This window comes from Microtus pennsylvanicus, chromosome 12, assembly GCF_037038515.1.
Source record: "Microtus pennsylvanicus isolate mMicPen1 chromosome 12, mMicPen1.hap1, whole genome shotgun sequence".
NCBI lineage: Eukaryota > Metazoa > Chordata > Mammalia > Rodentia > Cricetidae > Microtus > Microtus pennsylvanicus.
In genome coordinates, this window is record NC_134590.1 from 918,192 (window position 1) to 990,280 (window position 72,089).

The 72,089-nt window shown below is 40.3% G+C and overlaps 2 protein-coding genes across 4 annotated transcripts in view; one reads left to right on the plus strand and one right to left on the minus strand.

Annotated features, from left to right (window-relative positions):
- Tmed5 (transmembrane p24 trafficking protein 5) overlaps positions 1-174 on the plus strand; it is a 9,710-nt gene extending 9,536 nt beyond the window's left edge. Inside the window, exon 4 of the mRNA XM_075942738.1 lies at positions 1-174. This exon is cut by the window's left edge and continues 2,807 nt beyond it. The gene's annotated coding sequence lies outside the window, so the exon portion shown is untranslated.
- Positions 175-16,278: 16,104 nt separating this feature from the next.
- On the minus strand, positions 16,279-55,356 carry Mtf2 (metal response element binding transcription factor 2). Of its 3 annotated transcripts, XM_075942779.1 has the most exons (16): positions 55,055-55,327; positions 42,300-42,316; positions 42,118-42,219; positions 41,923-42,004; positions 37,319-37,414; positions 36,984-37,084; positions 36,444-36,592; positions 33,873-33,968; positions 32,385-32,453; positions 31,368-31,491; positions 27,160-27,227; positions 25,500-25,670; positions 21,766-21,871; positions 21,576-21,628; positions 21,365-21,469; positions 16,279-18,568 (listed from the first exon to the last, which is right to left on the minus strand). In XM_075942779.1, exons 5-16 carry the CDS (start codon positions 37,392-37,394, stop codon positions 18,211-18,213), a joined length of 1,476 nt encoding a protein of 491 aa, XP_075798894.1. In that variant the 5' UTR covers positions 37,395-37,414; positions 41,923-42,004; positions 42,118-42,219; positions 42,300-42,316; positions 55,055-55,327; the 3' UTR covers positions 16,279-18,210. The 3 variants fall into 3 exon arrangements, with proteins under 3 accessions (XP_075798894.1, XP_075798893.1, XP_075798895.1); XM_075942778.1 differs by having other exon boundaries at positions 42,118-42,316; positions 55,055-55,356; XM_075942780.1 differs by lacking the exons at positions 41,923-42,004; positions 42,118-42,219; positions 42,300-42,316 and having other exon boundaries at positions 55,055-55,170.
- Positions 55,357-72,089: the final 16,733 nt, after the last annotated feature.

A 72,089-nucleotide genomic window follows, 5' to 3' on the forward strand; every position in this document is an offset into this window, starting at 1 on the left:
TAACAGAAGTGTACAGATGACTTGCATTCTGAGATTCAGTTGGATTATGTGCTCTTTTACCAGGTCAATAAACAGAAGGTAAATAAGCATCTGAAAATGTTGTTGAAATAAATTATAAATCAAAATATATTTAGGTATATTTACCATTAAACATTATCTTAAAATTAACAAAAACCAAGTCCCTGTAATTTTGTACCTCCAGTGAAAATTATTTATCAGAAATTTTAAGACATATTAATTTAGCATGTAATGTTTTTCTTTTCTTTCTTTCTCTCTTTTTCCTTTACTTAGTTTTTTGAGACAGGGTTTCTCTGTGAAACTGTCCTGGAACTAGCTCTGTTGACGAGGCTGGCCTTGAACTCACAGAGAATCCTCCTGTCTCTGCCTCCCAAATGCTGGGATTAAAGCCAAGCCGTTGGCAACCACCGCCCGGCTTCTCTGAGTTTTTCTGTCATACGACTTTGTTTTGGAACTGCCAGTGTACTCAGTTATCTCTACGCCCAAACATACATTTTACCTAAAAGGTCCTTCGGATCACGAGCCGCAAAAACCAGGACAGGCGGTGATAGCGCAGGCCTTTACTCCCAGCACTCCAGAGGCAGAGTGCAAGGCCAGTCGGGTCTAGAGAGCAAGTTCCAGGACAGCCAGGGATACACAGAGAAACCCTGCTGGGGGGCAAAGACCACGCACTGCCCAGAGTCTGGCCTCCACAGTACATCATCACACACCCACTCACATAAATACACACAGAGGACAATGGTAGGCCATGCAGGGGTGGTGCACTCGGGCAGAGACAGGTCAGTCTGATCTACAGGCATCAAATCTACAGAGACACCCTGTCTTGAAAGGGGAAAAAAAGATAATGATAAAATACATATTTTTTTAAGTGTTACCATTCGCGACTGGGGAGATGGCTCATAGGTTAAGAGCACTGACTGCTCTTCCAAAGGTTCCAAGTTCAATTCCCAGTAACCACAGTGTGGCTCATAACCACCTGTAATGAGATTTGGTGCCCTCCTCTGGCATGCAAACATGCAGGCAAAACACTGTATACATAAATAATAAATATTTGAAAAAATAAAATGTTACCATTCTTTAAGCCTAGAATATGGCTCAGGAAACAATATCTATTCAAAACAATATGGAAGTTAACCTTAAATACGTACCAGCCAACCAATCTTAGGAAGTCAAAACTCCTTTGAGCCCACCCCTTCATTTGTACAAATAATTTTAAGTACATATTAAAACTTGAGTGCAGATGTGGTAGTACATGCCTTTAACCCCAGCACTCCAGAGACTGAGAAGTACTGTAATTGTGAGCCACCCTGGGCTACATGACACCCTCATTTTAAAAAAAAGCCAGAAATTTATATGAAAGAATATAATGATTAGTTCCTTCATACAATCCAGACACACTCCGCACACTGACAGAAACCCTTGGGCTCCTTTCTACTTCTGAATTCCTTTGTTTCTATATGCCTACATTTTGAAATCTCATGTCATTATCTGAAGGAAGCAGTATCAATGCCTTTCCAAGAAAGGACACAGATTCAAAGCCATTTTGTTACTTATAAGAGGCTGTAGGGTTAAGGCCAGCCTTAGGGGGGTGTCCGCCTCGAGCGAATGTTTACCTATAAATCTGCCGGGTGTGCGCGCAGCCGCCCCCTCTGCTTCCTGTTCTCCCATTAAAGCTGCCTATATATTTTACAATCTGTTTGCATTCCAAAGTCAGGCAATCTTGCCCCGCCCGGGCACGGGGGGGGGGGGGGGGGGGGGGGGGGGGGGGATAAGCTCGCCTTTGCTAGCAAGATTCAAGCGCATAGCCCTCTAGTTAACACAGCACGCTCCCAGGTGCCACTCGGGCCCCAGTGCTGAGTCTGAGATACACTCGACCACACACGCCCATTCCACCCCGCCTGCTAGCCGGAGCAATTAACCCCTCCCTGGCTGCCTTGGTGTTTGGAGCGGAACCCCGGAAGCTCAAGTACCTGCAGTTTTGCAACAAAAGCCGCCACAGCAGCAGATTTGGTCTGATTCCAAGTGACCCCTTCGGCGACCACTCTAACTCCTCAGGCAGAACAATAAATTAAGGTTTTGAGTTGTTTCAGACCGGCTCTCCACGTGGACTCAAAGTGGACTCTTTCGCCACCACTGGCAGGAACCGGTCATTGCAGGTAAAAAAAAATTCTTTTATAAATAAAATGTCTGAAAACGTTACAATTCAGGACTTTAACAGCCTTTTTGAATGTACCATGTGGGAGATTTTACAAGAGGTGTCTAGCACCCCACATCTATGGATCTTTCTGGGATTCATAGTTTTCCTTGGTACTATGTGGTTTGATAATAGAAATATGATAAAGTCTTTAAGAGACAAATTCAGGATTCTTAAGGCAGAAGCTGAACGTTTAAAAACTATTGAGAATGACAACAATCTTCTCAAGAAACAGTTTGAAGTTCTCCAGGAAGAGAACAGATCTTTGTTTAACATGACTCGGTTAACTGAGCAAAATTTAGAAAAGGTACAGGCTGATGTTAAGGAGAAATTCATTACTATGGAAGAAGGAACAGCTGATTTGAATCGTAAGCTTCAGCAGTCCCTTTCTGTAGGAACTGAAACATTAACTGAGAGAATCAAAACTGCTGAACGTGACAACTGAATTTTGTCTAAAGCTTATGACAGATTGGTGGAAAAATTGTCAATACAAGAAGGCACGGTTTTTGCCATAAAAATTATGTCCAAAGATGACAAGTTATCTCTAATGGACAAACTTCATACTTTAGAATCCTCAATGAAGTCTTTGGAACATAATTCTGGATAGGAGATACAGACATTGCAGAAGGCAATGGTGAATAGAATTGAAAAGATTGAGGAATTTCTAAATTCTGATGAAGAAGAGCAAAGGGTAGAAAGGCAAATTTTAACTACATCTGTGGGTAAATCTCTCCGGGACAATTTCCACAAAGCTCTACCCACAGCTCTACCTGTCTTTCCAGTAATAACAACAGAGAAGGTGGTTGGTTCCAGAAACCCTAGGTTCATCAAGGAAGATACATGAGAGCCTGTCCGTAAGAATGATCTCAAAGAAATTAAATAGGGTGTCATGACTTTTGGGATGCACACCTCTTTTGTTAAAGAGATGCTAAAATCTTGGGCCACAACAAGCAGAGCAACCCCCTTGGACTGGCTTCAGCTGAGCTCTGCGGTACTTGAGAGTGGACCGCAATTGAAATGGAAATGCTTATTCAGGCAGGAGGCTAGACTTTTAGAACAGCAGGAAAAAGCAAAGGGAATTGACATTTCCCTAGGTGAAGGGCTCTTTTCTGACCCTCAGGAACAAGCTAATTTAGATGAAAACACACTCTCCATGTGTACTACAGCAGCCTTAAGGGCTTGGGACAGGGTACAAGACTCAGGACAGAGAATGGAATCATTTGTCAGAGTTAAACAGTGTCAGAGAGAACCCTTTAGTGACTTTTTACAAAGACTAAGGCTGTACAAATAGGGATATCTGACCCAGAAGCAAGACGTATAATGATTGAGTCTTTGGCTTATGAAAATGCAAACGTGGAATGCAAAAAGATTTTGGGGCTTTTAAAGCTCAGATCAGCGCCCTTGAAAGAATGGGTCTTGCATACACTGAATGTTGATACATTTGACTATGGCACTGAAGCATGGGTAGAAGAAGCAATTTCCAATGGTAAAAGGAGACACCAGAATACCAAATGTTTTAATTGTGGCAAAATGGGTCATATGAAAAGGAATTGTAGACAACGGATTTTCAGAAATAATAATAATGCATCTTCTAGAAATAACAGAAATAGGAGGACTCAGCCTTCAGGTTTATGTAGAAGATGTGGAAAACGCAGACATTGGATGAATGAATGCAGATCTACAAGAGATAGACAAGGCAACCTGATACAGACGGGAAACGTGAGGGGGGGGCCTCACAGGCCCCATGGCAAACATGTTTCAGTCATTTCCAGTTACTGCAGAGAACGTACCTTGTCAGGACAATTAGGAAGCCCCATGCCCACTGTTACAAGCAATAGTAATCAGAAAGATGAGTTACGTGTGTTTTGGCAAACTTCTATAAATGATCAAAGACCTGAACTGAGAGTGTGTGTAAATGGCATTTTTATTACTGGTCTGCTGGACACAGGTGCTGATGTAGGTATCATTACCCCAGAATCTTGGCATCCGTATTGGCCTCTTCAGAATGTAAATGTTCAGCTCCTGGGAATTGGAACCCTATCTCGAGTAAGGCAGAGCACGAGATGGGTTGAATGTATAGGGCCAGAGGGACAAATAGGAAAATTAAGGCCATATGTAGCCAATATTACAATGAATTTATGGGGTCGTGACCTATTACAACAACGGAATACCCAAATTAACATTCCTCCTACTTCTAGAGCCTATATTTCTGAGAATAATATTAAAAGATATTACAAACAGAGAAAACCGGCCATTCGGGCTGTTCAAGAACAAGCAATTGATGTCCCTTCAGAGATACCAAGAGCCTTGCCTCTAAAATGGTTGACTGAGAAACCAATATGGACAAAGCAATGGCCTTTGGCTGAGGAAAAGTTACAGGCTTTAGAACAGCTGGTACAAGAGCAATTAGATGCTGGACATATAAAAGAATCTACCAGCCCTTGGAATTCTCCTGTATTTGTGGTTAAGAAAAAATCAGGTAAATGGAGAATGGTGACAGATCTCAGAGCTATCAACAAGGTTATTCAACCTATGGGCCCTCTGCAATCTGGAATCACTTTGCCCTCTTTATTACCAAAAGGATGGCCTCTCATAGTTATTGATTTAAAGGATTGTTTTTTCACTATACCTTTACAAAAAGAAGATAGAGAAAAATTTGCCTTCACAGTACCTACTTTTAATAATCCTCAACCTTGGAGGATGTTCCACTGGGCCGTCAAAACCCAGGGTATGTTAAATAGCCCCTCTTGTGCCAATATTTTGTGAATCAACCATTGCAAATGATCTGCAAGAAATTTCCCAAATTGGGGCTGGAGAGATGGCTCAGCGGTTAAGAGCATTGCCTGCTCTTCCAAAGGTCCTGAGTTCAATTCCCAGCAACCACATGGTGGCTCACAACCATCTGTAATGAGGTCTGGTGCCCTCTTCTGGCCTTCAGGCATACACGCAGGAAGAATATTGTATACATAATAAATAAATAATTAAAAAAAGAAATTTCCCAAGTCGATAATATATCATTACATGGACGACATTTTGTTATCCGATTCAAACATGGATACCTTGAACAGACTGAAGAAATAAAGATACTTTTACCTAAATGGGTATTGCAAATTGCTCCTGAAAAGATTCAGAAGGGAGATTCTGTTAATTATTTAGGTTATAAAATAGGTTTGCAAAAAATTAAGACACAAAAGGCACAAATTAGGAGAGATCGCCTACGGACTCTTAATGACTTTCAAGACTGTTAGGAGATATTTCCAGTCTACAACCAGCTATTGGTATAACACCTGATCTAATAATTCATTTGAACAAACCCTTGGATGGTGATAAAGATTTAAACAGTCCCAGAGAATTAACAGCTGAAGCAGAAAAGGAACAAGGAACTGACAATGACTGAAAAGAAATTACAACAGGCACATGTGGACAGGGTGAATCCAGAGCTCGATTGTATTCTCATCATATTGCCATCAAAAATTTCTCCTACAGAATTTTAATGCAGAGAGATGATATTATCTTGGAATGGATCTTTTTACCACATAAACCAAGTAAGAAACTGAAAACTTATGTGGAAAAAGTCTCTGCGTTAATTATAAAAGGCAAGCTGAGACTTCGTCAACTAGCAAGCATAGACCTAGCAGAAATTATAGTGCCTTTCACTGCTGATGAACTAAAGAAATTATGGGAAGATAATGAACCATGGCAAAGAGCTTGTGCTAATTTTTTGGGAGACATTAATAACAACTATCCAAAAAGCAAGAGGCTTAACTTCATAAAGATAACTTCTTGGATCCTTCCTCGAATCGTCCGTGATGCTCCAATAACTGGAGCCCATACATTCTATACTGATGCCAATAAATCAGGGAAGGCAGGTTACAAATCAGAAGACTTGAGTAAGGTGGAACAAAGTCCTTATGATTCTGTCCAGAAGGCAGAATTATATGCCGTTCTTATGGTGCTAAGGGATTTTAAAGAACCTATTAATATAGTTACTGATTCACAATACGCAGAAAGGGTTATTTTACATATTGAAACTGCTGAATTTATACCTGATGATACAGAACTAACCTCATTGTTTATCCAGGTTCGAGATTTGATCAAGAACAGGCTTTGCCCTATGTACATAACACACATCCGATCCCATACGGGTCTGCCAAGTCCTCTAGCACAAGGTAATGCAGAAATAGATCAATTATTGATTGGTAGTGTGCTGCAAGCCTCTGAATTTCATTAAAAAAAATCATGTTAATAGCAAAGGTTTGAAGAAAGTTTTCTATTACATGGCAACAAGCTAAGGAGATTGTAAAGAAATGCCCTACTTGCTCTTTCTATAACCAAACGCCACTGCCTGCAGGGACTAATCCAAAGGGCACCCAAAGGAATGATATCTGGCAGATGGATATGTTCCACTTTGCAGAATTCGGCAAATTAAAATATGTTCATCACACCATTGACACTTACTGAGGCTTTCAGTGGGCAACTGCTTTAAGTTCAGAAAAAGCTGATTCAGTAATCACTCATTTATTAGAAGTCATGGCTATCATGGGTATACTTACACAAATACAGATAATGGTCCTGCTTATGTCTCTAGGAAAATGAAACGGTTTTTTGATTATTACAATATCAAGCATGTTACAGGTATACCATACAATCCTACAGGTCAAGCAGTCATAGGAAGATCAAATCGAACTATAAAGGATATGTTGAACAAACAGAAAGGGGTGGAAAACACCCCCAAAAATAGGCTACATAATGCTTTGTTAACCTTGAATTTTCTCAATGCTAATGAGAAGGGAACGACGGCTGCAGAAAGACATTGGATAATGGGAAAGTCTACTGAACTAAACCAGTTTATTTCAAGGATGTGCTGACCTCACAATGGAAGCCAGGAGATGTGCTGCGTTGGGGAAGGGGTTTTGCTCTTGTCTCCACAGGTGAGGAAAAATTGTAGATACCATCAAAATTAATAAAGGTTCGGTTTGAAGAAGAGAAGCCATGTGGAAAAGATAAATAACTATTCATTCATAAGGATGGCGAACATATTGATGGTAAGAAGGACAGTTAGGTTGGGGGCAGGGTTCTTTTCTTATCTCCACAGGAAAATACTCATCTTCAAAGAATTTAAGGGACCCTGAATATTTAATTACTGATGGATGGACATATTCTGTAAATATCAAATTTATATATGTATATATATGTCTTATTAAACATTTCTTTATAAATATGTAGAGCTGGTTTTGGAGTTGGACTATGGCTCAGTCCCTCTTCAATCCCAAGCCTGCTGATAAGAGGTATTTCAGAGTTTCTGTCTCAGGTCAGGAGCCGTAAAATGGGACAGAATAAGAATTATATACTTGATAAACTTTCTTTGCCTTTCCTCATATCTGTGTCTTTCTTTATATGTCAGTATATGTCTTTGTTGTTAATGTTTAAACTTCCCATAACAAGCAACAAATTTTCCTACAGTAATCTTTGAAGTTTCCAGGATGAAGATGGGGCCCCACAACGTCAACTCAATCTGGTTTTTATGACATCATGAATATTTTTTTTAAGCACTAATATTAGACCTGTTTTTCGGTAACAACTGCACGAGACAATTTCGAATGGTGCACATTTTTGACAACACTCTGGCTGGACCTTCTCAAAATGCTCAGAGACTAGTTATAATTTTCTTAGGTCAAAGGTTAATTTGGGAATTTTACCATCATTTGCTTTCACAGGAGCCCCTAAGAAGAACGTCGCCCCCATGTCAGCTAGACGCAATCTTAGAGGACAACGTCCCCTCTCCCAACAGAGTTTGCCCACAGGGTTAGGGACATCTTTTAGTGGTTGGTTTAGGGATGAGGGATGGGGAGATATTTTATGGAATTAGGGGTATATTTTAAAAAAAAGGGTGGGATTAACTGGTTTGATGGGATGATTGGTATTAGTGAATTACTGTTTTTAGAAAATTGTATTGGTACTGTTTCCTGTATATTGATATACTGAATATTGAATGTGAGTGTTCCTACCTCTATTTTTGTATAAAAGAGTATGCTTGATACATCTACCATATTACAATGTACATTTCTACCTCTGATACTATTTACATATTAACATTGTTTACATTTGATATGTAATGACATTGTTTACAGTTGAAGATCATTGTCTTCATATATTGCACAGTTGTTTATTCTTTTAGTCCTCAAGTTAGATAGGTATTGAGAATTATATGTTTGTCATATTTATTTTTAATCAGGTCTTTTAGATACATAGAGATAATATTTAGTATAAATAGTATAATCTTCAGCCTCTTCGAAGAGCTGTAGAAAATGGCCTTTAATCTAACCTAGAATTCTGTGCCAACGAGACACAATTACTCCTGGCAACGCCACTCTACTCCCGAGAGAACGTTGAGCACCAAAGACACTCCACTGGGAGCTTGTCTTCTTGGCAAAACTAGCCTTTGGGTTAAGAAAAGCCCATACCTCAACTTCTGAAAAAGATACAGAATATCCCTAAGTGCATGAAACAGGATTGTCTTATCCTGCCAAGACAGGGTAGGATAGTTCTAAGAAACTTCCTTGCCTTTAATAATGGTATGTCAGTTATGTTAGGCCTTAGCCAAAGTTGGTTGACTCAACCTTGTAAACGAGATTTTGGGTGATTGCCCAGGTAGTCAGTTGTCTCTGTCAATTGTTGCACATTTTGGATATCTCATTTGTTAAGTAATATTTATTCCCTTCTCAGATCTTTGACAGAGTTGAAGATTATATAATTGTAGCTACTCTCTACATTTAGACTCCTTGAGATAGAATGTCTATCAAAACTTTTGTTCTCAGTATTGTTTGTTATATTTATTATTTGTTATAGTTGTATTTGGTTTAGTTCTGTCTTATTTAGACAAAAGGGGGAGATGTAGGGTTAAGCCCAGCCTTAGGGGGCATGTCCGCCTCGGGCGAATGTTTACCTATAAATCTGCTGGGCGTGCATGAAGCCGCCCCTTCTGCTTCCTGTTCTCAGCGGGAACCGTGGTACTGTAAGTCTAATTTCCCCATTAAAGCTGTGTATATATTTTACAATCTGTTTGTATTCATTTACACCGTTACAAGAGGTCACAGGACTGAATCCCTACATCTTTTTACAGGAGTATGTGTATGAATATATGCTGTGTGCAGTTTCCTACAGAAGCCACAAATGGGCATTTGATCCCCTGAAACTAGAATTGTAGATGGTTGTGAGCCACCACATGGGTGCTAGGAACCAAACCCAGGTCTTCTGAACTAACAATAACCACAGCAGATCTTAACAGCTTGAGCCATCTCTCCAGGTCCCCTAAGAAAAACAAAACAAAAAACTAATACAGGGCTAGGTATGGTGAATCAGACTTAATCCCACCACTCAGGAGGCAAAGATGGGTAGATCTATGTAACAAGTTACAGGACAATCAAGACTACATAGACTATGTCTAAAAATAATACCATGGAGCTAGCAGGATAGCTCAAAGTGGGTAGAGACCTCTCTTGGCAAACCTAACAAATGAGTTTGTCCCTCTGACACATGGTAGAAGAGCGCTAACTCCCCAAAGTTGTCCTCTGGCATCTACAAGTGCACTGTGACACAGTTGTCCACATACATTTGCACACACAAATAAAACTAACATGTAACCCAGCATTTGTACTACTGAACATTTATTCATGAGAAACAAAAACTTAACACTTAAATAAAACTGCCACACAAATGTACAACACTAATGTGTATAATCAAAAAGCTAAATAATTCAAATTGTCTTTCTACAAGTGAATAACTGTATATGTATATCATATAAGCCCCCCTCTCTTTACCCGAGCCCTGAAAACCTGTGATCCCTGGAACAACTTGGATGAACCTAAGAGCACTTACCTGGTAAAAAGCTTATACCTGATTTCTACTCATATACTCTCCAAAGTTTCGTGCCTGGGCCTCTGTGGGCACACACGTGTGGCACATCTGTGGCACACACCACCAACACATAAAGATCTTTGGAAAATGGTCATCAACGCATTGATAGGAAAAGAAGAGTGTGCTAACAAATATTGTAGTTATCACTCTCTGACTTAACAGGTCAATAACCCTTTACTTTTTTAGCAAACAATCATGATACACAGGGAAAACAGGAGTAAGGGATTCCTTCACCAACAGAGTTCAGATGAAAAAGTGCTGCACGAGTTTTAATTGTTCTTAATAAGAAAAATCCAGAGCCAGATATCAGGGCAAATGCTGAAAGATCAGAGAACAAAGGAGGCAGCCACAGCCAATTCTCACCTTGCAAACTCCTGGAGCTCTTGTCTCCCGTAGCTGTATCAATTCCTATTTGTCAGTACAGACCTCCAGGCCTCTAGGGTTAACTAGTGGCTAGCTCCGCTCTCTCATCTTCAGGTGAACTTTGTTAGAGCACAAACAAAAAGATAACCACACACACACACACACAAAAGATTCAAAATTAAGACATGTAGCACAGACTTGATACATAATTTACTTGTTTCCCTATTTTGTGGGGAGGAGGTGGGTAGGCTCATGGGAGCCACAGCAGGTCAAAACTCTGAAGTCAGCTCTCTGTTTCCACCATCAGGATTGGCAGTGGCAGCCCTGTAAATTCCTTTTTTTAAATTGTATATTGGTGTTCTGCTCTCATGTAGGTCTGTGTACCTACCACATGTGTACAGTGTTCATAAGCCCAAAAGAGAGCGCTGGGTCCTCTGGAACTGGAGTTACTCGTGACTGTAAGCCATGGTGCTGGGAACTGAACCCAGGTCCTCTGCAAGAACACCCAGTGCTCTTAACCACTGAGCCATCTCGCCAGCACAAATTCCTAAAGGGAACATGATTCTTTAAAAGATTTTGTTTTCAAACTCACCAGGCATGTTGAAAAGCCCCTCTCCCCACACTATCTTGCTGACCCTGTACATTATTTTAAATCTGCTGGCAAATATTCCTTGGCCAAACAACAAGGGAGGCAACAGTTTATAGCATGTCCAGCCTTTGGACACTGTACCACACAGCACTGCCATCTGCAGCATTTACACTTGAAAACTTTACACCCACACCCACCCAGAAAATCATATTTTAAGTAACTTTTATTATTTTTGTGTTGGACCACAGACTGGATATGCCTGGTAGACAAGGAATAAGAAAAGCCTACAAAATATGCAGACAGCCCATTTATTATCAAATGCAATGATTTCCCAACAGAAGACCTGTGTGTAAAGATCATCCTCAACAAACCTGACATTCCCAGCATAACCAAAGCAGTGGTAATAACAAAACGTTGCACAGTATTAACTACTAATTTTTCAAGTATCAGCTTGCCATCTCTTGTTTTTGCTAGACCCTTATTCTTAGGTTGTAATCTGTCTCCTTCTCTTGTAATGCACTAGTCACACCATCTCAAATCGGTGTATAGAAACCCTCTACTGAGAACTTCTCTCTTTGCCACACTACAATTCTCCTCTCTTCAGCAGCCCTAGTACTGGGGTCACCTGTGGGCATCACTACACCAGCACTCACTTTAATTGAGCTTTGCCTGTTGCATCACTGCCACAACCTATTCACTAACCACACCTGCATTGCCCTGGATCTGCCCCCACTCACCAGCTCTTCACTTCCAGCTAAGACATGATCATTTGGGGCTGGAGAGAGAGCTCAGAAGTGAAGAGCACTGGCCGTTCTTCCAGGGATCTTGAGTTCAATTCCCAGCAACCACACGGTGGCTCACAATATCAATAATTAGATCTGGTGCCCTCTTCTGGCATGTAGGCATACATGCAGACAGAATACTGGATATATAAAATCTTTAAAAAAAAAAAAAAGACATGATCATTTGGAGTTAGCAGAGAAGTAACAGATTAGGATGGTTTCCTTCACATCATGTTTACATGGATGAGTATTTTACACAACTTTAAATGATAAAAGATCCAGAACTAGAGCTTTCTCTTTTAAATACTTGAATTTATTGTGAGCATGTGTGTGAACATGCACCACAGCATCCTTGGGAGCCGGGACCAGTGTCCGAGGACAACTTTCAGGAGTCAGTTATCTTCTTCCCTTTGTAGGTCCAGGGACTGAACTCAGGTGGTCAGGCCTGGGGGTAAACATCTTACTGGCCCAAGATTTGTATCCTTTTTAAAAAGGCTCTGAATGTTTAGTATGCAAAATTGTCTTTGATTAGACTACAAAAAAATGTCTAACTATTTTCCAAACTATTTTCAAATACCAAAGACAAAAAAAGTACTCTAACCTGGAAGGCACTCCTGGAAGCTGCTATAAATTATTTTAGCCTTTGCTGTCTTTTCCAATGTTTCCCCTCACCACATAAAATGAAATTTTTACTCAGCTTTCAAAGGTATTAAATATTTTATAAGTATATTATCCTTAATTTTTTTCCAATATTATTTTCCTCGCTTTAAGCAAACTTGGTGACTATGTTATTAATCAATACTTACATATACTTAGCACAGTTAAGGACCGTGTTCAACCCCCAGCATAAACACAGCAGGCTGGTGAAATGTCTCGGTAATAAAATGTTTGCAATGTAAATCTAACTGCCATAGTGCTGGAGAGGTGGCTCAGTGGTTAAGAACACTGCTCTTCCAAAGGACCTGGGTTCAAGTTCCAGCATCTACATGGCAGCTCACAACCGTCTGCAACTTCAAGATCTGAGAGCCTCACACAGACATACATGCAGGCAAAAAACTAATGCAAATAAGATTTTTAAAAAAAAAGTAACTCTAACTGCCTAAATACAACAGCAGAATTAGAACGGACTCCACATTTGTCCTGACTGACACACATGCACTGCAGCATGCACGCACATTCATACACATATACATGCCATGTAAACTTGGGACAGGGTTTCACTGCGTATTCAAAGCTGGCCTGGAACCCAGAGATCCACCCACCTCTGCCTTACCAGTGCTGGGAATAAAAGCATGTGCCACTGCGCCCATCAAAATAAGTATCTAAGAGTCCCTACCCACTCTCAGTAAGGATCCAGTCCAGATCTCCTTAAGGATCACTATATACAGCAATACAATAATGCTCATATTTTCACGGCAGATGGAAAAAGCTTAATATGCCAAAAATGGAATACTGAATGCTGCTCGCCCATTCATGAATGTGTGGCAGCCAGAGGTCAACATCAATTAATTAATTAATATAGAAATTACTCTTGAGTCTTAACCAAAAGACTTACCCTTCAGTGATACTTTTAGGTTTGGGATGGGAGAGATGGCTCAGCAGTTAGGAGCACTTGCCGCTTCTCCCAGAGGACCTAGGTGCTCTGGGTGATACCAAACATTTCATGACAACAAGTAACCATTTTCAGACAACCACCTCTTCAGACCTCTTACTATACCCAAGTGGTGCAAATACATACAAGTAGGCACTCATAGATACACATAAATCTCAGAGAATAAAATTAAAAAAGAAAATGCCAGGGCTGTTACACAGAGAAACCCTGCCTTGAAGAATGAAAAAAAACAAACCTACATTCAGATGGGCATCAGCTCCCCCACCCCCGCTCCCCCCTCCCCATCACCCCAGACAGGATTTCTCTGTGTAGCCCTAGTGTGCCAGCACTGTACGGTGGGCACCAACTTTCTGGCACTTCATAAAGTCCTAGTGGATGGGATCATCAGTGGTAGTTAGTCTACAGGCATGTACAGACCACCTTTCAAATAATTTAAAGACAGAGGAGCACTCAACCATTCAAAAGATACATTAACAGGCTAGTTTTGTATCACTGATCTTACACACATTGAGTACATTCTATAAACTCCATAAAAATGCTGTTCACATCAGACCTGAGAAAATTCTAACTAAATGTTTTTTTGTTGTTTTTTTTTTTTTTTTTGGTAAGATTCAGTTGAGCAAAATGTTATCCAGGGTTCTATTATTGGTCACTCTTCATACATCAATTTTTGTACATTCAAAAACTTACCATCAGATCCAAGAGGAATGCATGTCATACAGTCGGAACAAAAAGAATGTCTGACTATGAATAAAAGAAGCAAGACATAGACTAGGATTTTGAGAGAATGTTAATACTGGATCACATGCAGGCTCCAGGTCACCTATCTCAGCCTCTCAAGTGCTAATAAGATACTACAGGCCTGTTTTCTGTCACATGGCTAAACTAGAAATTTTGAACAGAATATTTGTTTTATCTCAAAATACATAACATATCCCCTGTGAAGGTTTCTATGCTTGTGGGAATAGTGTGACAAATTACATCCTTGAGAAAAGGAATTACTAAGAATCCAGTTTTTTATATGCATCTCCAGAAGCAGAAAATGTAACAAGGGAATGGGCTAACAAGATTCTGTCAGGTACAAAAGGGCAGTAATCTTTTTTATTTATCTTATACTTGTTCATTTTAAATTTTTAATTAATTGGGACAGAGTCTCACTATGTGTGTAGCCCAGGCTAGCGTCAAAATTTTTGTTTTTCTAGACAGGTTATCTCTGTGAACTCCTAGCTGTCCTGGAACTCACTCTGTGTACTCAGAGAGATCCACCTGCCTCAGCCTCCTGAGTGCTGGGATGCAGGTGCACTGAATCTTAATCCTCCTACCTCAGCCTCTCAAATAGTGAGAGATACTTGCAATCCTCAGCACACTGAGCTTATTCTAATTTTAAATATAAGGAAAATATCTCATTTCTTGTAGCTATTACTCTGAAACCCTGATATTATAATTCAGTTTGCTTACAAAGTTTCTCCGATGTCAGAATGTATCAGAGGCATCTAAACTCCCTAATTAACTCCAATTAGAAAAACACCCATGATTAGATGAAGTTCTTACTTTACTTTCAACTGTTAAGTTTTGTTTATATTCTGGAGCAAAGACTCTTGTCCCTACAGTATGACATATCAAATTTTGCCTTAAAAGAAATTGAATGGGACTTTTGGAGTTTTGTAGTCAAATATAATTAAGAAAATTTCTCCATAGAGGGCTGGCGGGGGGAGGTATCTTCCTTAGCCATTAAACAATCTCTTTCAACCTCTAGTAACTATTTTAAGCCAGAATATATTCCAACCAAAATTTAATAGTACCTAGCAGGAACACAATAAAGTAACCCACAACACAATTTTATCCCACAGTGGTATACAGGAATCTGAATATATCCATGACAAAAAACAAATACAGATACTTGGACATTAACTCACCTGGCAAGGTCTGACTTCCGTTATATGTATCAGAACTTACAGACTTACTTTGGAGTTCATACAAAGACCAGAAGACTGCTTGAGCTCAGCACTGAGAATTTGCAGCTCTTCTGCTGGCTTGTCATTTAGTACCAGGGTCATTACAAAGTATTTTAAATCACAAAGGAGAAAGATTAAAATAATGTCTGCTACTGTGTCTTCTGGAGCTGCTACCAAGTTTCTCTTAGTCTACCTGCTCTTCTGAGTTAGCCTTTCCCAAAACCTGGGAGTATTTCCACGAAGCTGTTCCTAAAAACTCCACTTCTGCCTTGTTGCTGCTTGTTGGACAGCTGGAGCCTGACTCAAAAGACATGGCTTGTCCTCTTCTATGTCTGCCTAGTCCAGCAGCTGCCAAGATTTACAGCTTGCTTGCTCTTTTGTATTTCTCTTAAATGCTTAAAAAGAAAAAGAAAGAAAGGCATATTATTTTACAATTTTCATTCTGTAGTTTAGGCAAAAAACATTTCAGCAAAAATGGAAATTTTGTTTTACATATGCACCAACCCCTGTGCAGAAGAAACAGTTATGAAGGCTGAAATTCTCTCATATCTGGAACAGGGTAGGACAGAGCAGAGACATACTGTCTTCCAAATACAAAGCTTGATGCAAGCTGTCTAAAAATAAACTTTTTAAAAGATCATTTCAGACGAACACACAGTATTTATTAATGTTATTATGGGAGAAAAAAATAAATGAAAGCAAAGGTCTTTAAAGACTAACTCAAGTAAATAAAAGTAAAATTAGAGAATCTTTCCCTCCCTAGATAAATAAAAGCAGTTTACTACTGCACCAGTGTGTATTTTCAAGCAAATACAGAAGAAAAACTCATTAGCTCTTTAAAAAATACACACATTTAATGTTGGTCTGCTTTAATTCTAAGTATAGCAATTTCAAAAATACAAACTGAACACCATGGTAAAAGCAAACAGACATTCACAATAATTACGTCTAGAGACAGTTCAGCTTGGTAAGTTGTCTTCTGCGTGTCTTCAAGAGTCACTAAAATACTGCTGGTGTTCAGTTAGAATTAAAGGATGTGGAGAAATGAGATATGGTACAGCTAGAGCGAATAAGGAATTACATTTTTGCATTACCCCTAGATAAACAAACATTCAAAAATCAACACAATCTCTGTGTATTAGGAAAGGCAACCTTAAATTAATAGCTAGGGGATCACGTTTTGGTGGCGGTGAGCAGAAGTGACGGTTTGTAATTTGCACTTTGTAAAGCTCATCTATACCTGGTCAACCAGGAACCAAATGCAGGACAACGAAGTTCTCTGCTTCTTTTGGCCATAATGTGACAAGAAAAGTCATCTTTTGAAGATGCTTAAAAGAAATAAAGCATGTTTCTTTTTTTTAAAAAAAAAGTCAAATAATTAATGGAATAAATAAGCACTAACCCATAGTTTTACCATTCTTTCATCAATACACTTCAAAGATTTTTAATTTTGGCAAAAATTTCCCCAATTTTTAGTCTAAAATCCACCACTCATGTAAAAAAGTAAAATGAAGAGCTACCTAAACAATATTTTTCTGTTTACTCTTTGGCTAAGAAAGAAAACAAACAAAACAAAAAGAAACAGAAGACAACTCTAACACATGATAAAAGAAACTTTAACATGTAAAATAAAAATATCAATTTAAATCTTGGTACATTTTATAAAAACAAGAGGTAATGTTGTAATAAAACAGCAGTTGGCCTCAGCTAGCAACACACTGTTTGTTAACCCTGTGCAAGCAAACACTTTGTTCACACTACGCTTATTCCAACATGACTAGCCATGACTACAGACAAGTCAGGAGTCGTCTCCGGCCTCCTGCAGACATTTACAATCATAATGTGCCACAAAAAACTAAAAATGTCACTTCTAATAGGATAATGTAGATCTCGCTTGGATTTGTTTTAGGTATTCAACAGCGGAGTTACAAGGACTAAAGCAATCTAAAAGCTTATGAACACTGTTGTTCACACCGTTCTTCAGTACACACTGAACTGTTTGACACATTTCTCTTCATACATAGCAAGCAACAGCACCCAATACAAGCCTGAGAAGAAACGCTGCTGTGTAAATACTGCAACTATTCCTGAAATAAGAATCATGGGATATACGCTCCAAAGCTGCCCATTCCCATAATTTGTATTGCATAGGTCACATAATCACACACACATATATACACATGTGTATATATGTGTACATGCAAAGAATATATTAAGACGACAATGAAGTCTAGTCACAGAGCAATTTACAGGCTCAATATATTTTTTACATTTTGCTTGAAAGAAATTTCAATATTTTACAGTCTTTCATTAGACATTATATACACTGCACTTTATGAAATCTAAAGGGTATGAAATAAATTTTTCCAACATTTTGGTAACAAAACACACAATATTTCTCCAAATACTTGTGCTATCTACATGATCTCTTTGCTCTGGTAACCACTAATCACAAAAATGGACTCAATGGATAATTAGAAAAATTATCTAACACCATGCATGGGTTTAAATCATGTTTAATATCCTATCCTAGAAACATTCTACAAATCTCAAGATTTAAAAAATTAAGTCTCTCCTCTGATTTTTAAAAGATATCTTTTCATGACAACATCCGTAACATTGACAAGTACATGTTAAGGCTAGTATCATCTCCTTTTGTGAATTTTTTTTGTTTTCTGCTTGTTTGTTTTTTTAAGAAAGATAGTAAAACCCACATTCTCTCAGGGCTTTAGCCTGGACCACCAGGAAATGAGTGCAGTGAACATAACTCAGTCCTGCGGTCAGGATGCGGTCGCTCCTTCCCACTCCACAAGGTACTGCACCTTCCCGTCGAGCGTCACTCGCCGAGCCAGAACGCGGTACTTCTCGCCACATGCTATTCTACCTGCAGCACCAAAATAACTAGTGATGGAGTTTTTCAGGTGATTGAGCTGTAGCTCCTGATCAGCTAAATTATTCAAGATTTCTGTGTTAAGTTCTTCAAACTGATAATCTTCTTTGCCTTCATCATCTTTTACAACTTCTGAGTTCTGAGTCTGGAGTGCTCTTCTTGGAAGGCGACCTCTTCTTCTCCGCAAATGTGGTATTGCAGCAGGCCAGGATCTTCCTGTGCGAGTTCTCTTTCTAGAGTCAGATAATCTAGGGAACAGAAAAGAAAAATCTCCTAAAATGATTTTTCTAGAGTCAGACAATCTAGGGAACAGAAAAGAAAAATCATCTGGAGTTTAAAAACCTTTGCATGAGCAAAAGGCCGTGTATTGGATTCAGACAATTAAAATAAAAAAAAAAAAAACCCGAAATGAGGCACAGTCGTAGACTACAAGCATCACAGTTCTCAACAAAAGCCAGGTGTGGGGCGCACACTTTTAGTCCCAGAACTCCGGAGGCAGGGGCCGCAAGTCTCTGAGGTTAGCCTGCTCTACATAGTGAGCTATAAGGAGATGGGGGGGGGGGGGCAGCTTTAACTGAAAGCACACAGCTGGTACATAATGGCCAGGCCACATATTTCCTAACAAACCTGGTACACTTATAATCTTAATCTTGGTATTCAGTAGATTGTGGAAGGAGGGATAACATGAGTTTTAAGTTCTGGGTTGCAAAGAGAGCATTTAATGTAGGGCCCTCAAAATGGCTCAGTGAATAAAGGCACCAAGCACCAAACTGACAACTTGAATTCAACCCCCAGAACCAACAAGATGAAAAGAGAGCACTGACTACTTTATGGCCTCTACACACACAGGCTTGTGCACACCAATGGATGCCATGTGTGTGTAGGTGCCCAGGAAGGGCAGAGAGGACACCAAATCTCTTGAAACTAGAATTGCAGGCGGTTGTAAGCTGGCTGATGTGGGTGCTAGGAACCAAACAGAGGTCTGCTCTAAGAATAATGAGCACTTTGAAACCACTGAGCCATCTCTCTAGGAAAAAGGAAAAAAAAAATTAATGAGAAACGTGCCGTTTGAATTCTAAAAGTGAAAACATTCAGATGAGTGGTGACCCCAACAATTTACACGCTCTGCTCCTCAAAACCCAAGGTTCACGTGAGTCACATCTACTGCCAAGTTATTCAATCATCACTATACAATCATCACTATCTGAAATTAGGGCTACTAAGAAAAACTCTGCCACAAAAGAACAAAACCAAACAAAAAAACAACCTAATGTCCTTGCTCAAGGCAATGCATTACCTGCCCACAGTCAAATAGTCCTAACTAAATGCAATGGGCTAAATAAATAAAACGTAGGACTTATTGAAAAGCAGAGATACAATGAAAAGGGGACAAACAAGAGGATTGTGTGTGTTTGTATTTGGGGGTGAAGGATAAAGACAGGATTTCTTTGTGTAGTCTTAGCTGTCCTAGAACTAGCTCTGTAAACTAGGCTGGCCTCAAACTCACAGAGATCCACCTGCTTCTGCCTCCTGAGTGCTGGGATAAAAGGCGTGCACCACCGCTGCCTGGCACATCTGTATTTTGAAAGAATAAGTTAAACATTTTTTTAAAAATTAGTAACTAAAACTGAAAACCTTATGTAAATCAAAGGACAGTCAACAAGACAAAATAGCAGCCTAAAGAATGGGAAAAGATCTTCACCAACCCCACATCAGACAGGGGTCTGATCTCCAAAATATACAAAGAAATTGGTCATCAAAAGAACAAATAATCCAATTAAAAAAAATGGACTAGAGACCTAAACAGAGAACTCTCAACATAAAAATCTAAAATGGCTGAAGGACACTTAAGGAAATGCTCAACATCCTTAGTCATCAGAGAAATACAAATCAAAACAACTCAGATTCCATCTTATACCTGTAAGAATGGCCAAAATCAAAAACATTGATGACAACTTATGCTGGAGAGGTTGTGGGGAAAAGGGAACATTTCTGCATTGCTGGTGGGAGTGCAAACTGTTACAGCCGCTTTGCTTATCACTATGGGAATTTCTCAGAAAATTAGGAAACAACCTTCCTCAAAACCCAGCAATACTACTTTTGGGTATATATCAAAAGGATGCTTAATTGTACCACAAGCACATGTGCTCAACTATGATCATAGCAGCACTGTCTGTCATAGCCAGAACCTGGAAACACCCATAGTGCTCCTCAACCAAAGAATGGATAAGGAAAATGTGGTACATTTAGACAATGGATTACTACACAGCAGAGAAAAGTAACGACATCTTGAAATTTGCAGGCAAATGGATGGAGCTACAAAACTTCATATTGAGTGAGGTAACCCAGACCCAGAAAGACAATTATCACATGTACTCACTCATAAGTGGTTTTTAAACATAAAGCAAAAAAAAACAAAAAACAAAAAACAAACCAGCCTTCAAATCACAATCCCAGAGAACTTAGACAACGAGGACCCTAAGAGAGACATACATGGATCTAATCTACATGGGAAGTAGATAAAGACGGGATCTCCTGAGTAAACTGGGAGCATGGAGACCATAGGAGAGAGTAGAAGGGGAGGGGAGAGGCAGGGAGGGGAGCAGAGAAAAATGTAGAGCTCAATAAAATCAATAAAAAAAATTAGGAAGCTAGGAAAATTTGATTTAGGAAACTTACAAAACTCAGAAAGCATAAAAAAGACTCACTCAGGAGACAGAGGCAGGAGAATCTCTGTGAGGTCAAGGCCAGCCTGGTTTACAATGCTTCCCTTACAGTTATAAAAACAGTGCAGCATCTCTGGAGAGGAGCTCTTTGGAGCTGTCAACAGTCACACAGGGACACTCCAGGATGGAGCTTTTGAGTTGTCACAGGAACAGAGCTGCCTTTAAGTCATATATGGTCCCGTAAGTAATCCTCCCTCAGAAAAATAACTCACTGGCTCACCAAGCTTTAAAAAAAAAATGAAAAAGCCAGGCAGTGGTGTCACTCAAGGCACAGAGAGGCAGGCAGTCCCAAGCTGAGTCTACAGAATGAGCGCCTACCCGTAATGCCGGGAAATGCTAGATGAGGTAGTTTCTTTTGCACTGGAAGCTCCCATGGGGTCCACATCTGAGGTACTGGATGAGTGTGCAAGCCCCTCAGTTCTCCTGAGACAAGAGAATGCAAATGGTATGACATCTATATTACATAACAATAGAAACACTAACTCCCTCGCAAACAAAATTCCCAGGAAAGAAAAAAGCAATTATTTACCCTATAGAACAAGGTAACTCCAACGCAGGATTCTCTGAAACTGATTCCTTATCCTGGAAATTTAAAAAAAAAAAAAATTAAGGAAAAAAAGAAAAGGAATATTCTTAAAGGACAGTTCTGCTTTAACTGGAATAAAACACTCGATCATTGCACGAACCTTCCCGAGAACATTTATAAAGAAACCTCTTACCAAAGGTGGCTCAGCAGTTTTTTGAATCATTTTCCTTGTATATGGGCCAGGAGGACGACCTACAGACTTTTTCTTTCCTTTTTTTTCTATCCCATTGCTTACTTCCCTGAAACAAAGCCAGTTTGTATTTAATCTTTGCAGAAAGCAAAATGACAGTTACTTTACATAGCTAATTAAACAACTTGAATCACACTTTCTAAAGTTCCAAGAAAAAAAGTGTTCTTTTCTATAACTCTAATATGCTTATTACTTCAAGATTTTAAAGATAATGAATCACCAGATAGCCATACCAGCTGAATTTTATTACTATTGTTGTTGTTGTTGTTGTTTGTTTTTAGAGACAGGGTTTCTCTGTGTAGCTTTGGAGCCTGTCCTGAAACTAGCTCTTGTAGACCAGGCTGGCCTCAAACTCACAGGGATTCACAGGCCTCTGCCTCCCGAGTGCTGGGATTAAAGGTGTGCGCCACCACAGCCCAGTTTGGGATTAAAGGCATATGCCACCGCAGCCTGGCTACCAGCTGAATTTTAAAACTTTAGTTTCTTCTTGGAGGAGACTTTAAAATTTTACAACAAAAAATGACTACAAAATTAGTTAATCTAATGAAAATATCTATATTAAAATTTCAGTATCACCAATTTTTCATTAAATATATAGTCACGTACACAATAGCTCGTGTGTGTGTATATATGTATGTATATATGTATGTGTGTGTGTGTGTATATATATATATATATATATTTTTTTTTTTTTTTTTTTTTTACACCCTTGAGTGACATGGTCAGAAACAGGATCAAGCCCAAGACAGCAGAACATAAAGGAGAAATAAGAAATCTTCCATACTGGACACAGCCACTGATAGGTCAAACAGCAAACAAGAAAATAAAGCTAAGTACTAAGCAATACCAAAGGAAAAAGTTAATAGTCAAGGGTATCTCTAAAAGAAGAGAACATGCAGAATACAGACTTGATGAAGAATAGCTGCTACAGAAAGATATAAGGGATACAAAGGTGCTTCCTGTGCGCTGAAGGGCTTCCATCATACATTCCCACATAAACAAGAAAGCTAGTAAGATAAAGGATCATGAGGATCGTATCAGGAAAATACAATGAAAGAAAAAGAAAAGCAACACTACTAGAGTAGAGTAGAAATAAGATAAACCAGTAAAAACTCAAAGTGGAAGCAAGCGGAAGGATGATGTAGGAGGACAGAGAAGTAGGTCTAGAAGTCAAAGATGTTGAGGAGAAGATAATGTAACATACAGCAGTGTGACACACAGCCTTAAGAGGACCAGAAGGAAGCGGGAGTCCTTCTCAGTAGCATCAATTAATCCGAGAGCTACCACACAAAGCATCCTCCTTAACATCATCATAGAATGTGATGTTTGTGAAATTCTTTTTTTCTAATTTATGATAGCAACTGATATAAAGGACTATATCAAATTGGATAATGGTAGAAATAAGCATTTCCTTTTTAGCACATATCTGTAAGGGAACAGCTTTCTTTTTTTTAATTTATTTATTATGAATATAGTGTTCTGGGCACCAGATCTCATTATAGATGGGTGTGAGCCATCATGTAGTTGATGGGAATTGAACTCAGGACCTCCGGAACAGCAGTCAGTTCTCCTAACCTCTGAGCCATCTCTCCAGCCCCAGCATTTCCTTTTTAAACGAAACCACTCAGTTGTATGTATTCTACTAAAACCTTCAAATGGCTACGGTAGTCAGTGTTTTGTAAACATATTTCTTACTCTGCAGCATAACTACTCCAAACTTGCTCTCTCTCTAAATTTCCCTCTGCATACAACCCTTTCACTTCACACTCCCTTGAGAAAATAAGACTCCCAGCAGTAACTTTGGCCTCTAACTTCTACAGTCATATCTATATTCACCAGAAAGGTGTATCCTCTGCTATCAAAAGCTATTCTCAGACAGAGGCAATAGGTTAGCTTCACTCTCTCCTACACTCAACTTTCTTAGACACTGAGTCATTCTTAGGACACAAAAACGGATTCCAATTATTTCCCACACTAAAATTGCTGCCATGTTCTACTGTCATTCTGTCTTCACTTTACAAACTTCTTAGCTTTGATGACATTTTCCTCTCCACTCTTTTCTGCCTCATTCAGGATTCTTCTATGCGCTTTTCTCTTTATTATCTTCATTATTATTCTGAATATGTTAGTAACCCTGACATGCAGAAGAAGCATATTTTTGTACATAAATCAGGAAGTGCAGATAGTCATACTTCAACTCATTCCAATCTTTACTACTCTAAATAAACGACTTGTCAAGGTCACCAATAACAAAATGTTACAGCGTCCAGTAAACATTTTACTAGCTTCCAATGCCATTTAATTTGTCCACCATTACTGACTCCTAACACCAAATGCTCCTGGTCTCCTCCTACCATGCCGGTGGTGCCGCTCTCATCCCTGTTATTTCATACCTTCCCCTTTATAATTTCTAAGTCCAGACACCACCTGAAGAACCATTCTCTTCCCCGCTTACTCCCTACGTCATTTTATTTGTTCTCCTACCTTTAAAGTCAGTCCTGACCTGACCTGCGCTGCTCACGTACAAACAGAAGTTGCCTCCATGGAACTATTCAGATGCGTTGTGAGAACAGAACCAGGAGATGCTCCACCCACCTCACCATCACTTTCCTCCTTATCCTCGCTAAGAAACCAGCATCCATGAGTTGCTCAAACCATAAATTTCGAATCTATTAACTTATCCTTCCCCCCTTTCACTCATAAATTTAGTTTAATAGCAAATCTGATCTCAGTTCTTCTCCTGAAAAGAGATCTCAAACCTATTCACTCCACTTAACTGCTCCCACCCACTCCTGCCAAGTAAGCATCTCATCTGGACAAAACCAAGTCTCTTTCTTTTCCTACCTCTATTCTAACCGCTCAACTATTCTCCAAATAATTTTTTTAAGGATAATTAAATCTGCTTACACCATTTAAATGGCTACCATTGTTTGGAGGGAACAGGGGATCCCTACCTACGAGCTGCTATGTGATCAAGACCCACCCAATCTTTCAAATATCCAATCCTTACTCTCTAGTTCCCATTTATACCAAATTAGTTTTCTGTTGACAACCAGACTATGTCTCATAGCCTCCCCACCTGTACTCCTGCACCCTGGAGTATTCTCTGCCCCTTTATTCTTCAGTCTTTAAATTACTCTAAATTGATTCTCCAAGATCACCTTACATAGCCCTTCCTTAAGCCTCCCCTTTAAGAACAATGTTCTCATCTCTGTTGACCCAGTGGGGTCTAAAACACTGAATTAATTCTAAATGGCATCAAAATGATCATCAATTATTTTACATGTTTATTACATACTTCTCTCACTATAACGCAATCCATTAAGCACAAGGGAAAACTCTGTCTGGTCATTATCTCCACAGCACTGAGAAAGGAAGGCGTCTGACAAAAGTGCTGAATGAACGAATAAAAAGTAAATCAACAAGTGAAGATGTAAATATTTTAAGTTATTTTTTTAAATCAACTGTCTATTCCTTGAATGCCAAAGGCCTAAAATAAATAAACATCTAGCACATTTTCTCACCTTGCCTATGAAGGAAATTATAGACTGGGTTTGGAGTTGGAGATTACCCAGGTCTGTGGCACTCTAATATATTCTAATGCGACCACATAACACACATCATCAGTTACAAATAAATAAGCTGAAAGAAAAACTACATCACCGATCAACTTTTACCTTGAATCACATATAGGTTTGGATGCTTTTCTGCCTTTAATTTTAAATTCATGGGATGTTCCTTCAGGTTCTTTCTCTGCTTTGAAAGCCACATTTGGTGGCACAGGAGGAACACGAATTCGCAACCCAAACAAATGCTTCTTCTTCTTTATTTCTTTCCCAGACATAAACCTATTTTTAAAAAAATTAACTAAAATTTTATAAGCTGCACATTTACATGGAAGACCCTAACTTACAACTTTCAAATTAGGCCCTTAAACATGAAAAGCTACCCATACCACAAAAGTATTTTCCCGTTGGTGTCTCTGATTCTTATCTACAGGCTTCAGGCTATCAGGTGGAAGGGATAAGACAAAAATAGAGAAAGTTCTAAGTTCAACTTCTTCCAAACATGGCTTCTGTATTGGGTGTGATGACAGACAGCTACAGTCCCAGAACAGGGAAACATCTGAATTCAGGTTTAATGGTCACTAGTGTTAGGAAACAGGATCTCATTATGAAGGTGAACTGGCCTTGAATCCATAATTCTCCTGCCTCTACGACCCTCAGGGCTTCTGGCTCTGAATGAACCCAGGACATGGGCGAGCCTGAGCATACATCAGTAACAACCTGTCTCAAATTAATAATTAAATAAGTTACTTCACAAAGCAAGTATTTGATTCCAATAAATTCTATTTCAGAATGTATTTGTAGTACATAAAATCTGACCAGAAATAACTTTTAGAAAGAGTAGACAGAGGTCAGACATGGAGTTGAAAGCAATTTAGACCCTAAAGGTGTGAGTACACCTCCCTGGCCTACCACAAACATTTTCTTGTACCTAACTCTGCTAGAGTCTTCCTGGCCACAAACACCCCTACCTCAGCTGTTCGAAATGTTCTTCCATTGTATGCACCTTTGAGAATGTGCAGCTCTCGTTCCTACCATTATCAGTAACAGGTATATTTCTGATATTTTAAGATGGAATTAAGAACTGATTCAAATAATATTTTATCAGTACAATCAGCTACTCAATTATTATCTTACAGTTTTTCAAGCTAATTCAAAGATCTAGTTACAAGTAATTAAAATTATCTAATAAGAAAATATTGTCAAGTTCAAAACAGCAACTTGGGAAAACCAAAAATTTTATAATACAATTTTAATAGTATGTCTGAGAGTTGCATACATGTATTTATATAAATTTCTTTGGGATTTTGAAGATATTTTCAAGAAATGCAGACATGCTGGCTGTAAAGGAGGGTGGTCTATGGAAGAACAGAAGATCTGGTCACTGACTCATCACGCAGACCAACACTCTTACTCCTCAGGAACTGACTAATGGCAATAACCAATCTTAAAAGACCCTCCTTTTTTGCACATTCCCACCAGCTAACAAGATTTTACCTTATCTTCACCATTCTGCATCACAGCATAAGTTATTACTGAAAATACTTCTTCAAGAAAACAGAGTAACGGATATTGAGATGCCTCCCAAACACCCCGTCTCAGAAGTATTACTCTTTCCTTCCCAGCCTCCTAGAATCCCTGCCTTACTATGACCAAGAGAGACTAGGACATTAAAACATTTAAAATTGTACGTGCTTTTTCCATACACCAATATCAAATTCTTTATACTCACTATCTCCCTCAGAGGGATATGTAAAATAAATCCACTTACATGGTCTTGTAATCATTTAATGCCTCCAGAACATGCTCATATCTTTCAGATTTGGGTGTGTCTGCCAGCTGCAAAGTATCAAGAAACAATTTAGCATACCATAATTTCTTTCATTATTAATATACAAAGCTATAGGATGCAAAGAAAAGTGTACTAACTTGTGTTCAAAAGACCTAAAGTCTATTCTGGGTCTTCACTGACACTATGTGACCTACCTAGTACCATTTAACCTCTCAAGATTTATTTTCTAAGTTACAAGAGAAATGTCTAAATTTTATACTAATTTTGTTAGTTTGTTACATGAAATAAAATGTATTTGTGAAGCAACTGCACATTATAAACATTAAAGAACTGATATATTAGTTCTGTATATATATGACCTAAGGAAATAACACCTCTAATGTTACACATAATCTCTAAATAAATCTCTAAAAGAAGCACAAAGCTAGTCCAATGAACAATAAAAACATCCCGGCACTTGGGAAGCAAACAGGTGATCTCTGAGTTCAAGGCCAGCCGGGTCTACAGAGCTGAGGACAGCCAGAGCTGTTACACAGAGAAAACTTAGGTGAGGGAAGGGAAGACATGACCCTTTTTTAAATGGCCACTAGGACTGCACTGCAATGCTCCTGAGGTGCGGTTCTCAAGCCTCTACACTGATACTTTTGGCAAGAGGACTCACTGAACCAGCACTGTGGAGCTCACACATGCCAACCGGTCAGCATTAGATCCTAGGTGATGCTCTCAAGGCCCATCTGGACCTCCACCAGCACCATCCTCCCAGTCTGTCACAGCTGAAAGACTTCACAATGAATGTGGTTCAAGTCCGCAAAGCTTCCTCATCGGAGAAGATTCCCCAGTGGAACTCTGTACAGCATTTTCTGCCTGTCTGACTGCTCCCCATTTGGTGAGATGTCTGTTTAACTTTTATATTAGTATGGTACTACTAGGAATGCTTAGGTGAATAAGCCAATCATATTCAAAAGATAAATCTTATATGGATATCCTAACCGCCAAGCACCTCAGAGTTCACAGGCCATACAAAAGTTAAATGAACCGCTTAAATTCTCCTAGCTAAAAAGACCACCAGAACCTGAACTCAAGTGGTAAATTACACGTTCCTCCCTGTCTGACTGTCCTCCCAATATGAGACACCCAATAACAAGTTTTGAGGACTGAAAATAGGCTCTCACATATCAAAAACACATGTTCACAGGGTTTGGTGGTGCACACCTTTAATCCCAGCAATCAGGAGGATAGAGAGGTTGGTAGGTGTTTGTGAGTTCAAGGGGGGGAAGAGAGAGAGAGGGAGGGAGGGAGGGAAAGAGAGGAAAAAAGAGAGAAAGGGAGAGAGAGAAGGAAAGAGAGAGACCAAGACCTTGTCTCAAAATAAAATAAAAAAATTTTAAAAAAAAACAGCACATGCTTGACCCTCTAAAGTACACTCTCAGATCCAGAATTTCTATTTAAGGAAGAATGAAATAAACAGACTCTGAAGTTTGCAAGAAAATAAGCCCTAGAAATAATTCAATCTTTCATCAAGACCACAGTCTCTTGTAAAGAGACCCAGTTATTCATCAACATTAATAGTGGAAAAAGCTAAATCACTTACTGAACCCCATTTCATAAGCATTAGCTCTACAAACATCTGAAGCAGCGTTCATATATGTTTGAGATCAAGTTTCTAATGTCTCATGTGATTTCCTCATATAAACCATCTGACTAATTCCATCTACTTTATCCCCTCTAGATTTGGATTTTAATCCAAATCTAAAATCATATCAGATGAGCTTTTATCTGATACACACACACACACACACACACTCACTATTGTGCTTAAATTTAACGGCAAAAAGCAGGGCATAGTAGTATATGCTTTTTTAAAAAAAAAAATTGGAGGGTAGGGAAAGATAGGGTTTTATTTTATAGCCCAATTGGTCCCAAATTTGTAACAATAGGTGTGTACAACCATATTCAGCTGACCTTTGAGACAGACTCACCAAATTGACTTGGCTGGCTTTGAACTTGTGACCCTACTGCAATAGCCTTTGGAGTAGGTGGGATTATAGGACTACAACACCAGGCCAGGCTTTATTTTTATTTTATTTTATTGGAGATAAAAATTCACTATGCAGACCTGGCTGGCCTAGAACTCTCTATGTAAAGCAGGCTGAAATTCAACTCCCAGTATGATGGAGGAAGGTCATTGATTAATTAATAAAGAAACTGCTTGGCCCTGATAGGTTAAAACATAGGCGGGTGGAGTAAACAGAAAAGAATGCTGGGAGGAAGAGGAAGTGAGGTAAAACACCTCAGACAGATGCCATGCCACTGCTCTCCAAGGCAGACGTGAAGAAGCAAGCCGCCAGGTCAGACATGCTGAATCTTTCCCGATAAGACTGGTACTACACAGATTACTAAATATGGCTTAGGCAAGATGTGAGAATTAGCCATTAAGAGGCTAGAACTAATGGGCCAAGCAGTGTTTAAAAGAATACAGTTTCCATGTAATTATTTTGGGGCATAAGCTAGCCAGGCAGCCGGGAGCTGGGTGGCAAGAATGCAGCCCACAGCTCCTTCTACACCAGTATTCTGCCAGCCTTGCCTCCCAAATGCTGTCATCAAAGATGTGTGCCAATTTCTGTTTTCAGCTCAAACCTGCAGATATTTTCTCTTGATTCTGACATCCTTTCCAAAAACAAAGACAGAACTTTGGCCCTCTTTTACAAGTTCCATCAAAATTTCCAAAATAGTTCTCTTACTGTTTTTCAAGTCAGTGACAAATCCACTTAACTTTCACTTTAATTAGTTTGAATTTCAATATCTTATTTGAAATCAATTTATAATTTGTCCATATCAGGTCTATAACATTTGATAAAGCAGTGTTGCCTATCTGAAAGAACAATATTTGAATATTTATACCCCAAGGGTTTTTATTGCACTATAAAACTTGGAAATTAAAGTATATAAAATATCAACCATTGCCAAGCAGTGGTGGCGCACGCCTTTAATCCCAGCACTTGGGAGGCAGAGGCAGACACATCTCTGAGTTCGAGGCCAGTCTGGTCTACAGAGTAAGTTTCAGGACAGCCAGAACTGTCATATAGAGAGGGGGAAAAAATATCAACTTCCTAGTTTACTGACAACCACCAACAAACCTGACCTCCTATTTCTGAAACCTTTAACTTTCTTAAGTGCAACTATGATGGTATGAATTGGACTGCTTATGTTATGAGCTAGGTGTTCCACCTGACTGAAAGGAGAAACAAGAATTTTACCAACATGCAACTGCATTTCTCTTTCATTTATTTGTTTGTTTACTTTTGTTTCTGTTTGGTTTTTTGTTTTTGTTTTTGTTTTTGAGACAGGACCTGAATGTTCTGGAACTCACTCTGTAGACCAAACTGCCCTGGAACTCAGAGATTTGTTGGCTTGTTTTTGAGATATATATGCCCAAAATGGCCTTGTGAAATTATGATCTTCCTGCATCAGCAACCTGAGTTCTTAGATTGTAGGTATGCAACCACATGCCTAGATCACACTACACTTGACTTTACATTATTTATTTGTTTATTAGTTTGTTTGGGATTTTCCAGGCAAGGTTTCTCTGTGTAGTCTTGGCTGTCCGCGAACTCACTCTGCCCAGCCCCTTGCTCTGTCTTGTTGGGACAGCCCTCACTGTGTAGCAACCCTCCAGCTTCAGTCTCTGCGCTACACCACATCCAGTTCTATGTTCCTTTCTCAAAAGCTCTTTTTAAAACCAGCACAGCAGACATCAGAAGTCACTTTGTAACTGATTATTCTACTACTGACAAGATCCTAACATTCCTAGACATTAGAGATATGTAAGAAAAAACGAACACTGGTTACTTCTCTAAGATTTTCTATAGAAAACTAAAAAAGAAAGCAAAATTATACATAAGGCACCTAATACAAAGAATTTTTCTAACAGTTCTATTTTTAACTACAATGATTCTTACTTCAGAATATGGAAGAAGTAAATAACTTATTTTCACCATGTGTTCAATTTCCCAAGGCAAGGAACATAAGACAATAAGAGGGCTAGTTGTGATATCATTACCAAAGTTATTTCAAAAAACTAAAAAAAAAAAAGAAAATTTTAAACTTTAATTGTCTGACTTGTTTATGTGTCTCCTTTATTTTTAACCAAAAAAAAAAAGACATCAAGCAGTTCTAAGACCACCTACCTCTCCAGGGTGCAATCTATCCCAGTTTTCATTAATGTATGTCATAAGCTCAAGTTCAGAGTCAAAGTATTTCTTCTTGTGAATAACACTTAGGTTGTAAAGGCATAGGTGTGCTATATCTACCCTGAAATCCAAAATTAATTAAAATATATGAAAAGTGTTTTTTATTATCTTAAAAAGTTAGTTTTTAATGAAACCAGTATATAAAACTACTATAATAAAACCAAAGTGATATACTTAGGTGGATAGGCAGTCAATAACCTAAATCACAATACAATAAACTATTACATATGAAGAACTAGAAAACACTAGCTTAACTAATGTGGAATAATTATAAACTAAGATGTACCCAAATTACTTCCTAAATGAATTTAAAAAAAATCTGACACCAGGCAGTGGTAGTGCATGCCTTTAATCCCAGTCTCAGGAACAAAAGGAAGGAAGATCTCTGAGTTCAGGGCTAGTGTGGTCTACAGAGCAAGTTCCAGGATAGCCAGGACTACCCAGAGAAACACAGTCTCGTAAAACCAAAGGAGAAAACGACTGCTGACTAACATCACTGTGTTCTCACTAAGGCACACTGTACATTGCCGGGCCGTGTGCCATCTGCGTGATTAAGCCATCACCCGCTCTTAAATATGTAAAGCACAATAAAAATTTGTACAATCTCAGCATACACATTTTACTAGATCTCTAAAATCCCTCACTTACCATAAAAAATTACTACATCAAAGCAGAAACTGTTATATTATTTTATCTGCTTCTCAGCAATACTCTGAAGGCATGAGAAGCCAAAACCACAAAGACCCTAAACTGAAAGTACCAACACCTTTCCATAATGAACTCTTATTAACGTTAACAATAAAATGGGATAATCCTGGTGAAGATGGCATAAGCCTTGAGGATTACAAAAAGAAATTAAAAGCCAGTATAGAGAACGAAATTTTATTTACTTTTCATATAAAAATTTTTATATGATATGGCACTTCCTAAAAACATAGAAAAGTCCATGCTTACCACTGTAATGGTAGACGTTTGAGGTACTCTGGTCCAGAACTGCAGACAGAGCAAATAAATGTATAAAACCTAAAAATTGAAAAAAAAAAGTTTTATGCTGAGTATTCAAAGCTAAACATAAACTAGTTAACAATTACAGCCAGTATTCAGCAAATGATATAAGGCTTCATAATGTAAGGAACTGGTACACAAATCAAAATGCAGTTTCAGTTATGATACTAACAATTATGGCTAAAACTCCTATCTGGGGGTAAGGGAAAACTTCTTTAACCATTAGAGAATTCTAAGTTGACACAGATTCACCAGTATTCACACTAATAGCCTATGTGTGCCAAGATCTGTGATGGCTACTTCTATAAGCATTATTTCACCAAAGTTCAAATTACCTGTAAAATAAACTCAAAAGCAGACGAGACCAAGGTCAAAAAGACAGTAATTATATACATCTAGATTTAAACCAAGATTTACTTCAAGAGAGATAAGTAAGCCAGCTTTACTGATCTGTCTTAATTTTTCTTCCTACAACTCTGATGTGGGATTCCCCACCGTATGACATGAGTATGTTTTATTACCACTGGTTAATAAGCTGCTTTGGCCTATGGCAAGGCAGAATATAGTTGGACAGGAAAACTAAACTGAATACAGGGAAAAAGAAGGTGGAGTCAGGCAGTCGCCATGTAGCCGCCCAAGAAACAACATGTAAAGTAACAATGTGATAATTTAAGATGCAAGAGCTAGCTAGGAATATGTCTCAGCCGTTGGTCAAACAGTGTTGTAATTAATATAGTTTGTGTGTGATTATTCGGGTCTGGGAGGAAAGGAAACAAAAGAGCAATCTTGATTTACAGATCTCATTGTCCCTTCCTTAATATTCTCACATGGAAAGTACAATTTATCTTCTTTCACAAGTTTTTAAACTTGATATACAAATTGTTTTTAACAGGATCCTATAGCATTTCCCAATTCTAAATCAGAGTATTCCTTTGAGACTCTTGAAGAAAGCTCCCGACAAGAACATTTAGAGACTTGGATGTTCACCTTCCTAGACATGGACGGACGGGGGAGGACCTTGGACTTTCCACAGGGCAGGGAACCCTGACTGCTCTTTGGACTGGAGAGGGAGGGGGAGAGGAGTGGGGGGAAGGGGAGAAGGGTGGGAGGAGGGGGAGGGAAATGGGAGGCTGGGAGGAGGTGGAAACTTTTTTTTTTTCCTTTTCTCAATAAAAAAAAGAAAAGAACATTTAGAGACCTATGAAGTGACAGGAACAAATGTGCTCTCTGAGACAATAGTTCAAAGCTTCCTGGAGCAATAGTCAAAAGCATTGAAAGTATATACAAAGCATGTTTACTATTTAGTATTTTCCCTCTGAGTTGATTCCGTTACACATCACTGTCATAATTATTTTTAGAAACCTGAAGCTGCAAAATCACCACAATTACAAAGCATCCACAACAAACCAATCATTGAAATGCAAATGTTCTTCTCACCTATCTCCAAATAGCATTGGCTTTTGAAGGCATTGCACACAAGCCTCATGAAACCACTGCTTACATTTGCAACACTGCAGCATCTTTAAATACCAGCTACCAAAAAGAAAAAAAAGAGTTTAAATTAATACTTTTTAAAACAATATCCTACTATATAGTTCAAGATTGGCCTCCAACTCACAATCCTCCAGACCTCACACCAGTGCTGAGATTACAATTGTGCACCACCATTGCTAGCTAAATGACTACTTATTAATGAAGCGAGGGTTCTTTTTGAAAAAAAAAAAACCTACATTATATAATAACCAATATAGTTCTGACAAAAGTATTATACTTCTGCTATACTTCATACTAATTTTTTCTCCAAAAAATATTTGTACTATTAATTATTTCATCCTTCAAAAATGTTTGTACTATTAATTATTTCATCCTTCCTCTTCCTCTTTTTTTTTTTCCTTTTTTTCTGTTTTGGTTTTTCTCTTGTAGCTTTGGAGGCTGGTCCTGGAACTCACTCTGCAGACAAGGAAGGCTAGCCTCAAACTCAGAGATTAAAGGCCTGCGCCACCACTGCCTGGCTCCACCCCTCCCTCTTCTATTTGGGAATTTATGTGCTCTTTAAGCAAAACTAATATTTCAAGTTAATAATGTCTTTGATTTCTCTCAGATCACAAGATTCAGAGGGTTTTGCTTTTTGTAGTGAGATCTAAACAGATCGTTACACAATCTACCAATGAGCTACACACCCAGATAGCTCTTTTTGATTGTTTTCCTTTAAGTTTTGTTTTTTAGCGACAGAGTCTCACTAGCCTCAAAATTAAAGATGACGTCAAAACTGGGTCACTCATATCTCCTTAGTACTGAGATGAACTATACTACCCCTTCATCCAATTCATGAGGTGCTAGGGGTCAAATCTAGGACTTCAAGCCTGCTAGACAGGCTACTACAGCTGAGTTACATCCTCAGGTCTCTTTCATTTTTTGAGTATCATTCTGAGGTTGACCTTGACTTCTGCTCACAACCACACCCAGCTGTTTAAAAGCTTTCCTAAGGGTGGGCTCCTATTGCTGCACAGATGAGCTCCAAACTTCTAGACCATCAGAAAACAGATATTTACAATTCATAACAGTACCAAAATTAGGTTGTAAAGTGGCACAAAAGTACACTTATGGCTGGGGGTTACCATAACATGAGAAAACGTGTTAAAGGGTCACAGCATTAGGACGGTACTAAAGCAATCCCCTTCTTCAGCCTCCTGAGTAACCACAACTACAGACGTGTGCCCCCAGGCCTGCTATGAGTTTATGTGGAGACTGCTTTTCTGTGTATGCATCAAGTGCATGGAGAGCTTCCCAAAGGCCAGAAAAGGGAGCCACTCTCCCCAGAACTGGAGTCATAAGTAGTTGTGAGCTGCCAGTGGGTGCTAGGAATTAACCCAGGTCCTCTGTAGCTGCAAGACTAGAAAATCCTCTTAAGTCACCCAGCCATTTCTGCAGTCCTTATTTTTTTATTTTTCGATAGAGGATTTCTCTGTGTAGTCCTGGCTGTTCTAGAACTCACTCTAGACCAGGCTGGCCTTGAACTCACAGAGATCTGCCTGCCACATCTCCCAAGTGCTGGGATTAAAGTCTCTATTTTTTATTTAGGTGCCTATTAAGGGTATATGCATGTTCAGTACAGTTGCCCACAAAGCCCAGAAAAGGGTGACTGATGCCCTGAAACTAGAGTTAAAGGTGGTTGGTTGTGAGTCACCCAGTGTGGTTGCTGAGAACTCAACTCAGGTCCTCTCTGGGCTCTGTAGGTACTGCGCTCATGTGCACATTATCCACACACAAATAAACCTACATATACATAATTTAAAATCTTAATAAAAAATAAACATAAGACATCCAATATATCTCTCTAGTTCCTGAACAGTATACTTTGTTAGTAAAATACTTAGAAAAATTACTTGGCAGTTTCTTCTGAAAATTACATATTGATGTATATACACAGGAACTAATATTTAGGCAACACTAGTAATATATACAGTCTAATCAGTCTCTGAAAAAGCCTCTATCACTTAACTAAAACCTGTTAAGTTTTAATATTTCACTATTTAATAGTTCAAATAATATTAAGTATATACCAATTTTCAAATGCGTAATCACACTAAACATGACATCAAATGAACTGAGACAGCTTCACACTCCAGTGTGGCAAAGTGGCCACCACAGCACACATTTTCCTCTATAATTTATTTTAATGACACATCTGGCATAAGGAAAAAGATGAGGGAGGGTAGAGGAAGAAGAGGATTTCCCAGGAGGTTTTATTTGAACTGATTCTTCATACATCTGTAATTCACCATGACTGCTACACCACACTCAGCAATAATAAGACAACCGGTAACCCTGGTGCTCTTGAAAAGGCCTTAAGAATGTGAGGCCAATTTGGAAGTATATACATACAGTGAGACAGGGTCTCAAACCAACAAAGAGGTCTTCATTAAAAAAAAAAAATTAAAAAGAAAAAGAAGGTAATATACGTTAGTAAAAATGACTTCAAAGGACATTAGATAACTGTTTACTTACTCTCCAGGGCCTCCACAATAGCAGTAACACTGCTGGACATTGGTTTTATGACCTGCATCCCACTCAAGGTCTGCCACACTATAGGGCAATGTCTGCTTCATGACTTGCAATGCTTTGGCATTTGGTCCTTTCTTAAGCGCACCACCCCTCTATATATTAGAGGGAAACATTTGAAAAAGTGAAGGTCAAATTTTTTTAACCAAATTTTCTAATTTATAATTCTGTAATTTAAAATTCCTGGCACTACAGAAATAATATCCATTCTGATATTTCTATAATATCATATTGTCTGATTTGTTATTAATAATACAATTATTTTGTTGTCTTCTTTCAATTTATTGTCTCAATCCCCACACCACTATCAGAAAGTACAAAAATAACCATAAGCCATTTAAGGATCATTAGTAAACAATAATTCTTTTTAACCAGCATTAGCTGCTAATTTCATTCAGAACAAACTTTTCAATGTACACAGTCATTTCAAAAACAATGCCTTACAAATTCCATAGGGCTTTAACCCAAAACACTTTTAAAAGATACCTTTGTTGTTGTTGCAAAAACACACTGCCGACAGAGCCATTTCTCATCTGAGTCAATCACACTCGAATCAATGTGAGGTGTGTGACACAACTGATGATACCCTTGATATCAAAAAAGCACAGCAAATTCTATTTTATTAACAAGCACTGCAAAATATAATTTCAAGATGATATTTCAGTTCTAGTTTTGTCATTCCCTCCATTATAAAAGATAAATAGATCTTACAATAAAGTTTCAAAGTAGCAAGACAAGTACTGACAATCTTTCGTCTTCAATGGACTGACTCACTTGGATTTAGTAACACTTATACAAAACCAAGAAGAATGAATGTTTACCTTGACCACACTTATCACATATAACCATTTCATTGGGAGCTTCTGAATACTCTTCTTGACATATTGTACAGACCATTTCCCCACTCCCAGTGGCTCCTGAAATATGTAAAGCAACATTAAACAGTCATGAAGAATTCCACAGAACTTTTATGACTCAGTGTAGCCATTGGGCTTCCTACCATGGCAATAAACCTCAGAACTATAAAATGCTTTCTTTAAAAGAGTTGTTGTGGTCATGGTGTCTCTTCATAGCAATAGAACCCAAACTAAGACACTGAGGGAGATTTATTAACACTAGAAGTTTTCTGCAGAACACACACCGACTCGGGTTCACGTCTTCACTCATGTTATACATTAGCATAATAAGATCACAGGGAATAGGCATGGAAGTTATGTGCTCCCTTTCTGAACTTAAGACAGTTCTTTGTATTCACTAATTATGAAAGAAGCTGTATAGCAAGAATTTCATGGCTGAAACCTAGAAATAAAATGTTTAATAATGTACCCGGAAGAGAATTCTACAACAAAAATTGGAAGTGCCAGTTAATTCTATGGGTCACCTAAGAAATTACTCTTTCTTCTTTTTTTTTTTTTTGAAACACGGTTTCTCTGTGCAGCCCTGACTATCCTGGAATTTGCTCTGTAGACCAGGCTGGTCTCAAACTCAAGAGATCTGCTTGCCTCTCTCTGCAAAGACATGCACCACCACCACCCACCTTAATATTTTTGATTTAAAAAAAAAAAAAGAAAGAAAAAGGGCAATGAAGGCACACAACTTTAAGTCCAGCACTCAAGGGAGAGGCTGGCAGATCTTGGTTGAGTTTGAGACCAGCCTTGGTCTACAGAACTAGTTCTAGGACAGCTAGGGCTGTTATACAGAGAAACCCTATCTTGTAAAAAACAAAACAAAAACAAACAAACAGCAACAACAAAAACTTTCTCAGCGCCGGGCGATGGTGGCGCACGCCTTTAATCCCAGCACTCGGGAGGCAGAGGTAGGCGGATCTCTGTGAGTTCGAGACCAGCCTGGTCTACAGAGCTAGTTCCAGGACAGGCTCCAAAGCCACAGAGAAACCCTATCTCGAAAACCAAAAAAAAAAAAACAAAAAAAAAAAACAAAAAAACTTTCTCAGCAGGTGGTTGTGGCGAACATCTTTAATCCCAGCACTCAGGGAGGCAGAAACAGGTGGATCTCTGATGTGGGATTCCCCTCTCTGTGCTGTAATTACCATTAATGAATAAAAGAAGTTGCCTTGGCCTGTTGAAAGGGCAAAACTTAGGTAGGTGGAGAGGATGGAACTGAATGCTGGGAGGAAGAAGGCAGAGTCGAAGAAACGCCATGAAGCCACCAGAGTCAGACACACTGAATCTTTGCTGGTAAGCCACTGCCATGTGGCAATATACAGACTAATAGAAACGGGTTAAACTAATATGTAAGAGTTAGCCAATAAGAAGTTCGAGCTAATGGGCCAAGCAGTGTTTTAATACAATTTCTGCGTGATTATTTTGGTTCTGGGCAGCAAGGACAAGCAAGCTCCTCTGGCCTCTGGCAAGGCAGAATATAGCCAGGCTGGAAGAGATATATGGAGAGGGTAGGCAGAGTCAGGGAGACGCCATGTAGCTGCCTAAGGAGACAGATGCCCCAGAACCTTACCAGTAAACCATGAGCCTCCTATAAAATAATAGAAATGGGTTAATTTAAGATGTAAGAGTTAAGTTAGTTAGTAAGAAATCTGAGCTAATCGGCCAACCAGTGTTGTAATTAATATAGTTTTTGTGTTATTATTCAGGTCTAGGTGTCCGGGAAATGAACAAGCAGTCTCTATCTACAGACTTCCATGAGTTCCAGGTCAGGCTGGTCTACGGAGCTAGTTCTAGGACAATCTAGGCTACACAGAGAAACCCTGTCTCAAAAAAACCAAACCAAATCAAACCAAACAAACAAAAAACTTCTCTGGGCAGTAGTGGCATATGCCTTAAATCTCAGCACTTGGAAGGCAGAGGCAGGCAGATCTCAGATTTCAAGGACAGCCTGGTCTATACATCAAGTTCCAAAACCGGACTACACAGAAAATTACCTGGAGGAATAAACAAAACATTTCAAAGCCAGGTATTGTTGCATACACCTTTAATCTCAGCACTCTTCTTGAGACAAGATCCTACTATGAATCTCAAACTGCCCTAGAACTTACTCTGCTGCCCAGGAGTTTGCCCTGAACTCTTGTCGCATTATCTCAGCGTCAGTCTTGATGTAGGAGGGTCATCTGTCTATGAAGCGCTAGCTTTACAGATCTGAGTCCATAGAGAAGTGATGGTCAAGCAGATGGAGGAACTGCCCGTGTACCCTCAGTTAGAAAGCACTACTGCTAGGATTCAAACCCAGATGTGCCAGAAGCCATGGTCTCTCCACCAAACACTATTTCTTCTACCAAATCACTTTCACACAGCCTGTGTTCAAAATTATAACTTCTAATAACTGCATAACATTTCATCTAGTGGAAAAAAACAAATTTGCTGTATTACCTCTTAATGTATATCACATAGGTAACACAGAAGGTACCAACTATTATTTTGCCTGCTTTTGTATTACTGACTGTTTATTTAGGTCTTCTGTCCCTTCCAAATTTCCTGGTACACCTAGTGGGACTTGTTCAATAATTCCTGGGTTTATGGCTATAGTTAGAGAGTAGTCAATCTGAGCTTAGCTTCTCATGCTAAATGTGTTGTTTCACAAGAAAAGGCTGCATAGCCCCAGCCAGGAGTAGGTGCCTAAGATGACTCCCACTATATCTACATGGTGAAGAAGAAAGCAATTCTGCAGAAAAGGAGTTATTAATCCAAAAAACTGTATGCATTCACCTCAAGAAACAAACCTAAGAAAACTGGGAATTATAGATGTGAAATCTAAGAATACCTTTTTTTCCTATAAAATTTACATGATTCCTGATCTAGCTTAATTGCCCATGGTCTTCCTTACTACAAATTATGGCATCTACAAAGTCTTAGCTTTTTCATTTTAGTAATGCCAAAATGCTGGGCAGGAGATGGCTCTGTGGTTAAGAACACTTGCTCCTCAACCACAAGTGTGAGCCCAGATCCCAGCAACCATAGCATTCCTACAAACACTTGTAAACCCAGCTCAGATGGGGATGGTATGTGCAGAGACAGGAGAATCACTGGGACTTGCTGGCTTTTAACGTCAGTGGGGCTCAGGGAGAGACTTTGCCTCAAATGAATAGGTAGAAAGTGAGAGAGGACAATGTCCAACACATTCTTCTGACCTCCACACATACATAAATAAATAATAAATCTTAAAAATAGCTATCATATATTTGCTTAATTTAAGCTAGAAAAGTCTCTTTATAAAAGCATGGTGGCAAACAGTTCTAATCCTAACACTGAGGAGGCAGAGCCAACTCTACTTTTTGTTGAGTTCGAAACCAAGCTACTCAATATAGCAAGTTCCATGCCAGTCGAGGGTATGTAGAGAGACCCTGTCTGGGGGAAAAAATGCAGGGCAGTGATGGAAGACTCTTAATTCCACTCGGAAGGCAGAGACAGGTGAATCTCTGAGTTCCAAACCAGCCTAGTCCAGGGCTACAAAGAGAAATCCTGTCTCAAAAAAATCAAAATAAAATAAATAGCTACATCAGAGCTGGAGATGGCTTAGTGGTTAAAAGCTGGTACTGCTCTTGTAGCTGACCAGAGACCAGTCCCCAGCACCTATGGGCTCCCAACTCCCTGTAGCTCCATCTCCAGCTTATCTGACACATCAGACCTCTTCAGTCACCTACCTACATTCACACACAAATGTACACACTTTTTTTAATTTTCTATTTTTAAATGCAATTTTTAATTAAATATATAAAAATAAAGCTATAGCAAACATTGCCACCTAGTTTCTTTTTTTAAATATCTTTTCATTTATTATTTTATTGGTGTTTTCCTGTATGTATGTCTGTGTAAGTGTTGGGTCCTGGAGTTGTGACCTGCCATGTGGATGCTGGGAAGCCAAACCTAGGTCCTCAGGAAGATCAGTCACTGTTCTTAACCTCTGAGCCATCTCTCACCACTCCACTTAGCTTCTTTTTCAATTTTTTTCAATTATATTTTATTAATAAACTTCTAGAAAGAGATCTGCTGAATAGATTATAGAGTACATTTTTATTCATAAAATGCAACTGTTGAAAAATAGCCAAAACAGAAATCTACATTGTAAACAGCAATGCAGGAATATATTATTTCACAGAACAAAAATTAATACTGGGTATTAAAACCTCCTAAGCCCGGCAGCAGCAGCAAGCATCTTTAATCCCAGAAGTCGGGAGGCAGAGGCAGGCTGATCTCTGAGCTCAAGACCAGCTTGATCTACACAGAGAGTTCCAGGACAGGTTCCAAAGCTATACAGAGAAACCTGTCTCAACGCGATTCAATTAAACTATAGAGAGCTTTGTTTATAAACAAGGAAAATAATTCTATATATTAATAAACTCTTAAACTTCTCCTCAGACACTATGTTCAATTTCTTTAGCCCCAGAAAATACCATGTTGGAGAAAGCTACATTTCAGTGTATATCATGCTCTAGAGGAACAGCAGCACCTGCCTGTTTGGATGTCCTTCCAGAGAACCCAGGCTTTAGAACTGTCCTCAAATGTGATGAAGCAGCTCTGTTTCAATGTGTTTATCTGCAACACAGAGAAAGAATTCAGGTATCTCTTAAAACAATAGGTATGAATTAAACTTTAAATTATTTAAAGGTTTATTGCAAATACAGCAGAGGTCTATTAAAATAACTTGCCTTTTTGATAGTTCCAAGATAAAACAAGCCATCTGACCACCTAGCTAGGACATCCTGACCCTCTTCAAATTTACATGCTGGCTTTTTGGCTTTATGTCCATCCTGTAAAGACAGCTTGTTCAAGGATGCTGGGGTCTTTTGGTTTCGACGTAAAGGAGACCGCTTGTGGACCAGTGAGTTACCTGCTCCTGTAGAGTCTCTAGTCAGGAAATAAAAACCAAATATAAGATTTATAATGGTTTACATGATATATTTCATATGTTAACCAAAACTTTTGGTATAAAGCCTTAATTTGTGAGAAAAACAACAAATAACTCAAATGGCAAATGCTTTCTATATAGATTTTTAAAAAAGAGCAGTAATTCATAATATTTGCTCACTGCCTACCCTACGTGAAGCCAGGATTCAGCAGTCATTTCACCAAAACATTTTAGGGTAACTATCTCAAAAGCAACTGGGTATGGTGGATAAGCCTGAACACCAACAGTGGGTGGCTGAGCACAAGGAGACGTTCCAGGCCAGCTCAGGTTACTTAGGAGTTCCAGGCCAACTTAAGCTACAAATCTAGAACCTTGCCTTTAAATTAAAATTAAAAATTGAAGATTTAGTAAAAGTATACAGACAAAAAGAGAACATAAAAGTTCAGTTTAAAAAAAAAGGAAGAAACCAAAGGTGGGAGAAAGTCTTGGTAGCTAAGAACAAAGGAAACATGTTTTCAAAGTCTAAAAATAACACAAGTTTTGGGAATCATGCCATGCTACAGCGTGGGATCTTGAAGACATGACACTAAGTAAGACAACCCAGAGAAAACAGACAAGTACTGTTTAATTCTGGCGTAAGACAACCCAGAGAAAACAGACAAGTACTGTTTAATTCTGGCTTTATGAGACACATAAAACAAACTCATAGACAAGAAGTACCATGGAGGTAGCTGGGGGGTAGGAGGAAGGATCAAAGAAATGCATTTTAAAGATGTCCAAAAAGAATTAAAAACTGATACCGTCCCCCTAAATTGCTGAAAAATGCTAATCCAACAATTTTTTGTGTGTATCCAACAAACTCAAAACCTACAAGTATAGTAACTCTGAATAGTCACTGAAAAAAGGAAAGGTAATCTTCAAACCAACAGAAGAGAGCTGAATATGTTCATGTACCAGGCCCTTGGTTCTATCCCCAACACTGTAAGACAGAAATAAACAAAAGAAAACCAGGTGCAGGTGTAGGCGTACACACCTATAATCCCAGTACTGGGCAAGTGGCCTAGGAAGGTCAGAAGTTCAAGGTCATCCTCAATTACACAGGAAATTTGAGAAGTTCAAGACCAGCCTGGGATATGTCTAACCCTATATAAATAAGCAACCATTTTAAGTTCAGGAATTTTGCATCCCTTATGTAACTAACCCAAATGAATAGCATAATTAAGTATAAAAAAAAGTCAGTAGAATGCTCCCTAATTCTGGAATGGAAACTATACAAAGCGGCCAACATTCCCAGACACCTTCATATTCTTTGCTATGATTTCAATATACCTTCTGCCTTCTTCGTGATGGCAATGTACACTGCACCCATTCTTAGATCAAAACATCAAACTTTAATCCCAGCACTCGGGAGGCAGAGGCAGGCGGATCTCTTTGAGTTCGAGGCCAGCCTGGTCTACAGAGCAAGTTCCAGGACAGGCACCAAAAGCTACACAGTGAAACCCTGCCTCGAAAAAAGAAAAAAAGAAAAAAAAGAACAACAACAACAAAAAAAACCATCAAATTTTGTAATTTTTCATTTCCTAGTGTTTCTTCCCTTCTCCTGAAATTGCTGATATGCTGTGTTTTGTAACAAGAACTCAACCTAGTAATAGTGTTACACTTACCCTTTGGCCTTATTTTTTCCCCTTCCTGTCCACAGCCAAATCTCTAGAAATGCTAGAAATGCTATTAAGAAGCCCAGCACTTAGGAGGCAAAGCAGGCAGATCATTCTGAGTTCAAGGCTCAGTCTACACAGTGAGTTCCAGGTCAGCCAGTGAGACCCTGTCTCACAAAGTGGGGTTGGGGAGAGAACTACACAAGATGGCTCATCTGAGAAATACGCCCCGCCCTCAACCCCACATGGCAAAGAACTGACCCCATAATCTGACAAGTTGTTCTCACCTCCACATGCACGATGACATGCATGCACATCCATACTCAATAAATACTAAAATGTGGGAACAGGAAGATGGCTCAGTAGGAAAGGATGCCTACTGTCCTCAGGATCCACATGGGAGAAGGAAAGAACTAACTCCTACAAATTTCCTCTGACCTCCACACATGATATACATACACAGCCCACACATATACATATAAACATTCACACACACAATAAATATATAAATAAAATTAAAAAAAAAAAGAAACCAGTAAGAAGTTGCCAAACCATGTTTAACAATACAGATTTGTATGTGGAGTCAGAGCAGTGGTGCACACCTTTAGTTCCAGCCACTCAGGGGGCAGAGGCAGGCAGATCTCTGAGTTCAAAGGCCAGCCTGGTCTACAGAGCAAGTTCCAGGGCAGCCAGGGCTATACAGAGAAACCCTGTCTCAAAAATAAATAAATAAAAATAACAGAAGAAAATAAATGAATAAATGTCTTTTAAATTGTCTTTATTTATGTGTGTGTGTATGTGTGTGTGTGTCTGTATAGGAATATGTGCACACAGGTGCAGATGCTCTTGTAGGTCAGTGATATCAGATTCCCCTGTAACTGGAATTACAGGCAGTTGAGAGCCTCCCAACATGGGTGTTGGCAACCAAACTCTACACAGTACACACTTTTAACCACTGAGCCATCTCTCCAGCTCCTGGAATACCTAATTTGATAGAGAATGTCACTCTATTCCGAGCAAAAGGTAACAAAGGGTTAAAAAAGTCTTCCCCTGATGGTTTACTATCCCTACATTAAATATGGACCTGACTCAGAAACCTGGTAATTAGCTGAATGACGTAAATAATGTATATTGAAAAAAAGAAATAATTTTCCCCATCCTATCTTCTCATTTTAGTCCCCTAGCTAACTAGGTTACATTCTGAATTAATGTTAAAGCCTAGATAGCTTAATCTAAATAATCTCTGGACCAGTGAGATGGCTCAGCAAGTAAGGGTACCTGCTGCCAAGTTTGATCCCCAGATCCTAAGGACTGGCAAAAATTAACCGCAGAGAGTTGTCCTCAGACCTCCACATGAATGCTGTGGTACACAGGCATGTGCACACATACCAACAACATGTATTTGAACATGTATGTAACTGGGCGGAGGTGCTGTAGTCCTTTAATCCCAGCAATTGGGAGGCAGAGCAGGCGGAATTCTGTGAGTTTGAGGTCATCTTGGTACATAGTGAGTTTCAGGACAGCCAGCGCTACACATTATAAAACCCTGAGGGGGGGGGTGCATTTAAAGTACTTTCTGAGGGGCTGGAGAGATGGCTCAGTGGTTAAGAGCACTGCCTGCTCTTCCAAAGGTTCTGAGTTCTATTCCCAGGAACCACATGGTGGCTCACAACCATCTGTAATGAGGTCTGGTGCCCTCTTCTGGCCTGCAGACAAACACACAGACAGAATACTGTATACATACATACATACATACATAAATATTTTTTAAAACGGGGGCTGAAGAGATGGCTCAGCGGTTAAGAGCATTGCCTGCTCTTCCAAAGGTCCTGAGTTCAATTCCCAGCAACCACATGGTGGCTCACAACCATCTGTAATGAAGTCTGGTGCCCTCTTCTGGCCTGTAGGCATACACACAGACAGAACATTGTATACATAATAAATAAATATTTTAAAAAAAATATTTTTTAAAAAATAAAGTACTTTCTGAGGCTACAATATCAAAACACAGATTAAAATCTAGCATATGGCCCTCACACCAAAGGGATAGTTTAAAAGTGGGGGGAAGGAGGGAGGTAGTTAGGGATGAGGAAGTCTGACAGGAGTTAGGGATGAAGAATGATCAAAGTACATTTTATCAGCTGGGCAGTGGTGGTGTACACCTTTAATCCTAACATTCAGGAGGCAGAGGCAGGTGGACCTCTGAGTTTGAGGTCAGCCTCAAACTCAGTACAAAGTGAGTTCCAGGACAGCCAAGGTTATACAGAGAAACCCTGTCTTGAAATAACAAAATACATTGTATCAAGTTCTCAAAGAATTAACAGGAAGAGAAAAATACAACTTAAGGATCTAGCATAGTATAATTTCTCAAAATAAATAAATAAAAAGAACAAAAAAATCTGTCATTTCAATTATTTTTGCTTCTATTTTAAAAATGGGTCTTTACCCTACGTACAGCCTATGCTCTAAGGGTAGAAAGCTGTCCAAGCTGTGTGCCATATCCTCCCGAGTTCTGAGCACATTGCACAGGTAAACAATAAACAGTCAGTAAACCAGGAGTAACTGGCTGTCTAGTTTACGTTAGATTTAGTAGTTGAAATCTAAGGGCTGAATGCTACCACCCAACCCAGAACTCACCCCCCTAGTAGGAACTTTCATCCCTCTATTGTGCTGCTCCACTTTCCTTCCTCCTCTCTGGAAACAGCCATCAGCCATGACACCTCCACCACAATCATGTTTTCCAGTACCCTTGCCACTACTCTATCCATGATGAACCACTCGGCAGCTAAGGGAAAAAAGGAAGGAAAATCTAATCCTACTTCACACTGCCACCTTGCAATAAAGCACTTCTCCTTGATTCACCAACTTATAAGGCAAAAACATCTTACAACAGTAGGGAACACAACTAGGGGACAAAACAACAACAAAGTAAACAAATCAAACCCACCTATGCTATCCTTACCCCAACCCCAGGAACAAGAAGGCTCATCTTTTTGAGGTATTTGGTTTGATCTGGTTTTTAGTTTTAATGTTTTGAAACAGGATTTCACACTATAACTCAAGATGGCCTATGCTTGCTCAATGTTGGGATTACAGGCGTGAGCCACCACACAGAGCTTAAGTCCCTTCTAAAGGCACAAAACTGCTGGGGCTACATTTTTTCCCAGAGTTTCTTCTACTCCCTGTGACCTGAAGGATATAATGTAACAAATGAGGGAGACACTTTTGGTGGAATCTTTTGCCCAGATTATGGTCAAATTCACAAGGCTCAGGGGAGCCATCACAGGACCCAGGCACACAGGAAGTAGCAATCTACTTAAGGTCAATCCTATACCAAACCTATGGAGAAGTAATCTCTTACCTGAGATAAAGTAAAATAAAATCTGAGCCTGGATACTTTCCTTTTAACTGAGGAATATAAGAACATCTAACATCAAAGAAGCCAAAGTTCTACAAAGATCAGAAAGCATAAGGCAGGCAGATTCAAAACTATCTCTAACACTGAAGAGACAGCTCAGTGGTTAAGAGCACTGGCTGCTCTTCCACACGACAGGTCAGAACTGTTTACAACCCTAGCCTCAGGGGATCTGGACCCCCACCCCACCCCACCTTTAAGGCCTTCGCTGGTAACAAGCGCACATGGATACAAAGATAGACAAAACACTTTAAAAAAAATTTTTTTAGGAAAGCTAGCTCTACTCTATTTCTTAGGTTTAGAGTTTAACAAACATTATCATACATAAAAAATTTTAAATTAGCCAGGCAGTAGTGGCACATACCTTTAATCCCAGCATTCAGGTGAAACTCTGAGTTAGAGGTCATCCTTATCTACAAAGCTAGTTCCAGAACAGCCAGAGCTACACAAGAGAAACTAACTCAAAAAAAATAAATTTTAAATAGTAAAAAACTGCCAGGAGAGCCAAGTGGTGGTACCTCGCGCCTTTGATCCCAGCACTCAGGAGGCAAAGACAGGCAGATCTCTGAGTTGGTTGCCAGCCTGGTCTACAGAGACAGGAAAGGCTCCAAATCTACAGAGAAACCCTGCCTTGAAAAACAAAAACAAACAATTCTATAGAGAAACTAGAGATGGCTTAGCAGAGTACTTACTGCTCCTGCAGTGTTGTTTCCTAGCAACCAACATGGTATCTAACAATTGTCTGTAACTCCAGATGTTCTGACATCCGTAGACACCAAGGAAATACACAGTGAACAACATACATGCAGGCACAACATTCAGACACATCAAATGAAAGTAAGTACATCTAAACAAATGAAGTTTTAAGAATCAGTGGGAAAGCTCAACAGGTAAAGATGCTTGTCACCAAGCCTGATGACCTAAGTTCTTATCCCCAGACGCATGTAAAACTAACTCCCTGAAGTTAGTTGTCCTCTGATTTCCACATGTGTAGCATAGCAACCATACATACACAATAGTTTTAAATTCCATAAATATACACTTAAGTATATGTATATATAGTTTATATGATTTTTTTTCCCAATCAAGTTAGCTTTATCCGAGGGATGCAGGGATAGTTCAACATATGTAAGTCAATAAATGTAGTAAATCATATAATCAAATGTAAAGGCAAAAATCACATGATCACTTCAAAATATACATTGTAGACTATTGACAAAAATCCAATAACTCTTAATGATAAACGTTCTAGAGAAAATATGAATGGAGGGCTCCTACTTCAATATGGTAAAAGTTGTATATGACAAGCCCAGAGCCATCAGCATCATAAATGGATAAAAATTTAAAGTAGCCCCATCAAAATCAGAAACAAGATTAATAGACTGTCTCCACTCCTATTCAATGTAGTATTTTGTCTAGAGCCATAAGACAAGTGAAGGAAATAAAACTAGCAGAGATAAGAAACGATAATGACAAAGCATCTTTGTTTGTAGATTACATGATGCTATATGTATAAGATCCTAAAGATTCCACCAGAAAACTAGAAGTTTTAACTAATATTGTCATCAAAATGGCAAGATGCACATTTAGCATACAAAAGCGAGTAACCGAGGGGCATCTAGGTTGTTTCCAGGTTCTGGCCATTACAAATAATGCTACAAAGAACACTGTTGAGCAAGTGTCCTTGTGGTATGATTGTGTATTCTTTGGATGAAATTTTTTCATATGGGCTGACAATGCTCCTTCCAAGAGCCAAAAACATCTAATAAAATTCCCACTACCACGCATGAAAAGCCCACTGCAGCTGTTGGTCAGGGCTGTCCAAGAAAATCCTAAAACATTACAGGCTATTGCTATTGCCCTTGGTAGAAAGTAAGTCTCTACTGCTGAAGATACCATGAACTTCAGACACTGGACCTAGAGACAACTGAGCTAGAACTAACCCCTAAGTACTAACTTCCATGGTTCCAGAAGGTGCCAATGCAAACTACCAAAGAAAGGAAGCAACAGTCCTACTCCACTATGAAGTCTATGAAATAGAACCAACCCGGCACGGTAACTGAGAGGGCGCAGAGGGGCCGCAGACCTAGGTAGTAACTCCACTATGAAGTCTATGAAATAGAACAACCAACCCAGTATGGTAACTGAGAGGGCGCAGAGGGGCCGCAGACCTAGGTAGTAACCAATTGGATTTAAAACCCACACAGGGGAGAGGGAACTCTTGCCTGGTACTGGAAACCTAATCAACTACCCAGGGCTAGTAAAGTCTTGGATCTGGGAGAATCTACAACTGCCACTTTACTAAACCAGCATAATCGCTAACTCTAAATATATTCCCTTACGCCCAGAGTTAAGTGTAGACCTCACCCTCATCAACTGATGAAACCATTACATAAAACCACAATCGATCGAGAGTTGTGAAGTCCAGTACCAACAGATACATCTACAACACAACTCCTGTGCCTAAGGCTCTGGGAACACTGAGGAAGAAGGGGACAGAAAGACTGTAAGAGTCAGAGGAATAGGCAGTTTGCTGTGACCATAACGTCTCACCAACATGACTGCCTAAACATGAGCTGACCAAGGTGATGCACATCTTTAATCCCAGCACTCAGGAGGCAGAGGTTCAAGGCCAGCCTGATCTGCACAGTGAGTTCACTACGAAGTGAGAACCTGTTTCGAAAAAAAAAGAGAGACATTCAACACAGACAGGGAAAACCAGGAGACCTCAACCCTACACGAAGAACTTCAGGCAATTAAGGAATTGCTAGCAGTGGTAAAATAGCCTTACCCGGGGAACAGCACACCAGTGTGTTATCCAATACCCAACAATCATCCCTTAAAAGATACACAAATAGCATTATACAGACTAAGAATATTTATGTATTTAGGAATAAATATGTATAGGTATATCCATACATGTATGTATGTACCAACAATTAATGAAAAGAGGCCACGAATTTGGAAGAGAGCAGAGAGAGAGGCATACAGCAGGATTGAGACAGAAGAAAGTATGTACTTATATTAATCTAAATAAATAAAGGAAATTATTTTACTCCATAAATATTAGTCACTGAAAATTAAGTAGCTTTAACTGGCACACAACCTGCAATTCCAGCACTCAGGAGGTACATGAGACTCTGTCTTAACAACACCAACAAAGGATACTTAATACTCATATGTAATTCTTCATCTATTCTGATATGGTTCCCCCGCCCCAAGCTGATCCCAGATCCTCCCCCTTCCCCACCCACTGAAATCCATACCCTTTCTCACTCTCATTAGCATACAGGCATCACATCTAAAAATAAAGATACAATAAAAACAAACCAGAATAGGACAAAACAAACTTTTTGCCCAGAATTCCTAACGTATCCTATTCCCACATCATTTTAAATAACCAAAGGTAATTTCCAAGTTTCCCTTTCCATGAGTGACCCTTACTTCCAGAGCTCAGTGTTCCTGCACCAATCTGGGAAGGCCAGGCCTTATTCCTGTCACCTTAGACACTCATGTCATGACAGAGCTTTCCAGATCACATATGCTTTGGCTACAGAAGTGGCACATAATAAAACTTCTCTAGGGTCTTCTGGACCTAAGAACACCTCAGTCCCCATCACAACTCACTGGTAGGGTCCTAGCTAGGAAAGGCAGGACAGCTTCAACACAGGATTGCCAGATCAGGCTGGGCAATGAATGACAACTCAATAAATTCCTACACACAGAATTTTATGTTGTAAATAATTTCCCCAAGAAGTTCGGTGCTATTCATCAACTATGCTCAGTACTATGACGAAAAAAAAATGGACTCTATTGAGTGCCAGTCCTTTCTTCCTTTATCCTTCATGGCTTTAAATTTTATTAGGAATATATGCATTCAGTACTATTCTCATTGCTGTGTAAAATAAAGGAAAAAAAACAAATAAGAAAGTGTGCGTTTTGGCTCACAGTTTCAGGGCACAGTCCATCATAGAAGATGAGGCATGGCAGGAGGAGCTGGAGGCAGCTATCACCATCTGTGGTCAGGAAGATCAGGGTTCATGCTCAGCTTGCTTCCTCCATTTGATTCAACCCAGGACCCCAGCCCATGAGTGTGCTGCCTCACATAGTCAGGGTGGGTCTTCCCTCCTCAGTTAAACCTTTCTGAAAGCAACCATTGGCACATCCAGAGGTGTATTTCCATGGTGGTTCTGAATCGTATCAAATGGACAATGAAGATCAACCAGCACTATATGTCTAAGTATAAGGCCTAATTTTAATCATATTATTTACACCTTGGTAAATCAAATTTACTTTTTTTTTTTGCAACAGGGTCTCATGTGTCCCAGGATAGCTTTGAACGCCTATATAGTTGAGAACAGACTTGATCTTTGGATCCTCCTACCCCCACCGCTAACTGTGAAGAAATACATTCATGGGTTAGACATGGCTCAGCAGTTAAGAACAGTGGCTGTTCGTTCAGAGGACCTAGGTTCCACTCCCAGCACCAACATGGGAACCTTCAACCATCTGTAACTCCAGTTCCCAAGGGGTCTGCCATCCTCTTCTGGCCTCCATGGACAATGCACCCATGTGGTTCACACATACATACAGGCAAAAACTCATACAAATAAAAGAGGCAGGGAGGTGGAAGCACACACCTTTAATACCAGCACACTTGGGAAGCAGAAGCTGGTGGATCTGTAAGTTCTGGTCTACACAGTGAGTTCTAGGACATCCAAGGCTACATGGAGAAATCCTGTCTAGAAAGGGATGGGGGAGGGGAGGAGAGAGGAGGAGGGGGTGCTGGAGAGATGGTTCTGCGGTTAAGTGCACTGACTGCTTTTCCAGAGGACCCAGGTTCAAATCCAGCACCCACACAGCAGCTCACAACTGTCTGTAATTCCAGTTCTAGGGACCCAAACATTCATGGCAAAAGCATCAATGCACGTAAAAAATAAAAAAAGAGAAAGATGCATTCATTACCACAGAAGGTTAAATTTTAGAATCACTATAACGGGTGAAAAAATATCCTTTATGGGGCTGGAGAGATGGCTCAGCTATTAAGAGCACATATTACTTTTGAAGAAGAACTGAGTTTGGCTCTCAGCACCTGTTAGGCAGCTCACAACCACCTATAACTCAAGCTCAAGGGGATGTCAGAGCTTACTGTGGGGTTCCCCTGTGTATGCTGCGAATGTTTTATTACCACTGATTAATAAAGAAGCTGTTCAGGCCAATGACTTAGCAGAATATAGCCAAGCTGGAAGAGATATATAGAGGGAGTAGGGGGAGTCAAGGAGACACCATGTAGCTGCCAGCCAGAACCTTATCGGTAGGCCACAGCCTCATGATGATTCACAAATTAATAAAATGGGTTAATTTAAGCTGTAGGAGTTAGCTACAAATATACATAAGCTATTGGCCAAACAGTGTTGCAATTAAAAGTTTCTTATTATTCGGGTCTGGGCAGCCAGGAAAAGAAGCAGTCTCTGCCTACAATGGCTCTGGCCTCTGTGCACACTGGCACATATATCCCTCCCTCCCTCCCATACATACATACATACACACACACACACACACACACACACACACACACACACACAAAGCACATATAAAAAATATTTTTAAATGTCCTCTACACTTTTTCCCCAAAATTCAGGATGCAATCAAACTTCTATATCATTTGACCAGCATGTGTGTCCTCTCTAATCTCAGCTGTGTCCTTACTCATTTTTCTGATGTGTGATAGTTTTGTACTCAACTATCTTGATATCATGCTCTGTTATGAATCTATTTGTACTTTCATCATGGCTAAGGCCAAGGTGCATCAGTTTTAGCAATTGTATAGCTTGGAGGTGTAGTATGGGTATGTGTGTGTATGCATATGTTCGTGAGTGTATGTGTGCATATGTGTGTGTATGTCCTATCACTCCTCATTGCTCAAAGTCAAATTTCATACTCTACATGGGCACCGAACATGTCTATTGTTCAACAACATCACTCTAACACTTAAAACTACATTCAACCCAGGGAAATAATTCTCCATACTATACATGGAAGTATAGTACTTCAAGTCAGACACCCAATGACAGCTGCTAACATTAACTCAGAATCAAGAAATAATATCACTAAGGGTAGCTCACACCTTTGATCTCAGCACTCTGGGCAGAGGCAGCCTAGTCTACACAGTGAGTTCAGGACAGCCAGAGTTACATAATAATGAGACCCTGCTTTGAAACTTAAAAAAAAAAAAGAAAGAAAAGGGGGACTCCATTTAAAGCATTATCCAGCATCCTAAAAGGTCACTTAAAAATTTTTAAAGTTTACAGGGCTGGAGAGATGGCTCAGCAGTTAAGAGCTCTGGCTGCTTTTCTAGAGGACCTGGGTTCAATTCCCAGCACCCACACGGCAGCTCACAAGTGTCTGCAACTCCAGTTCCAGGGGATCAAACACCCTCACACATGCATACATGCAGGCAGAGCACCAATGCACATAAAATAAAAATAAATTATTAAAAAAAAAGAATTTAACTTTACCTTATTTGACCCACAATTACTTTTAAGTTTAATTCCCCAAAAAAGAAATTTCCAAAAGAGAAATGAAAAAATGGAAATTGAAAGCAGTCTGCAGACAAGATAATATTAAATGTAACTATCTGAAGGAGAGAGTTACTACTAGAGCAAATGGAGTCAAACCAACCACTATTTACACAGTTCTAGCTCTGCTTTGATCTCATGAGTGCTTTTCTGGGTTATTCAGACTTGTCTGGGTTTTCGAATTCTAGTTTCTAGTACACAGTAGCATCTCCAACCAAAGTTAAATGTTTTACTGAAAGAATACAATAGCATTCCATACACCTTTTTCTATTGTTCACAAACTCTCGAATGACTCAATAAATCCGTCTGCTCCTTGTAATTTCTTCCAAAGAAAAATTCTAACAACCAAGGACATTGGACTGTAAACCACAGTTAAGAGTTCTGGCACTACGGAAATATGTGAAGAAAGCCTGGTTTAGTTAAATCCCTTAAAGCCGTAATTACCTAGGCTGTGACGATGAATAAAAACCTCTGAGCAGGGAAACTTTAATTGAACAGAAGAAATACCTCCTAATAAAAAAAAAGTATCTCTTCCCCCATATCAATCCCACTTCTCCCCTTGAAGCTTTCAAGATTTGCTTTCCAGGCAATCTCCCTCATCCTTACACTGCATCAGGCCCGTCCGCTAGATTCCTACACCCCAATTCCACAAATACCCTCAGGTTCCAAACTGATCCGTCCCTTGGCGCCCCTCGACTAGACTCCCCACATTCTGACGGTTCCTCCCCTCTGTTCCCCACCCCCTTCATCCCCAGGTTCATCCTGCCCCTCCAACCGTCTCCCGCCCCCAGGTTCCTTCCTGCCCTCCAAACACAGCTTCCCTGTCTCAACGTCTCCAGTTCCACCAACCGACTCCCCGAACGCCCTGCCCGTTCTCCCAGTCCCTATTTTTACCAACATTCCACTGACTGCTCCTTCCCATCCATTCTTTCAACACAGGCACCAGCGCAAAAACACCCCCACACAGGAGTCCCTTACCCGAAGCCGGATCCTCCATCTTCCCCCCTTTCTTTTGCTTTCTTTCTTTCGTCTCTTCCCCCATCCCTACCTCCTCCAAGAGAGTCGGTTCCCGGGCCAAGGTTCTCTCACCTCATTCGGTCACTTAAGTGGTGCCAACCGCTTCATACAGGAAAACAGAGCAATCACGTCCCCGTGGGCGCTTCCCCGCGAGTCCGGGCACCCGCCCCAGCGGGAACCCTGCGCACACGCACACACGCGCACACACACACGCACACGCACACCGAATTCCTTGGGGGCGAGGGTCGGGGAGGAGAGTGTGCGTTCTCACACCGGCCTCAAACACGGACCACTTCGCTGCGGCCCTTCGCCATTTTGGTTTCCCGCGGACTCGCGGTGCATTCTGGGAGCGCGGAGCTACTCCCAGGCCGAATGGCAGCTCTCCAGGACCGCAGAGGGGCGGGGACTGCGCGGCGAGCGCGGAAGGACACCGCGCCCTCTGTCCCGGACCGGCGCTGAACAAAGAGGGACTCTTTAATGTCGCGGTGGGACTGAGTGCTGCCGCTGCGGGTGCAGACACAATAGTGAGCGAGCGCCTGCAGACGCCGCTGCTCTTTAAAGCACGGATCGCGTCCAGCCCATCGTGTGCAGATCTTTTTACGTCCTCAGAAATAGTACATCTCGCTAGGCTGGTTTCCTTTTTGTGGAAATATTAACTGACAAAGTACTTTTGCCTTCCCCCGCGAGGCCTGCTGTTAGAATTCCCGTAAGTGGGCAGGAGACCCTGGATGTCAAAGCTCGTTCAATGATTGCTCTCCAAACCCAAATTTATTTGGCATCTGTATGGGAGATTTTCACTCTTTTTTTCCCTTTGACAACGAAAGGGGATTCTTTTTTTCTGTTTACCTGCTTCGCGACGTTTCCTAATTGTAACAAACCCTGAGCATACTCTTCTGCAATGGAGTTGGTTCTAGGAACACAGAACTTTCATCCTATTGTCAACTGCGAACCGGAGTTCCAACTGATAAATGGGGGACACGCTTATCTCCTTGATTATGTATAGGTGTAACCCAACACGTGTAGAAACACCTGCAATACCTTCATATTTTGTGAAAATATCTTCAGTTATAGTTTTATCGCAGATTACGTCACAGAGACAGTCGGTGCTGTGTCTTCTTTCTCTGAAAAAGTGACCTATACCACTTTCACTTGTATTTCAAGAGTTCCCTTGGAGGGCGATGGTGGGTGGCGCGTGTCTTTAATCCCGGCCCTCAGGAGGCTGAGGCAGGAGGTCTCTCTGAGTCTGAGGTCAGCCTGGTCTACAGACCTAGTTCCGGGACAGCCAGGGCTATACACAGAAACCCTGTCTCGAAAAACCAAAAGAAAAAAAAGAGTCCCCTTTACCTAAACTCTTGAAAAATCTAGTGAATAAGCATAGTCATATATACTATAAATATTTTTTCTTTTCTGTGGAAATAAGGTCTCTATTGTGTAGCTCTGGCTGCCCCTCACTACGTAGACAAGGCTGGCCTCAAATTCACAGAGATCTAACTTCCTCTACCTCTTCAGTGCTGGGATTAAAGGCGTACTCCACCATGCCTAGCTTTGTATTATACAGTATTTTATTCAATACATTTCAGTCTTTCTCTGCCTCTCTCTCTCTGTGTGTGTGTGTGTGTGTGTATCTGTGTGTGTATGTGTGTCTCCCTGTGTCTCTCTCCTCTCTGTCCCTCCTTTTCAACACAGGGTCTTACGCAGCCCAAGTTGGTCTCAAATTAGCTATGTAACTAATGCTGGCCCTCAGCTCCTGATTCTCCTTCTTCTGCCTCTTTTTTCTGTTTGTTTGGTTTTTGGTTTTTGAAGACAGGCTTTCCTTGTGTAACAGTCCAGGCTGTCCTGGAACTCTGTAGACCAGGATGGCCTCGAACTCACAGAGAGCTTCCTGCCTCTGCCTCCTGAGTGCTGGGATTAAAAGCATGCATCACCACCACCCACTTCTGCCTCTTGATTGCGGTTATTGTAGGTGTGTACCCCCTACACCTAGTTTAAATATATTGTATGTGTGTGTGAGTGTGTTCTATAACTATTTTAAAAGTAAGCCAGGTGGTAGTGAGGCATGCTTTTAATCCCAGCACTCAGGAGGCAGAAGCAAGTGGATCTCTGTGAGTTTGAGACCAGCCTGGTCTATACAACTAGTTCTAGGACAGCCAAGGTTACACAAAGAAACCCTGTCTTGAAAAAAATAAAAGTTATTTTTATTTCTGGAATTTTTTCATTTAATATTTTCAGGTCACAGTTGGCTTCAGGTAAGTGAAATCTAGGTGGCTGGGATGAAGTGCAGCTGGATGCTGGCATAACATGTACAAAGTCTAGGTTCTAATATGTACCAGGCATGTTGATACTCACCCATAATCTCAGTCCTGGGGAAACGGAGGCAGCCATAAGAAGTGTAAGGTTAGCTGGGCTGGCTGGGCAGTGGTAGTGGACACCTTTAATCACAGCACTCGGGAGGCAGAGGCAGGTGGATCTCTATGAGTTCAAGGTCAGCCAGATCTACAAACTGAGTTCAAAGACTGCCAGGGCTGTTACACAAAGAAACCCTGTCTCAAAAAACAAAGACAAAACAAATAACAAACAAACAAAAACAAAAAGTAGGGGTGTCATGAGTTCTTTAATTTACAAGGTATTAAAACACTTTTCTGACCCCAAGGTGCCAACAGTTAGATCAGTAAGTGAAAAGCAGATTGTGTTTCTATATAATATTTCTAAGTCATGGGGCCCCACCCTGATGTGCAGTTTTCTTTTTAGATTATTATTACTGTGTGTGTGTGAGAGAGAGAGAGACAGACAGACAGACAGAGACTCAAGAAGACTGAGGGTGTGTATATATGCACCTGTAGAGGTCGGGATACAACTTTTGGGCATTGGTGCTCATCTTCACCATAGTATCAGGGGTCAAACTCGGGTTATTAGGTGCAACAAACATTTTTGCCCACTAACCCACCTTGCCGGGCTTTCATTTATTATTATTATTGTTAATTATTATTAAGACAGGGTCTTATAAAACCCTTTATGGCTTTGAATTCACTCTGTCATCGAAGATAACCTCAAACTATTTTTTTTGAGACAGGGTTTCTCTGAAGAGCTTTGGAGCCTGTCCAGGAACTAACTCTGTAGTTCTTGAACTCACAGAGATCTGCCTGCCTCTGCCTCCTGAGTGTGGGGGATTAAAGGTGTCCACCACCACTGCCTAGCTAACCTTAAATTTCTCATGACTATGACACCTCTACTTTGTAAAGGATTTATTAATTTTCATGTGCATTGGTGTTTTACCTGCATCTATATTTGTGTGAGTGTTGTGATCTAGTGGCTCCCACTCCCCCTGACCTTCCTTGTGGTCTGTAATTGACAAGGATGTTTGTGTTCTTTCTGGCCAGTGGTTTTCCAACAAAAGCAGTAGAGGTATAAAAGGCTTAACTCAGGGTAAAGCTTGCTGTTCTTCCACCTGAAAAGAAGCCTCCCCCTACCAGTCTCTGCACCCAGGCTGCATTGGTAGGGCCTGTGAGGACCCCAGATCTCCTGGAATTGGAGTTACAGGCAGTTGTAAACTGCCATGTGGGTGCTGGGAATTGAACCCAGGTCTTCTGGAAGAGCTTTCAGAGCTCTGAACCACGGAGCCATCTCTCCAACCCAACACATCTATTTCTTTTTTTTTAAGTATTTATTTATTATGTATACAATATTCTGTCTGCATGTATGCCTGAAAGCCAGAAGAGGGCACCAGACCTCAATACAGATGGTTGTGAGCCACCATCTGGTTGCTGGGAATTGAACTCAGGTTAAGGCGACGCTCTTAACCTCTGAGCCATCTCTCCAGCCCATCTATTTCTTTTTTTTTTTTTTTTTTTGGTTTTTTTTTTTTTGTTTTTCGAGACAGGGTTTCTCTGTGGTTTTGGAGCCTGTCCTGTAGACCAGGCTGGTCTCGAACTCGCAGAGATCCGCCTGCCTCTGCCTCCCGAGTGCTGGGATTAAAGGCGAGCGCCACCACCGCCCGGCCCCACATCTATTTCTTAAAAAGGTTTTTATCCTATGTACACATTAGAGTATCAAATTAGAACAAAGATTTTACTTAAGAAAACTGGTACTCAGAGATTCAAAGAACTAAAGAAGTCATGATAAAATGTCATGAAATCTATAACCCTCAGCTTCAAATTTTGTACTAAGTAAACAAGATAAAGTAAGACTTTAAGAAATAGGTGTCAGTCAGATGGTGGTGGCACATACCTTTAATTCCTGTCCTGGAACTAGCTCTTGTAGACCAGGCTGGCCTCGAACTCACAGAGATCCGCTTGCTTCTTCCTTCCGAGTGCTGGGATTAAAGGCATGCGCCACCACTGCCCGGCATTGCTGTCCCATTTTTCATGTCTTGATATAAAGCAGGAAGAATAAGGTAGAGGGTTTTAGCTAGGATTAAATTGCACTTGTAATCCCAGCACTTGGAAAGCAGTGCTGGGATTAAAGGCTTGGTCTCTACTTCCTGGCCATCTTTTCCTTTCTTATTTCCCCCTTCTAGTGTGCATCCAGCCTAGGGATTTGTGCATACTAGGAAAGCCTGACTGAGCTATCTCCAACTCTCAATGAGGACTTTTTGTCAGGATTAATGATTGTTTCTTCAGAGAGTACATTCTTACTTTCCTAAATTCTCACTTTGGTTTATAGTGAACTCTGGGAGTGATGACTATTAAATTTTTCAATAATATGAAAGTCGCTGGTGTTGATTTTGTCTCAGAATCCAAACTGCTGTGTTGTTTACTGCTGTCAGAACTGACTGTCATTCAAACAAAATACTCCAAAACAATATATTGGAACCACCTGTTCCTTGAATAAAATCTATTCATGTACAGGAATGAACTTAAACTCTATAGGTGTAAATACCAGAACAGAAAAGTTTTCCACGGTGTTAACCTACCTTCAACAACTGTGGGTATACAGGGAGTGAAACAGTCTGTTCTGTACCTTTTCACCTTCCCAGTAGCTGTAAAAGGAGAAATGTTCCTTTAAGGGTAGAATCCTCCACTGCTTGTAGCTCACAGAGTCCATTAGCTCACAACCAAGGGAATCTAGCTGTTCAGAATATTCAACACTTTTACAGAGGGTAACTTAAAGTGAGAAGTTAAAGAATTTCCTACTCTAAGCAAAGCTACAAAGCAGATTGCAGGTGTGGGTGCTGTTTAGATTTAGGAATGAGGGGGAGTACCAGGACTCAGGGTCACACATCCAGAATTTTGGCCCTTAAGTACACCCAACTTCTTCACTGTCCTTGGCCAGAGGTCTTTAGAAAATCATACATTGTCTCCATTGGCAGGTTGGGCTTTCTTGGTGGTGTCTGAAGCTTTCTGGTTTTCTCACCAAAAAATGCAGGTGAGCTGGGCAGTGGCGGTACTTGCCTTTAGTCCCGGTACTCAGGAGACAGAGACAGGTGGATCTCAGTGATTTCGAAACCAAGCCAGTTCCTGATGGTAGACAAGGCATGGGGTACTGTAGGGCAGCCTGAGTCACCTCACACTAGCCCATCCTCTTGAAAAGCTGGCAAATGCAGGACAGGACTCAGGAGGGGCAGACAAGAAGAATAACTCTCCAGGTAAAAGATCACATCCCTGGGTTTAATCCTGAAAACCAACTGGAAGCGTTGATCCAGTCAATCTCGATAAAGACACATTTTGGGCTTGTTCTTTGTGCTTTTTTATTCGGAAGGAACACTGTTTAACTGAGAAATCTGTTGCTCTAAAAGGGCACTAAACACCACTTCAAGATGTCTAGAAGTGTTTTTCCATTTCTGAGTATAGTTAACAGGAGAGATGTGAAAACCTGTGTTGCACAGAGATTGCTGGCAGAGTTAAAGGGCCCCTTGATGTTCTCCAAGCCGCATCTAATCTCTTAGGGTTTTTGGGGGGACAATATGGGTTTGTTCTTATAATTCAGTAGTGATGTTTTAAAGATAGTTCCTGAGTTAAGGCTGCTGCAGCAGTGGCAATGGTAACCATGGCAGCTGTGATAGCAGCAGTAGTCACTCCAGCCAATCTTTTCCTAGGTGTTTGTTTCAGGGTATAATTAAGTTGTTCTAAAGCAAGTTCTTCATGCCATTGATCAGTCTGATGAACAGGAATCCAGGCATGCACTTATGGTCTAAGAATTAAAGTCTGGAGTTGTCAGGGTACACTGTCGAGTGCGGGTTGGTTGAAGAAAGAAGGTAATCAATCCAAGATGAAATTTTAAAGCCTCTGTGGCAGCAGGAAGGTCCAGCCTCTCTGATGGACTGAACTCTGAACATCCACACAAAGATTTACTGATTATTACACAAAGTATTTCCTCATAACAAGGTCCCTGATCTAATTTACCAAAAAAGAACATCATGAGGGCTGGAGAGATGGCTCAGTGGTTAAGAGCATTGCCTGCTCTTCCAAAGGTCCTGAGTTCAATTCTCGACAACCACATGGTGGCTCACAACCATCTGTAATGAGGTCTGGTGCCCTCTTCTGGCTTTCAGGCATACTTAGAGACAGAATGTTGTATACATAAATAACTATTAAAAAATAACAAAAAAGAACATCACGATGTTAGTACGTAATAATAATTTATTACGTATCGTTTGCAATACACAATAATACAAGAGATGTCTTTTGACCTGAGTCATGGATGGCTACAATGGCCCTTCAGTAAAACAATTCTACAAATCACAGGAAACAATCATTCTAAATAGCTACCCCAGATACATTGACTGCTAAATTCCTACACCAAGGAGATAAAATCACAGTGTAAGAGAAGTTTGGTATATGGGGTGACAATTACAAGTGGCCTGCAGTCTCCATGTGGTTGAAATGCAGGAGTCAGTCCCTCTTCTGACGTTGGTTAGAGCCATGAGAGTCATGAACTTTCCAAAGTTGAAAAAAAGAACTAAAAGTTTTAGATGTTTGTATGACTGTTGTCTGCTTTGAGACCCTCATAACCGAGAAAATACTCAGGAAGAGTCAGCAAGTAGAAAGTAGACTCATATGTTTGAGCCATAACAAAAATAAAGTTCTTTTTTTCAACTTTGGAAAGTTCATGACAGTCATGGCATTCCCTATAGTCCCAAAGATAAGTCATAATTTAACATGTTTATCTAAAGGGGAGAATAAGGGAGGAATTACTCAGGAGCAACTTGCCAAAGCAGCTCATACTTTAAAATTTTTAAATTGTTTCCTTCAATTTTACCCTGACACAAGAAGCAAGGAATTTTATCTAAACTCCCCGAAGGATCTAACCAACGTCTGGGTCCTGCTCTCCTTATGATTTGGAATACAGGCTCTATCCTACAGGGTTTCTCTGGATTCCAACAGGACTGGTAAAGCCACGCTGTGAACTGGCACCAGAAGACGATGTGGTAACAGAAGAGGGACTGGCTCCTACATTTCAGACTTACTTTTCAGTAGAAACTTTTTTCCTTTCCATCTGGAAATATCCAATCATGTTAGCCTTCTTATAACTTGTATAAAGCTTTTACATATTTTTCTCTCCATACTTACATATATTAACCCATTTTAACCTTCCTTAATACCTGTATAACTTTTTACCTTTTTTATCTGTACATATCCATCCATTTTAAGCTTTATATATAAATCTTTTTTCATTAAAACGGTCCATTTTTTTGTATCCATTTAACTTATTTATTTATTTACTTTTAATAGTCTGACATAGGTGCTTAATTATTGAGAGTAGTCACTGAAAAGTAAGTCTTAATCATCATTAGAGAATAAAGGAATAGTAAAAAGCAACTTTAAGTCAATAGCAACAGCAATGGTGGCTTTGAGTTTGTTTTTCTGTTGGAATCTGTCTGTGAGCTCGCCTATCACCGTAGGAAGCCTGTTTTCTGTTGGAATCTGTCTGTGAGCTTGCCTATCACAGTAGGAAGCCTGTTAACTCTTGCAAAGGCAAAACCTGACTTTCACATTTCAAGCGTTTAGAGTACTCATCAGCATTTGTGTTTCTCTAAGTCGTGAGAAGAAATAAGGTGGCGGCAATCTCTTGATTGCCTGTCTTGTTATAGATTAAGGAAGTTCTTCCTAGGTTTTGTCTGTTAGTGCAAGAAGACCTGGAGAGTGTCAAGACCAGGGACTTTATTGTTTATTTACTTACTTAAGTCCTGTGGCAGAATCTGTGAGCCTGTTGGGAGATTTCTTTGATATGTTTATTAACCAAATCAGGGCTGGCAGGTAACTGAGCCTCAGTTTCAAAATCTTCTTATATAAGAAAATCTGATAATTAAACTTCTATTTTAAAGTTCTTAAATTTGTAGCTTCAACGAGCAGCATGTTCATCCTTTGTACCTAGAGTCAGAGTGGTTTCAAAGTGGAATCTGAGTTTTAGGTATGGATGAACTGACCAGGCAGTCTCCTGCGAGGAGCTGGTTGAGGCCAGTTTGCAGTTGCAGCAACAGGTGGCAAGACTGCTAATTTGTTTGATGAAGATAAGACAGGTAACAAAGGGGCCCCACAGGAATTGTATATGCGTGGTGTGCCAAAGACAAATGCTTGCACGCTTGTGTGAATGGCATCGTCTAACTTTTATTTTTGTTTTGTTTTATTTGCTTTGGTTTTTTGAGAAAGGGTTTCACTGTATGGACAGCTCTGTCTGTCCTGGAAGTAGACCAGACTAGCCTCCAACTCACAAATATCCACTTGCTTCTGCCACTATCGCCCGGCTAGTTTTAGCTTCTTTAAGCAAAATTTTTTTCTTTTGTTTTGCTGTGTCTTTCAAGACAAGGTTTCTCTTTGTTGCCCTGGTCACTCTCAAACTCACAGAGATGCACCTGCCTCTGCCTCCCAAGTGCTAGGATTAAAGGCATGTGTCATCACTGCCCGGTTTAAGTAAAGTTCTTAACTGCTGTGCATGCAAATTAGATATAGGAGACAAAGAATTTCCCATGGTGAAAGCAAAGTGGAAAGGCAGGTACTGTATTGGCATGCTTAAGGGAAAAGTGCACTCTTTCTTTGTGATGGAAGTTGAAATAAAATCAAACAAGAAAATTAAAGTTGGTAATCAAGGGGAGTTTTTAGGGCTCGGAACCCCTGCTCCTGAGGTCAACTACCAACCAATTCAGCAGACCTAAGATGTCCAAATTTTAATCCCAGCACTCCAGAAGCAAAAGCAGGCAGATCTGTGTGAGTTGAAGACCAACCAGGACTACATAATAAAACCTTATCTCAAAAAAGCCAGTGCAAGCGTACGTACGTACTTACATACATAGTGAGAAAGGGGGCAGAAGAGATGGCTAGGTGTTTAAAAGCAGTTACTGCTCTTGCAGAGATTTGAACTTGGTTCCCAGTTCCCCGTGGGAGTCAGGGGAAGTCAATGACCACCTGCAATTGCAGCTCCAAGGGGCCCAACATCCTTTTGGGGACTTGATCACCCGCGCTAAGTGCACAGACCCACACATAAGCACACACACAAACATATCTTCAAAGTAAGAAAAGACTTGAGGGGACAATGTGGCAGCATAGTCCTGTAATCCCAGAACTAGGAAGTCGAAACCAAGAGGATTGCTTTAAATGAGATCTTTTCTCAAAAACAAAAACAAGCAAGCAAGCAGACAAATTTCAACAGAATGTTCTCTTAATGGAGAATTCCTGAGTAGTTTAACTCTATTCATTTAGTTTGGAGATAGCTGGCCCTTTTGAGAAGGCCTCAATCCTCAAGAGGGATTGTGGACGACTGAGAAGACAAAGAAGGGGCTAAACAGTGGAGTGGCTGTGTTTCTTCTTGGCTGTCTTTGATCATATCTGCATCAGGTGAACAAGGAAAGATCTGATACGAAGTCATTTCCACTTTCCAGCCCCTCAGGGCAGATTAAACACCAAAATAAAAGATGAGAACCCCAAAGATCACTAGAGGGCTGCAGAGATGGCACAGCAGTTAAGAGCACCTGTTCTTGCAGAGGACCTGAGTTCAGTTCCTATCTCTCACCTCAGGCTATTCCCAACCACCTGCAATACCAGTTCTGTGGGAATGGTTTTTCTGAGAAATGCTGTTTGAAGCTTGTCTTTACAAATCTAACTTTCACCCAACCTGTACCCAATTTAATAATGTGCTTTGGGATCATTTATGACTACGCATTCATTCTGCTCACATACTGTATATTCAACCTGTTAAAAATTAATTGAGCTCTAAGAAAAGCATTGTAATCCATCATACTATGTTTTGGACTTCTGATGTCCGTACAATGCGCAGTTTTGCTTGCACCACGTTCCTTATTTTGTGACTGTTTCTTTCATGGCCCTGGCTCAGAACAAAGTATGTGTGTGAGAGATGTGGTGACTGGGCCTAAGATGCATATAGATACAAAGTGATCACATATCTAATTGTAACTTTGTGTCCTGCTCTGAGTTAGGAGGACCAGAAGGATATTAAAAGAAAGTTTCCTCATTTCTCCTTATTACCATACATGATATATATTACTGATAGTATGTCCTCTTCTGATCTCAGAGGGCACCTGCACACACGTGCCATTCACTCAAACAGACCATGCGTGTACACAAAGTCAAAAATAAATCTTTAAAGCAGACTTAGAGCATGGTGCTTAATAATCCATATCTCATTGAATGCCCTTAATAAATAAAGATCATCTCCACGGATTATCTAAGAGAAGTATTAAACAGTATTTTATGTTGTTAGAGTGAGATTTGCCCTGGCCAGACTGAAAGTCTTCCATGGACCAGGCTTGCCTTGAACTTGCTATCTGGTTCTCAAGTTCCTAACTAGAAAATTCTTCCACTGGGTTCATTTAATAAAGCAGAGAACAAGTTATACAGCTGTTAAAAGAGGTCAAAGCATTTGTGGGGCTTTGGAGATGGCTCAATGGATAGAAGGACTTGCCACTCAACTGGAGTACAATGCCCAAAACCCACAGAAACCAGGCCCTGATAACTCGGCTCTGCGACCCAGTCACTTCTGCTGTGAGATTGGACAGGAGAACTGCCTGTGCCTTGGTGGGCTTGGAATACTCAGCACAGAAAAACCTCTGCAAGGTGGGAGGTGAGAACAAACTCCTAAGAGTTGCCCTCTAACGGCCCCGTGTGCCTCGGTATAAGTGTTTGTCCTCCTTGTGATTTAAATAAATAACTGATATAATTTAATAACGTATTTACTGGATTTAGAATTAGCACTGTTGGGATTTGAATGTGAAATGCCCCCCAAAGGCTCCCTGTGTTTGAACACTTGGTCTCCAGTTGGTGCTGCTTGTTTTGAAACGCTGCTGCAGGACCTTTTCCTGTCTGCTCTCTGCATCCTGACTGCAGATGTAATGTAACCATCCCCTTCACTTCCTATGGACAAAATACACCTCTCCACCCTTACATTTCTTATCAAGTGTATCATTAGAACAATAACAAAACAATAACAAAAGTAATTAATAGAAGTATCTTTTTTTGCTGTTGGTTGGTTGGTTAGTACTTCTGCTTGTGGCACAGAGGTCAGAGAAGTCATTATATTTGGCAATGAGTACCCTTACCTGCTGAGCCATCTTGCAAGTCCTGCTTTTTTTTTTAACCTTTTAGACCCTTTTCTTTTGTGATTATAAAGTAAACTTTTATTGTCTTCCTGTGCCATAAGCCCTTCTCTGAGAACAGGCTAATCTTTTGATAACCACAGGGTACATGTGTAAATTTTATCCCTGTGCAGATGGTTGATATACCACTGATGACAAAAGGGTGGACTCAAGGGAAATATGATCTCAGACCAACTTTTACTACACCAAGCACAGAACAACAGCCCACCTGGGATCTTCTGCACTAGGACCGTTCACTATAGAGATGATGGACTTAACCTTTAAAGCTGATGATGCACCCAGCACGGTTAGTTTTTTTTAACGATTAATGTCAGAAATTAAGATTTTAAATCTACTTCTCAAATAAACTTCCTAGGGATAACACTGTAGGTTTTCCTACATCTACTTTCCCATTTCCTTTATTTGATTGATATAAATTCTCATGGCATTAGAGTATGTGTTCAGGGAATTCTATTAATTACTAGTATTTATTATTAGTAATAATTATTAATATAATTAATGCAATAATAGCAGATATTAATTCAACCCTATTCATAACTTTGCTTTTAAATATTTTAAAAAGTCCATGTAGGTATTTATTTGTGAGTATGTGTGCGTGCTGAGGTCAGCAGGAATAATTCTCTCCTCTCAGGAATCAGATTCAAGTTGCCAGGCTTGCTGGCAAGTACCCTTACCCCCTGGGCTATCTCTCCAGTCCCAGTGAGATAGTTATTTCTAAGTTGGCATACTAGGCCTGGACAAGGTAGAAGGCACCCTGTGTATAAGAGTCTTTATTGGTAAGAATTAAGCCTAGCTGGGCATCTATCACTCCTGTAAGACTGGCACTTGGGAGACAGAGGTGGGAAGATCAGAAGTGCAAGGTCATCCTCAACCACACTGTGAATTCCAGGCCAGGTTGGATACATTCCTTGTTTCCCAAAGGAAGGAAGGGAGGAAGGGAGGGAGGAAGAAAGGGAGGGAGGGAGGAAGAAAGGGGAAAAGTGCATATACATCACACTCACAAATAAGTAACTAAAAATTTAAAAATTTTTGGAAGAAAATGACAGAAAAATAAATGGACAGACAGGCTCTGGTTTAAAAAGAAAAGACAAGGGTGATTTGTATATGCATCTAGGACTTCTCAGAGCTAGATTAGGGAACTCCCAACCAAAGCTGATAACATTGGCTAACTGGTTTTTATTTTTCTGTTTTAGCATTTATTAGCATATTCTTTGGCGGGGGGTTGTGGGGGGGGGGAGAGGCTCACACATGCCGCAGGGCACATGTAGAGGCCAGGGGACCACCTGAGGGCAGTTACTCAGGTCATCAGCCTTGGCGGCAGCTGCCTCCACACACTGAGCCACCTCCCTGGCTGCCTGGCTGACTTCAGCATCTGCTATCTCCAGCCACTGTGCTAAGGGCTCGGTCAGGCATCCCACACAGTCACTGCTTCCCCTTTCTACGAGGAGGAAGTCCTTATCACCGTAATTTTGTAAATAAAGTTCAGCAGCGTTTCAGTTCAGGGATCATGACCAACCATGGTAAAGAAGAGAGCCTGAGCTGTAAGGTTTCCTGACTCGGAGAATTCAGCCCACTCAGCCTCATGTGAGAGGGCTAGGGGGTGAACAAAGCAGCCGAATTCCCAGACATCCCTCGTAGACAGAGCATCCCTGCCCCCACTCATCGGTGGCTTCGTTTCTCAGGGTAAGCTCTTTGATCAGACTTGACACCTTGTGGTTAAGACACAGATTCTCTCTGTGAGGTTCCCCGCACCTCTCTGGTGGAACTGGGTACTTTTCCTTCTCCCCACTCATCTATCTGTTCTTTCAGTTTGGTGATGCCCCAGGTGTATAGCCACAGAATGCCAGGTGTTGGACAACAGTTGATACATCAAATGTATTCTTATTCTTATATTCTTATTCTCGTCTTCTTTCTCCTTCTTGATAGAGTTTTAGAGTAGCCTGGACTACCTAGAACTTACTGTGTAGCTGACGCTGCCCTTGAACTCCTGATCTTCCTGTCTCCACTTTCAAAATGATGGAAGTACAGGCATACGCCACCATTCCTGGTTTCATGTCAGGCTGGGGATTGAACCTAGGGCTTTGTGCTTGTCAGCATGCTAGGCAAACCCTCTACCAGCTAAGCTGAAGCTACAATGCCATCTTTTTAAATTATTGTGCGTGTGTGGGTGTTGTTTTTTCTCTAACTTTCCATTTATTTGTATTTTCTGTGTATGGGTGTGTTGCCTGCGTGTGTATGGGTGTGTTGGGTGTGTTGAGTGTGTTGCCTGCATGTGTCTGTGCATCTATCTGTGTTCCACACTCGTGCAGTGCCTGAGGTTATCAGATGGCCCTGACTGGAACTGGAGTTACAGACAGTTGTGAGCCAACATGTGGGTCCTCTGGACAAACAGCCAATGTTCTTAACCACTGAAATATCTCTCCAGCTCCTGTGTGTGGGTGTTTCCCCTTGAATGTATGTCTGTGTTCTGCCTGTGTGCCTGGTGCTCATGGAAACCAAAAAAGAGCATCAGATCCCTTGGAACTAAAATTTCAGATGGTTGTGGGTGCTGGGAATTGAACCCTAGTCCTCTGCAAGAATGGGAAGTACTCTTTACCACTGAGCCACCTCTCCAGACCCCCGAAAAAAGCCTCCATTTTTTTGTTTTATTTTTTCTTTCGAAGCAGTGCTTCACATAACATAACCCAGACTGGCCTCAAACTCACCATGGTGTTCCCATTTGCTTTCGCAAGCCTCTTGCTTTACCCTTTCTGTTAGGGTCTCAGGTTGTATAACACTGTCATTTCTAGAGCTTAGAGCTACTGAAGAGAACTAAGTATGGACAAAAACATGGACTTCTTTTCCCCAAAGCCAGTCTGCATTTTCAGTCATGTAGACCAAACTGGGTTTCATAAGGAACTTTTCTTTCTGGAGGCCAGGTAGAAAGTCTCTTTTGTCCTGCATGGGTCAGTGAGGTATCCTCACAGAGAGAAGTTCTTTGCAGACATGAATTTGCCTTTCCTGACCTTAAACCTGAGTCTCATCCAACACAACCTCTGGCCAGGCCATTCAGTCCTTAAGAGTGGAGACCGGAGACTTTGCTCCTGTTTGGATGGAACAGTCAGAAACTAACACAAATTTTTCATTTGGCATCATCAAACTAGACATTGTTTTACTTCTTGTAAATTAAAGTTCTCAGGAAAAGAGCACACATTTGATAAAGATTTTACAAAGACAATGGATTTATTAGAGCTTTATGATTTGGGATTGTGGAGAGTTAGAACGCCGCAATCCAGAGCCGTGCTATCTTGGAATCTCCTTTCCCCCGCCACCTTTGGTTTCTTTGTGTAACAGTCCTAGCTGTCCTGGAAATCACTTTGTTGACCAGTCTGGCCTCAAACTCAGGAGATCCACCGGCCTCTGCCTCCCAAAGTGCCACCACCGCCTGGCTATCTTGGACTATCTTTAACCCCCTTCCTTCATGGCCCACATCTCTGACATAATATCCTTGTGAATATCTTGCAAAACCTTCTGGAATGTTTTAAATGTAACATATCCTAGCTTCCATCAATCCAAAAGCTAAAAATGCCGGATACAGATAGCATCTGAGACCTATAACAGAGATTCCTCTCCACACTGCACTTTAACCTGCCTACCTGATATGCCTTCCAGGGTATTTGAAAATGAATTGATTTATGACTTCCCTTTGCTATGTAACCACAAAAACTTAAGCCATCACCCTGTTGGAACATGTTACTTGAGACAACCTGAATCCATGTTTCTTGGTCATGGTCACTTATATTTGTTCAAGAATAAACTATCTCATATTGCCTTTGAGATGACAGCTGTGTTTTCTTTTGTTTTGATTTTGTTTGGTTTTGTTTTTTCGAGACAGGGTTTCTCTGTGGCTTTGGAGCCTGCCCTGGAACTAGCTCTGTAGACCAGGCTGGCCTCGAACCCACAGAGATCTGCCTGTCTCTGCCTTCTGAGCGCTGGGATTAAAGGCGTGCACCATCACCGCCCAGCACATATGCTAGTTTAATAGTGACTGATATTGGCAGTTAGTGCTCTATTCCAAACAGACTTTCAGCTACGCATGTTACTGGTATTTGAATCTTAACAATCCTTTGATCTGACAGTCCTCTGAGGTGATTGACAGGATGTGTGAACCGAAGCTATAAGGGAAGAGCTACACCTATGCTGATGAAGAACAAAGACTGTGCAGAGACAGAATGTTGCAAGTCCAGAGACAAATTATCCTGTGCTGTTTTAGCCTCCTAAACAGCCATTTATTGCCTGTTTCTGCTTCACCCAACATTCTGGAATGGACAGACAGACCCTCGCTTCCCCCAACCCAGGAGCTAAGAAGGTTGTTAGATAGCACCTGAGGCTCCCGCGAGGGTTTCTTCTCTTTGCTGCGACCTGCTTACCTGATATTTCCACCAGTGTATCTGAAAAGTGCCTTGTTTGTGATTTGCTTCGTTCCGTTAATATGTATATATGTATGTATTTAATGAAACTGTTACCATATTGGAAGATGGCATTTGTAGCAATTTGAATTGTGTTCATGGGTTCATGGCTATTCATTTTTAGCTCCAGAATAAATAATTCTCTCTGTTTCTCTCTTCTATCTTTGTCTCTCTGTTTCTCTCGTTCTTGACTTTTTAGAGAGGGTATGACCATACAGATCAGGATGGCCTCGAACTCATAGAGACCTACCTGCCTGTGCCTCCAAAGTGCTAGGATTAAAGGCATTGCCACTATGTCTAGTATAAATTATCTATCATTTCCTTTAAGATAAGAACTGTTGTTTGGTTTTAGTTTTGTTTTGCTTTCTGTTTGTGTTGTATGCTTTGCATCACAATATCTACCCTTTTCATTTAAAAACTATGGACATGAGAATCCCTAAGATCACACAAGCACATAGCAAAAAATAAAATTGGGTCTTGAAGCCAGGCTGGGTGGTGCCTGCCTTCAATCCCAGTACTGGGAGACAGAGGCAGGCAGGTCCCTGGAAGTTCAAGGCCAGGCTGGTCTACACAGAGAATTCTAGGTCAGACAGAACTACATAATGAGACTGCGTCTTAAGAAATAAAAATTTAGGCAGGCCGTAGCATTGCACACCTTTAATCCCAGCACTTGGGAGACGGAGGCAGGTGAATCTCTGAGTTTGAGGCCAGCCTGGTCTATAGAGAGCAATTTCCAGGGCAGCTGAGGTTACACAGAAAAAAAAAAAAAAAAACAAAAACCCTGTCTTGAAAGACCAAAACCTAAAAACTAAAAGAAAAATAAAAACAGAAAAATGTAGGTATTGAACTGATATATTCCAATTCCAGTTCTTTCTACCAAAACGAGATCTCTCTGTTTAAAGCTGTCAATAGGTTTCCACCTGCAAAACGGTTGCTTCAAATACTTACATTTAGGTGTGCCTTAGCTTTCTGGTTCTACCTATTATCATTCCTCTCTCTCAGCCTGTGCTTGATAACAGAATTACGCAGCGGTCCTCACAAACCAAATGCACCGTGCTCTCTCAGTGTAGTGAGAGAGTGAATCCTTCCTTCAGTGCTTTCTCAAATCAACAAATTA

Bases quoted from the DNA above. Each gene is read 5' to 3' on its own strand.
- Mtf2 (XM_075942778.1), bottom strand. The intron at 31,492-32,384 runs GTAAGCATGGAC...TTTGGATTTCAG, and splicing joins AAACGTCTACCATTACAGTG to GGTAGATATAGCACACCTAT. The intron at 27,228-31,367 runs GTAGGTGGTCTT...GATACTTTGCAG, and splicing joins ATAGATTGCACCCTGGAGAG to CTGGCAGACACACCCAAATC.